The sequence below is a fragment of the Schistocerca cancellata genome, chromosome 3 (genome assembly GCF_023864275.1).
Source record: "Schistocerca cancellata isolate TAMUIC-IGC-003103 chromosome 3, iqSchCanc2.1, whole genome shotgun sequence".
NCBI lineage: Eukaryota > Metazoa > Arthropoda > Insecta > Orthoptera > Acrididae > Schistocerca > Schistocerca cancellata.
Genome location: NC_064628.1, coordinates 185,212,511 through 185,284,599, shown reverse-complemented (window position 1 = coordinate 185,284,599; position 72,089 = coordinate 185,212,511).

Here is a 72,089-nt window from a genome sequence, read left to right as displayed (position 1 = left end):
CGTTCCGTTTACAATATATATAAATGATCTAGTAGAAAGCGTCGGATGCTCTTTCAGGCTATTCGCAGGTGATGCAGTTGTTTATACGAAAGTAGCAACGGCAGAAGATAGTAAGAATTTGCAGAACGACCTGCAGGGAATTGACGAATGGTGCAGACTCTGGCAGTTGACCCTGAACGTAAATAAATGTATCATATTGCGCACACATAGGAAAAGAAATCGACTACTGTACAGCTACACTATTGAAGATAAACAGCTGGAGACAGCGTCTGCCGTAAAATATTTAGGCGTAACTATCCAGAACGACCTTAAATGGAATGACCACATAAAACTGATAGTGAGAAAAGCAGTCACCAGACTCAGATTCATCGGAAGAATCTTAAGGAAATGTAACTCATCCACGAATGACGTGGCTAAGGCGCTTGTTTGCCCGATTCTTGAGTATTGTTCATATATCTGGGAACCCTATCAGGTAGGACTGATAGAGGTGATAGAAAAGATCCAATGGAGAGCGGCGCGTTTCGTCACGGGATCGTTTAGCTGGCAAGAGAGCGTCACGGAGATGCTAAACTGACTCCACTGGCAGACGTTACAAGAGACGCGTTGTGCATCACGGAGAGATCTACTATTGAAATTTTGAGACCGCACTTTTCAGGAGGAGTCAGACAACATATTACTTCCCCCCCCCCCCCCCCCCCCCCCCACACACACACATTTTGCGTGTTGGGGCCACGAGGAGAAAATTCGAGAAGTTAGAGCCAATACAGAGGCTTGCCAACAATCATTCTTCTAAAGCACTATTCGCGAGTGGAACAGGGTTGGAGGGATGGGATAGTGGTACCGAAAGTACCCTCCGCTACACAGCATTAGGTGGGTTGCGGAGTATGATGTAGATGAAGATTCGTAAGAATTCTTGGTGTAGTAATAAAAATGACCATACTTAAAAAATCTTCTGGGCACCTATTATAAAAAAAGAGTAAAAAATCTGATGTGACCATTGGATGTCAGTATTATCCACTGGTGTATCCTGGAGGGATGGCCGAATTGTTAGTTTTATTTTGTTTTACTAGTTGACATGCAATCACAATCATAGTGATTTTAATGAACTTCATAATGATCGCAGAGGTCAAACAGTTTATAAAAGTTTGCATTCGTTGAGTCTAGAAGTAATATTTTACAAAAATTTTCCGCTGCGAACGGGCGTGCTAAGAGAGTTCGTTCGAATCTAGGATTTACAGTCCAGTATAATGATTAACAGGAAATCTGGCTCTTGCAGGCCCTTAGCGATAATGTAACAGTAACAGGAAGTTTTCATCTCTCGTTAGGAATAGTTAGCGTTTCCGATAAAAAGTTTCATTCCATAGAAAAGGAAGGAAATGCATTTACATTCTCAATAGCAGTAGTTGTTATGTAGATCGCACGCCGAAAGCTCGTTAAAATTCAACATAAACACGAGTAGAACTTTTAATGAAACCAGTTTTGTTGAACATCGTAATCAAATCCTTATCTCCACTGAGTCCAAAGTTCATAATTAACTGCGAAACGCTTAATACCGCTCACAAATACAAACATACCATGGAATTTCGGAACGAAATCCTTCTGGGGTACGGACGGATCATGATGTGATACGATGAGGACTGTATCTAAATTAACTCCAGCCTTGAAAATCTGGCGTACGTAATTGAATATTTCCATTGCAGTCCAGCAAGCAGCTACACGTTTTGCTGTATTACGAGAGCAAGGTCACATGTTCTGGCCATGGCAGTGAAAAGCTGTGTTCGCTGGTAAAAGTACACTTGCTTTCGACGTTGTTCCCTTGCAGTAAGTGCACTGTGGAGAAGAGTTTTCAGTGAAAGGTTCAGTCACGGAGGTGCCTTTCTGTAAGATCTGAAAAACACGGATTAATAGTAATAGTAGTAGTAGTAGTAGTAGTTCTTGTTGTTCATGATGAAGATGATGATGATGATTTTTATGTTGTGGTCCTTAGGTTTATTGCTGCTGTCCACAGTTGTCTGTTCTGTGGAAACCTCTTCATTTCTGTATGGCTGCTGTGACGTGCCTCTTTTTGTACCTTCTTACTTCCTCTACGGTTTGTAGTCTTCCCCCTTCACTTATGTCCACTACCCCAGTCACAATTTCTAGCCGCCTCAGGACGTCTCCTAGGAACTGATCACTTCTTTTAGTCTACCTATGCTTTAAATTTCTTTTCTCTGCAAATCGATTCAGTATTTACTCATTAGTAATTTGAACTATTCATCTCACTTTCTGCATTCATCTGTAACACATTGCAACACCGTGCTACAGCTACCAAAACTTCCACTCTTTACAATATACTCAAGAAGTTCTGCAACCACAAATTTCTTTAGCTGTCGGACTAGGTGGTGGCCAGAGCGTGCCAAGCCTGAGAACTGAATGGGTATTATAGACTGCACTTTTCATTCCTAAGGTGTCTCATACCCAAAAAGGCTGCTGGGGGCAACTGCATCCTCATGATAAGAGATGACAGGATACTTCTCACGTATCTCTCATTCAGTTCTTTAGAGTAGTTAGTTTCTTGTCAATTCTCGGTATTACGAATTTAAACTTACATCTTTCACAAATCAAATTTTGAGGAAATTTAACGGTGTGGAGCTGCTGCAAACTAATACAGTTTACGTCGACTGCGGCAGTAATTAAGTTTCAAGGTTAAAGACTGTGGTCACAAAAAGGCACCATTCAGTATAGTGAAAATTGGTAGACTATACATTAGGGAGTACTTGGGATATGGATATTTTCAGGATAGATTTATATCCTCAGTAATTAGAGGTCGATAAAGGAATGGAGGACCTGGTGATATTAACATCTAGAAGTATTCTGATCAAACAGAAATACTTTTGGAGATTCAGATAATGAAATTAATAAGTTGCAAAGCGTGTTCAGAAACGTTTATTTTGAAGCCGACTATAATTTGCAATGTAAGACGGTATCAGCACAGGGTAATTCAGGTTAATTGTTGGCAAAATAAGTTTCCTGTACAATTTTAGATATTGTAATTCCGTTTTCACTCTGATGGATTGCAAAAAAGTTCTCACTATGCTCTCTCTGGTCATATTAATTATACGAATATCTTTACTAATTACCTAACGCTATTGTGATTTCTCGGCTAGTATCGCATACACTGATGAGCCAAAATATTATGACCACTGCCCATCGCGAGATGGTGTGCTGCCTGATGGCGCATAGAGCACTTGACGAGGTAAGAGAAGTATATGAGCGGAACAGAGACGAATGGAGAATCATTCTAACGACGATAAGTGGCGGAAATGCGGAAATCCGTCAACTTAAGTGACGTTGACAAAAGTCAAATTGTTGTGGCCGAGTGCCTGGGAGCGAGCATCTCGGAAACGGGAGGCTGGTCGGCTGCTGGAATGCTACTGTTGTGAGCATCTATCGAAAGTGGTTGAAGAATGCTGAAAACGACAAAAGATGGACGTTCGTATCCCATCACAGAAATACGGATCGTAGGCTTGCCCGCGCTTCAGTCCGGAACCGCGCGACTGCTACGGTCGCAGTTTCGATTCCTGCCTCGGACATGGATGTGTGTGATGTCCTTAGGTTAGTTAGGTTTAAGTAGTTCTAGGGGACTGATTACCTCAGATGTTAAGTCCCATAGTACTCAGAGCCATTTGAACCATTTTTGAGCTTGCCCGCTCTCTAAAGCAGGATATGCGTCGATCTGTGGCAGATCTGACGACAGAGCACAGTGCTGGCTCAAGAACAAGTGTTTTGGGGCACAGCGTTCAGCACACGGTGTTGAACATACACTCCTCGAAATGGAAAAAAGAACACATTGACACCGGTGTGTCAGACCCACCATACTTGCTCCGGACACTGCGAGAGGGCTGTACAAGCAATGATCACACGCACGGCACAGCGGACACACCAGGAACCGCGGTGTTGGCCGTCGAATGGCGCTAGCTGCGCAGCATTTGTGCACCGCCGCCGTCAGTATCAGCCAGTTTGCCGTGGCATACGGAGCTCCATCGCAGTCTTTAACACTGGTAGCATGCCGCGACAGCGTGGACGTGAACCGTATGTGCAGTTGACGGACTTTGAGCGAGGGCGTATAGTGGGCATGCGGGAGGCCGGGTGGACGTACCGCCGAATTGCTCAACACGTGGGGCGTGAGGTCTCCACAGTACATCGATGTTGTCGCCAGTGGTCGGCGGAAGGTGCACGTGCCCGTCGATCTGGGACCGGACCGCAGCGACGCACGGATGCACGCCAAGACCGTAGGATCCTACGCAGTGCCGTAGGGGACCGCACCGCCACTTCCCAGCAAATTAGGGACACTGTTGCTCCTGGGGTATCGGCGAGGACCATTCGCAACCGTCTCCATGAAGCTGGGCTACGGTCCCGCACACCGTTAGGCCGTCTTCCGCTCACGCCCCAACATCGTGCAGCCCGCCTCCAGTGGTGTCGCGACAGGCGTGAATGGAGGGACGAATGGAGACGTGTCGTCTTCAGCGATGAGAGTCGCTTCTGCCTTGGTGCCAATGATGGTCGTATGCGTGTTTGGCGCCGTGCAGGTGAGCGCCACAATCAGGACTGCATACGACCGAGGCACACAGGGCCAACACCCGGCATCATGGTGTGGGGAGCGCTCTCCTACACTGGCCGTACACCACTGGTGATCGTCGAGGGGACACTGAATAGTGCACGGTACATCCAAACCGTCATCGAACCCATCGTTCTACCATTCCTAGACCGGCAAGGGAACGTGCTGTTCCAACAGGGCAATGCACGTCCGCATGTATCCCGTGCCACCCAACGTGCTCTAGAAGGTGTAAGTCAACTACCCTGGCCGGCAAGATCTCCGGATCTGTCCCCCATTGAGCATGTTTGGGACTGGATGAAGCGTCGTCTCACGCGGTCTGCACGTCCAGCACGAACGCTGGTCCAACTGAGGCGCCAGGTGGAAATGACATGGCAAGCCGTTCCACAGGACTACATCCAGCATCTCTACGATCGTCTCCATGGGAGAATAGCAGCCTGCATTGCTGCGAAAGGTGGATACACACTGTACTAGTGCCGACATTGTGCATGCTCTGTTGCCTGTGTCTATGTGCCTGTGGTTCTGTCAGTGTGATCATGTGATGTATCTGACCCCAGGAATGTGTCAATAAAGTTTCCCCTTCCTGGGACAATGAATTCACGGTGTTCTTATTTCAATTTCCAGGAGTATAGTATTCTGCAGCATAATGACCCGTCCGTGTTCCCATGTTGACCCAGCAACATCGTCAGTTATGGTTACAGTGGACATGGGATCATCGCGATTGGACCGCGTCTCCTGGTCGGATCACTCCAGTTTGTTGTTAAACCAGGTCAATAGTCGTGTCCAGATAGACCGTCATCCAGGCGAACTGCAGCTCGAAACATGCAGCGAGCCACGGACGCAGGCCGGGACATTCACCTGAACTTCCATGGGACCTGCGGTAGTAATCGAAGGCACCATGACACCTGCGTACTATTTATAATCCCTTATACTTGATATCTTCCCCAACAGCGGTGGCATATTCCAGCTGGGTAACTGCCCTCTCACAAAGCGAGGAGCATGATAGTGAACTCACGTTGATGTCTTGGCCATCAAATTCAGCTTATCTGAATCTTATGAAACCTAACTGGGACGCAATCGGGCACCAGCTCCGCACCCACAAACCATCCGCGTGTAACTTGCGGGAAGTGTGTGACCTGCGCTTAGGCAGCTGGTGCCACAAACCTCTGGAAACGTATAAAGTGCTTATCGAATGCATGGCACGCAGAATCATCCTGAACTGCGTTCCAAAGATGGACCAACACGCTTTTATGTAGGTGCTCATAATGCTTTGGCTCATCATTGTGTGATGTGAGACACAAATGTAATCGGGTAGTCACAGAGAAATTGCAATATTTATAACTTTAGATCTATGCGTTTTGAACATAAGACTGATTGCCATCTTGTGCTGGGGTTTTTGATTCATATCAAACTGTTGCTACCGGTTGATGGTTTGCTCCAGCTTGACATAGCTGAAATGATGATGATGATGATTTATGGTGGACGGCGGACACAGCTGAGACAGTCTAATTGCAGATTAGAAATAGTTTTAAAAAATCAAACTGATACTAAACACACGTCTTAAGTCCCGCAAATGAATTGGATGGCGAAGGACGTGGCATATAAACATGACTCAACAGTTAACAACATTTGTTTATCCAAATGTCACAAATCGAATGAATTTGTACAACAGGAAATTGACATATAAATGATGTTAAATAATGGCTTAGCATAAAAAAAAATATTGACATTCTAGATACAAATTTACACTGTAAAATTACCTGAACAACAGCATATCGCAAAAGAAAATTGTCACAAATACTTCCCTAAAATTCTATTTCGGTCATCAACGATTCTAAATGATCATCTTATACAGAAATGCGTGTTTGCATTCGGTGGCGCAAGGATATATAGATAGACTGAAGAGATTCTTTTTTTTCATTTCGTCGCACGCGTCACAACAATGTGGTTTTTTAATTAGCATTCATATACAAAGAATTCAGCTGATGTTACGTCCGCGGCTCGTGGTCTTGCGGTAGCGTTCTCGCTTCCCGCGCATGGGGTCCCGGGTTCGATTCCCGGCAGGCGCCGGGATTTTTCTCTGTCTCGAGATGCCTGGCTGTTGTGTGTCTTTCTTCATCATTTCATCCTCATTCACTCGCAAGTCGCCGTAGTAGCGTTAAAGAACTTGCGGTGCGGCGGCCGAACCGCCCCGCGAGGGGTCTCCCGGCCACCAATGCCATACGCTCGTTATCATTATTATCTGATATTACCTCATAGAAAAAAGTACAGTTAAACTGATAACACTTTCACATCCCATCTAGTGACCAGCGAAGGGTTCTAGTCACAAGTGAGCATTCTCCGTGCTGGAACCCCCTATATCTACGTATTTCAAGCTTTACTGTTCCTGCAGAGCCAGCTGTACTAAGACACGAAATTGTGCTACAATATTTCTTGTTAAGATCTCGTCAATGAATTAGGAACCAGTTATATGGTCTCCAATAGTCGCACACTCAATGGCCACACTTGACGGCTTCTGATGTTTATTCTGCTAGCCATTGCGGATATCAGCTGTCCAATAATAATTATTCTTATCTTCAGCTTTCAATCATTTTTAAACGTTGCTTCTTCGGTAAAGAGATATCTATAAAGAAAGACCCCATTTTCCTGATGTCGCATCAGATGTGAGTGACAGAATTTCATGCGTCTTGTGCAATGCCTCTGGTCCATCTTCTGCTGAAGAGTGATACGATGTTGGCGTGCAAAATGTGAACAATCGTACTTTCTCTGGAACTAAAGTGGATTACGTGAAACAGCTCCGCCTGTTCGAGGTTTGATCTTTGCCACCTATGGATCACTTCCGTGCCTTTCCAATAAAAGCTATTCGCACATCGCTGAATTGTCATTCTCGTTGGTCTTCGTATGCCAGGATATCTTCTTGCGTACAACTCGACTGTTCTCTTCGATTTAGTTGCGAATTCTCCTAAATATTTGTAGAATATATAGTTGTTTTTGAATTGTGAAAGATATATTTCTCAGATTAACCCCAAGTAGATACACCTGAGCTACATAGGCGGACTAGAAATCTGCCTTTCCTCTGAGCCCATTTTATAGCGGTGTTGCAGCGTTGCAACATTCTCCTTTCTGTTTATCCGACGTGACGTACTTTTTTTAAAAAATGGCTCTGAGCACTATGGGACTTAACTCAAAAAATGGCTCTGAGCACTATGGGACTCAACATCTTAGGTCATAAGTCCCCTAGAACTTAGAACTACTTAAACCTAACTAACCTAAGGACACCACACACACCCATGCCCGAGGCAGGATTCGAACCTGCGACCGTAGCGGTCGCGCGGTTTCAGACTGTAGCGCCTAGAACCGCTCGGCCACACCGGCCGGCCGTATTTGTTTTTAGCTTGGGTGTGAAATCTGGAACATCCACACATCACAGTAATCGGTTTGATGTTCAAAACAGTTAAATATTTTAATTTCTCTGAAATTAATTATCGGATCTCGTAGATCTCTAGTCCCTGTATTTATAATACAATACAAGTAAACTTTTTAGAACAATAAAATTTTCTGTCTAGTGATATGTATGAAGCGGTAGGCAGCTTGTAGGAAGAGAGGTACAGTGCTGGGCGAATCAAAGCATTTAAAATTTTAACCTCTTAAGGTTCTCGAAAAGCGTCTTACATGGCGGAATAAATAAATATTGCAATTCTTCACCGAGGAAGCAATTTAGGAAAACAGTTCTTTCAGCACGACAGACAAATAATTGTAATACCAACTTGAAAGTCCCACAACAATATTAAAAAACAACAACATAGAAGTCAACATTTTAAAAATAACCAAGGCCTTCTAACAAATCATTAATACAAATTTAAAAAAATAATATTTACAGCCAACGATTAGTTATAAGTTTACATTAAGTGGGACATATCAGCATTGTACTTATAATTCACTGAATGCCTGACTGGAAATAGGCGAGATCCACTGAGGGCAAGAAAAACAATTTTAAATTCAGCATTAGCCGACAACGGTCTCTCGCGAGTTACAAACTAAAAATCGCTCCACAGCGGTAAAAGCAAACATTTATTTTATATTTTTTAACCAAAAATCAACGTATAATTAGGCTTAGGACAAGTGCATTAGAGCAATAACAGGCAAAAATTGAGTAGTACATACATGGTATTAACAGGATGTTACAACCTAGATATTCAAGAAAAAGGCCTTCTTGCACTAAATTAATAAATCAGGTAAAACGTCTTGTGGCAACAAGTAAATTTTCAGAATTAAAAATAAAATCTTGATAATTAGCTAAAAATATACAGTTAACGCTATGGAATTCAACATTCTTAGAATATTTTTCGATCATTGGGGCAGCCGAATGAGGCAGAACAGTATATAGCATCAGGAAATGGTGGCAATATGACAAAGGACCAAGCTTACGAAAAATGTCGCTCAAAGAGCCAAAAATTATAATAGAAGCATACAAATTTAACTAGCTGGCCAGCTGCTTTAATAAAAGTAGACCGGTACCTGCATTCATTCTGGGCTTTTTTACCACGTACAACAACAACAATAATAATTGTATATTTCCCTACAACATACGAAATTTTATTAACAAAATTATTACTAAAAGAGGCTCACAAGGACAAATCAACGTGACAGCATAGACCAGAACATAAAATGCAAACTAGCAGGGAAATTTCGAAATAAATCTCTTAAGAGCGCGGTTCACTAAACAAGTAATAACGTACGAACTAGTGTGAGCACCAACGAATTACGCAACTTAATTAAGTATGGCAACCACTCGCTTGATGCAGTTAACAAGGAAATTCAGCAAGTATCGCATGCATGAGCAATTCGCGATGCATGCTCAAAACGGCTACAAAAATCCTACTACAACTAACTGATAAACGTACTTTCGTTCGGTTTTATGTACAGAACGCTTGTTCAAGGCGTGACATAACCATATTGACGGGGGTCTCAGAACATCTTTTTAACAAGTTCAAATCGCTGCCCAATGACTGAGGTAGATGGTAGCTATAAAGATTCCAATAATTTTCAAATGAGAAGAAATTCCAGGGCAAGTTCCCTTCTGTCACGTGGCTGAGTGGCTAGAGGCTCTGATTCAGGTAGGAATCGCTGCACGAGCAGTCCTCAGGCCAGGCTACCACTTTTGCCCCAGTGGTCAACCAACCACGAAAGTAAACATGTCCACAGCAGTAGCGAGCCCTCAACAACACGCTGTGCCTCCAACAGGCCAAGTCCCCAAACGTACATATAACGTGCATGCCCACACGTCGCCACTCGGCGCCACACCGCTGACTCTTGTAGAAGTGCATCATCGGTTACCAAGCAACCTGGCAGAGACGTACCCACAGAGCGACAGCTATCGATACCGTATCCGGGAGGCTCAGATATGCCTCGCACGTGGCTTAAAGGGTATTACCGTTTTATTTCTCAAGTTTGTTGGACTATCAAATGGTTCAAATGGCTCTGAGCAGTATGGGACTTAACATCTGAGGTCATTAGTCCCCTAGACTTAGAACTACTTAAATCTAACTAAGCTAAGGACATCACACACATCCATGCCCGAGGCAGGATTCGAGCCTGCGACAGTAGCAGCAGCGCGGATCCGGACTGAAGCGCCTAGAACCGCTCGGTCACAGTGGCCGGCTTGGACAATCAGAAAAGACGTTCGAGAAATAATAGGTTTTCCTTCTGACACTCAGAATTACCGCTCCGGTCGCAGGTTCGAATCCTGCCTCGGACATGGATGTGGGTGATGTCCTTAGGTTAGTTAGGTTTAATTAGTTCTAAGTTCTAGGCAACTGATGACCTCAGAAGTTAAGTCGCATAGTGCTCAGAGCCATTTGAACAATCAGAATTTATAGCTAAAGGTAAGATTCATATGAAGTGGCTGCCGCCTGTTGTTAACACAGCATCTCATTTATTTAAGTCTGGAACTGTTTGACGAAATTCTTACGTAAAGACTGGTGCATGGGAAATAGCGTTTCTTATTTTGAGCAATCTGAGGCTGGGAACACTCCTTACAATGGGAACCTCATGAATTCCTGTTTTTGTCGATAGAGAATGGTATCAGTCAAACACTTTCTGTAAGTATCGCGTTTCTGGACATGCATTTCTCAAGATCATTCTGTTAAATCTGTGGTTTCCCTTAATCATTTTAGATCAATTTTCTCTGTAAAACCAGACCAAATTCGATTTCCTTTCGAATTATTGAGAAATTCACGAGTTTTTTCAACGTCCAATCACACTAAAATATATGTGCACGCTAGAAAACGTTAATCTGCGCTGCTTCATTTGGTTTTCGGGAGATTGTGCGTAAAATGAAGTAAATTATTTTGAAGAGATAAGGAATGAATGGCAGTACTGTCAGGTGTCATAGTAACTGTTACTAAGTTTTTATACTCTTAATGTCACACATGGGAAGAATCGAAACCTTTAGGTCATTTGATTCATTTAGAAGAGAAATCTGTGTCTCTGATTTAAAAAGTAGATATGCCGTAGCAGAAGTGCTAGGTTAATAAAAATAATATTTTTCTCGTGGATGCTATTATGTATGTACCTTTTAAATGGATGTAAATGATATATTTTATTGTGGCTCACGCAGTAGATGTAATAGTATCGAATGTACACTCCTGGAAATTGAAATAAGAACACCGTGAATTCATTGTCCCAGGAAGGGGAAACTTTATTGACACATTCCTGGGGTCAGATACATCACATGATCACACTGATAGAACCACAGGCACATAGACACAGGCAACAGAGTATGCACAATGTCGGCACTAGTACAGTGTATATCCACCTTTTGCAGCAATGCAGGCTGCTATTCTCCCATGGAGACGATCGTAGAGATGCTGGATGTAGTCCTGTGGAACGGCTTGCCATGCCATTTCCACCTGGCGCCTCAGTTGGACCAGCGTTCGTGCTGGACGTGCAGACCGCGTGAGACGACGCTTCATCCAGTCCCAAACATGCTCAATGGGGGACAGATCCGGAGATCTTGCTGGCCAGGGTAGTTGACTTACACCTTCTAGAGCACGTTGGGTGGCACGGGATACACGCGGACGTGCATTGTCCTGTTGCAACAGCAAGTTCCCTTGCCGGTCTAGGAATGGTAGAACGATGGGTTCGATGACGGTTTGGATGTACCGTGCACTATTCAGTGTCCCCTCGACGATCACCAGTGGTGTACGGCCAGTGTAGGAGAGCGCTCCCCACACCATGATGCCGGGTGTTGGCCCTGTGTGCCTCGGTCGTATGCAGTCCTGATTGTGGCGCTCACCTGCACGGCGCCAAACACGCATACGACCATCATTGGCACCAAGGCAGAAGCGACTCTCATCGCTGAAGACGACACGTCTCCATTCGTCCCTCCATTCACGCCTGTCGCGACACCACTGGAGGCGGGCTGCACGATGTTGGGGCGTGAGCGGAAGACGGCCTAACGGTGTACGGGACCGTAGCCCAGCTTCATGGAGACGGTTGCGAATGGTCCTCGCCGATACCCCAGGAGCAACAGTGTCCCTAATTTGCTGGGAAGTGGCGGTGCGGTCCCCTACGGCACTGCGTAGGATCCTACGGTCTTGGCGTGCATCCGTGCGTCGCTGCGGTCCGGTCCCAGGTCGACGGGCACGTGCACCTTCCGCCGACCACTGGCGACAACATCGATGTACTGTGGAGACCTCACGTCCCACGTGTTGAGCAATTCGGCGGTACGTCCACCCGGCCTCCCGCATGCCCACTATACGCCCTCGCTCAAAGTCCGTCAACTGCACATACGGTTCACGTCCACGCTGTCGCGACATGCTACCAGTGTTAAAGACTGCGATGGAGCTCCGTATGCCACGGCAAACTGGCTGACACTGACGGCGGCGGTGCACAAATGCTGCGCAGCTAGCGCCATTCGACGGCCAACACCGCGGTTCCTGGTGTGTCCGCTGTGCCGTGCGTGTGATCATTGCTTGTACAGCCCTCTCGCAGTGTCCGGAGCAAGTATGGTGGGTCTGATACACCGGTGTCAATGTGTTCTTTTTTCCATTTCCAGGAGTGTATATGGCATTTATTATTAGATAAATAGTACCAGTTGTTATCGTGGATTTAAATGTAACTACATTAATAGACGGTTTCAAAACCAACGTAACCAATAGTGAGTGTTTGAACTTAAGCTGCTGACATAGGACGTTCCACCTCGTAACTCGTTAGGGAATTCAGTTTCCAAGATCCATAGTGTTAAGAGACACCAGAGCCTTCGCTAACAGCACGACATCGCCCGCAGCGCCTCTCCTGGGCTCGTGGCTATGTCGGTTGGACTCTAGACGGTAGGAAACCCGTGTCGCGGTCAGGTGAGTCCCGATTTCAGTTGGTGAGAGCTGATGGTAGGTTTCGAGTGTGGCTCCGACGATCCCATGGATCCAACACGCATGTTCCAACGATTGAATTTTTATGACTGACAATGCGCCATGTCGGCCACAGTTGTTCGATATTGGTTTGAAGTATATTCTGGACAATTCAGGCGAATGATTTGTCTAGCCATCAAACATTTATGGGACTTAATAGAGAGGCTCGTTCATGCACAAAATTCTGCGCTGGCAACACTTTCGCCTTTATGGACAGCCATAGAGGCAGCATTACCCAATATTTCTGCACGGGACTTGCAACAACTTGTTGACTCCATGCCACGTCGAGTTACTGCGTTATGGCGAACAGGGGGAGGTCCGACGCTATATTAGGTGGTGTCCTATGACTTTTGTCATCCCAGTGTAAATTAAAGAATGATCATAGACAGTGACAGGAATGAAAAATTATAAGGTGTCCAAAACCACGGAAGTAAACGCTTAAACCGCAGATCCGATTTGGCACTTAATAAAATTTCCAATAATTTTAGACAGCCTTGAGATATTCCTTCGAATTAGTAACAACTTCGGTAGATGCGGCGAGAACAATATATTAGCATTTGAGAACGAGATATGTATCTCCTATTCTGAGAGGTATCAGCTTCGTTATGTAATCAGACATTCCCACAAGGCCTTCAGTTCTTTTTAGATATTTCAGAATTTCAGAACTGAGAAAAAAGCTACAAAATCTACAACAATGTTACATACCTAGATGACGGATAGCAATAAATGATTAATCTTCGAAAAGAGAATATTAAGTACTTATCCATGGGTTGTATAAAAAGGTATACGTGTGTGTATGCGTGCTTGTGTGTTCCATATCTCCTCATAAACTACTGACCGATTTCAAATTAACTTTGTACACGTATCCGTCTAACTGTAGTAGTTCAGGAGATATGACATCATAAACAATGAGATGCGTGACAAAATGCTGCATTAAGTATGTTTTAAAATTTTTATTTATTTGTTACTAACTATATTCGCAATATATTGGTACCACACATAGTTCACGAGATGTTATGTCGCCATAAACACTGAGATACTTGAAAAAAAATGACACATCATGCAATAAGTTTTAATACGTTTACTTATCAGTACTACGACATTCCTACAGTCGAGTCACTCAAGGAAATCCCTGACAACGCTCTTAACAGCTTTCAACTGCGAAGCGCAAACGGCTCTAGGAGAAAATTGTCGGCATCTCTATGGAGATGTCTACAAAATGGAGAGATCATAGAGATGTCCACGCTAAACAGATGCGCCCAGCGTACAGTAACTTTCCGGAACATTACAATATAAAAACAGTTCGCTTTTTGTTTTCGTTTCTAATAGAAAACTGGCAAAATGAATACGCACAAAGCGCCGTGTCTGCCAGTTAGCAGACGTTAAATGACAGGTTGGTTGACGTATTTGCGTTTTGGTGTTTCATCATTTAAATTCATATACATACGTACAGGGTGGTCACTTTAATCCGTAATGGTGAGTAACTCAGGATTGAGCCGTGTTACAGCAAACGTGATTTTCAAGGTGATTTGGAGGATAAAGTAATTTTTTAAAATGGAAAACCCAATATTTAATTTAAGATTTGAAAAGAGCGTAGAATTTTACGTATAAAATGATACATTATTCAAGGTAGGCAAGATTCAGTGAAGGTCAAATGAGCAAATACGTTTCTAATTCTAGCAGGGATTAATTCGGAATAGAGGAGGGATACAGCAAAATACGAAGTTAGATACAAATTGGAGGGGGTATACCGAGGGATGAGAGGCGAAGGGACTCACTCAACGACTTGTAAATCAATGATCTGCGTTTTATTTATGTTTTGAACAAAAATTAAAGTTATAAATGTCAAAATAAGATTCATACATTGTGATATATTTATTTTTGTCAATAAGCACTTTAATTAAAACTTAAAGTTCAGATCTCTCTTCGTACTCTACAAATCAGACGTGACAAACAGGAGTTTTCATGACACAAAGCTCAACCTTTAAATGACCTTCGATAATTACCTTTAAGATTACTTGGTTAATGGTACTGAGACGTCCTCTCTTATGCCCCTTTCTATTTGTATCTAACACTATGTTTTGCTGTATCCCTCCTCTATTCGGAATTAATCCCTACTAGAACTAAAAGCATATTTACTTATTTGACCATCATTGAACCTTGCCTTCACCTTTTCAAATTTTAAATAAAATATTAGGGTTCCCATTTAAAAACTTCCCTTAACCACCAAATCACTGTGAAAATCACGTTGAGCTTCACGGCCATTATTAGCAATCCGTGACCCTCTTTACAACCTACAGCTTTTATCTGTAACATTTTGCTGTATCTCATCTCTGTCCCACGGTGGATTAAAATGGTCCACCCTGCATGTATACAGAGTTTTTCAGAAATGAATATAGAAAATGAGAGGGCTGGTGGAGTGGGTCATAAGAAGCATATTACACATAGCAACCTATTTTCGCATCCCTTAGCGTACAGGCTAGACGTCGTCGAACAGCGTCGAGCACCGTCAAGACGGTAGGGAATCAACATGCCGTCCGAGTCATCATGGTGATAGGTTCCTATGGGATCAAACTGCTGAGGTCAACAGTCGCTAGGCTTACCAATATTTAACCCTCGAGCGGGCCCGTCTGTGCGCCAACCCAAAATAAAATGATTTTGTGAGGTTCCATTTTTGTTTCACAGCTGCAACCCTGTACCGATTCCTTTATAATTTCTTCAGGTAACACAGCGATAAATTGTGTTGTCGTACGTTCATGTAGCCAGCTGTAACATAAAATACAAAACGAGCTAGGCGAGAAAAAGTTTAAGATCAGTTCAAAAAAATGACCCCAGTTACGAACTAGCAACGTAATCCCACATTGAGGCAGTTGTCTACGTGATAATTAGTTATCGAATAAGCAGCTGACCGAGAACTGATGCAACTGCACTGCTTAATGCTTCGAATGCGTCATTACTGTCTCTTTAACACCTGTCCTTGGCAAAAGAGAGTTGTGGTGCAAATTTATTTCATTATTGTTTAATAAAACAGTAGTTTAGCTCATATTATGTAAGTTTATTTTCTCCTTGTTTAAATAAACTACGACTAAACTGTGATTTTTATCATACATGGCTTACCTCGGTAACATAAGGAAACCTATTCTTTTCATGCGTACAAAGTGCGCCGCGCGCCCGCTCGTGTTATGAAAAACGGCGCGCCCGCTCGGGGGTTAATCTAACTTAAAGTAACTTACGCTAAGGACAACACACACACAGGGTGGGCTCGATCCTCCGGGGGTTGGGGTGGGGCGGGGGGGGGGGGGCGAGAGGGGAACAACGCGAACTGTGACCTTCCCCGCGCTGTCGAGCCGTCATGGTAGCAGGCCTGCAGGCCAACGTTTTCAATGTATTTGTGGCATGCAGGTAAATGAGAAGTCAGGGTGAAGTTTATAACCTTTACTCGAAAACAGTTACAAAGAGTGCTCGAAATTACGCTGTGCTGCTTGGATATACGCCGTGTAACGACGCTGGAGTGACTGTCGCACTTTTCAAACAATCAAGAAAAGTGGAAATAGCATTGGAGGCTGCAATAGTGCGCGCTATCAGCTCTGCACCAGTATCAATGGGTGTTTCATAGACAACGGATTTTAGGTGGCCCCAGAAGAAAATATCAATGGGCGCCAAATCGGCGGAACGTGCAGGCCATGACACCGCGTCCTAACCCAGTTCTCACCAAAGATTTCATCCAAATGCATTCGCACTGCAAGTGCAAAGTGCGTAAGTGCACCATCGTATTCGTACCACATTTGCTGCTGTAGGTTGAGTTGAACATGTTCTAACAACTGTGGTAGAGTTTCTCGTAAAAGTATTTAGTATTTACTTGCGTTCAGTCACTGGGGTAACATGTCCAGCCAGCCCAATGTTGACAGCGAAGCAATGTTGGTGACCACGAACAAAGACGACGTGCGGCTTTTCCGGCGTCCACATGAGTTGACTGTGGCTGTTGAACATACCCTCTCATGGAAAGGATACCTCATCCGTGAAAAGAACAGAGTTCGGAATGTTCGGCTGAATAACACACCTGTGCAAAAACCACCGGCAGAATTCAATCCAAAGTGGAAAATCGTTTGGGTTAGGGTCGTGAACCTTTTGAAGGCGATAGGTGTGCATACCATCTTCTTGCCACACACGCCAAATTGTGGGATGGCTTACACCCATTTCCTGTACAACATCTCGCGAGCTTGTTGACGGTGTGTTTTCCAGCAGTGCTAAGGGCTCCTCATCAAGCTCTGGTGTAAGCGCTGTGGCCGGCCGGTGTGGCCGAGCGGTTCTAGGCGCTTCAGTCTGGAACCGCACTGCTGCTACGGTCGCAGGTTCGAATCCTGCCATGGGCATGGATGTGTGTGATGTCCTTAGGTTAGTTAGGTTTAAGTAGTTCTAAGTTATAGGGGACTGATGACCTCAGATGTTAAGTCCATAGTGCTCAAGAGCCACTTTTTGTAAGCGCTGTGCGTTGACGATCGCGTCCATCAGACCTTCGCACCTGTAACACAGAATGAATACAAAGAGTTTCTAAGAAGGTGTAACGTCTCCTGGCAAAACACACATTATATGTGGTAAAAAAGGAGAAATGAATAACTGAACTGGATGATTCTAATTGTGTGGACAATAAGTGTGTGAACTTTATGTAATAAAGAGAAACCATTATGTCATGTTTTATACTTGTATAGAATTATGTACCGATTTTTTTTAAAGATAATATCTGCGTCGGCGAGTAGTGAAACCGCCACAGACGATAATTATTAAATATCAAACAAAGATGAGAATATGTCACAACGAGTATAAGTAGTAGTGACCGAACATTAATTTCTCTGTCGTGTTCTTGGAGTTACGTGAGTAGGAAGAGCCTGTGACATTATATTGTACGCTTGTGTAGCATTCTTTTGTCAAGATTGAGAGACGTACGCCATTAGGTACTGATATGTAAAGGTGTGTAATAATTTAATCTGTTTAAATGTTTCGAATAGAGTTACTTAGCGAAAACTTGCATTATGATTTCTAATAAGCTTGCCTGGTATTTTATTCCATCCTTTTAAGACATTTTCAGCTATTTAAGTATTATTCGTGATGCAGAGCTGCGCTACGAACGAACGAGCCGCTGCCGCCGCGCATTCAAACTGCATTAAATGAAACCAATCATACCAGCAAAGAAGCGGACAGGTAACAGTGAACTAAAATTATTTCTTTCAGCTTCGGAATTGCAGGGCAGAGCAGCAGATTTTATGATGTGTTTTACAGGTGGACGTGGGCTGCGGAGGATACATTATTAACAGTGCAAAAAATCATTTACCTTCATAAGATAAAAGAAATCTTGCTGTGCGTGGTTCTGGTCTGGTAAACATTATAGTAAAAACATCATTTTCTCTGATAATAGTCTCATGTTCTCGTGTTAGTCGTGGTACTTATTGGTGTTTTACTGTTAACAAAAATCCACTGCAAAATTTTGATGTCGAACAAACATTGCATACTGTAACATCAGTATTGATAAAGAAATAATTATCAGTAACCTTTTCAATAACTGTAAAGTAAGGAAGATATGTTGAACCTTATGGCGAGTTACAGTAACGAAAAAATGTTCCTTTAATAGAAAGCCAGTCCAGAATAATAAATATATAATTTGTTTTGTTGAAATTTAATGATCCAAAGAAAGTCACAGAACAGCATCCCTAAAAAGTATTTCAGGGCTCTTTTTGTAGCAACATATTTTATCTCATATATTGGTTGTTACTCGAGCAATAATAAAACAAAGCAGAGAGAGCCAGCGAAAAAGGCTTAAATGCACGTGTGACGTTTCGAGAACGGGCCAGGGGAAAACTTACCTGAGATGAACCTGTCTCTCTTAGGGACCTGCGGATGGCAGTAAGTCTGCATGGATCTGGCACTTGACGACTCGGAATCCGCCGAACGTGCAAACATTGGACAGCGTCAGCATTTCTACGCACCGCCCCCTAAGCACGGTCTGTCGTCTCCTCCCAAGAATAGAGCTTCATTTTCTGTCCACTCCACAAAGTAACAGACACAAGAATGTCCCACATTGAGGTGACTCCGAAGTACGCGCAGTTGCTGCCCTCTGTGCAGTACCTGTCAAGCAGGCATTAGCACAGCTAAAAGAAACGCCTTCATGTCCAAGTAGGAAGCGGAAAACCCGTAATGTTGTCCCACATGGAATATCCGCAACTATGTCGACTAAAGCGTTTGCAAATAGGGGCCACAAAAGTTCAACCCGACGTCCCTTTTACCTTGATGTCACAAATACGCTGAAATCGTTGCCTTGCAGAGCTGCTCCCACGTCGGCTCCGATAGCACGTTGTGTGCCTACCCTCTTGGCGGCGCGCGGCGCTGTTCGACGCCTAGCACTGCACGCTAAGAGATGCCGACATGGATTCTTATGTGAAATGTTATGACCCACTCTACCACTCTCATTGTCTACATTCATATTGCGGCTGGATAACGTTCTATGAGTCATGGCGTGGACTGTCAGAAGTCTGCACATGATTGGCAGTCTAGAAAACCTGAAAAAGGAAATTCTAATGCTCAATCTAGATATAGTGGGGGTCAGTCAAGTGAAATGGAAAGATGACAAGGACTTCTGGTCAGATGAATATAGGATAATATCAACAGCAGCAGAAATGGTTAACGGGAGTATTATTCGTTATGAATAGAAAGGTGGGGCAGAGAGTGAGTTACCGTGAACAATTCAGTGATAGGTTTGTTCTCATCAGAATCAACAGCAAACCAACACCAACAACTGTAGTTCAGCTATACATGCCTAGGTCGAAAGCGGAAGATGAAGAGATACAGAAAGTATATGATGATATTGAATGAGTAATTCAATACGTAAAGAGAGATGAAAATCTAATAGTCGTGGCGGACTGCAATGCAGTTGTAGGGGAAGGAGTAGAAGAAAAGGTTGCAGGAGAATGTGGGCTTGGGACAAGGAATGAGAGAGGAGCAACACTAATTGAGTTCTGCCATAAATTTGAGCTACTAATAGCTATTAATTTGTTCAAGAGGAAGGATATACTCAGAAAAGGACGGAGATACGGAAAGATTTCAATTAGATTACGTCATGGTCAGGCACAGATTCTGAAATCAGGTACTGAATTGTAAGGCATACGCATGAGTTGATACAGACTCAGATCGAAATTTTGGTAGTGATGAGGAGTAGGCTGAGGTTTTAGAGAGTAGTGAGGAAAAATCAATACGCAAGGAAGTGGGATACAGAAGTACGAAGAAATGAAGAGATACGCGTAAAGTTCCCTACAGCTACAGATGTTACGATAAGGAATAACTCAGTAGGCATTTCAGTTGAAGAGGAATGGAAATCTCTAAAAAGGGGAAAAACAGGAGCTGGAATCAAAAAAATAGGTACAAAATGGTAACTGCAAAGATATCATTGGTAACCGGAGAAATACTTCAGTTGATCGATGAAATAAGTACAAAAATGTTCATGGAAATTCTAGAATACAGAAATACAAGTCACTTAGGAATGAAATACATAGGGAGTACCGGGAAGATTAGACGAATTGGCTGTATCAGAAATGTGAAGCAATCGAAAAAGAAATAATATAGTACCTGAAGATTTTATTTAATTGCAATCTTTCAGTTATAAATTTCTACGTTACATTCGCAATTGCAGAGTTATAGGAACCTTCGAACATTCGATTCATGTGTCTATTCATATTGTATTCTGTAGACTCAGTAGTGTTTGGCTTGTTTTGCAGCAGCTACGCATCCCAGCCCCTAGACAACGAAACCAACCAAAACTTTTAATATTTCAACTCTGAGTCAGAGGGTACGTAGTTGAGGGCCACACCCTCATTTCATTTAGTATTAGAAAGCCCGCTAACTGCGTCAGGCAGTTGATCTTTGATTGAGTCTGATTGGTAGGGTTGGTGGTGAAAAAGTGTTTCCGCTGTAGGGACTAGCAGGATGAGAGAAGGTCCTTAACAAGACCTGCATGACTGAATTTGGGAGTGGGGGAAAGGTGAGGCCTTTGGAAAGGTCCAATATGTCTGCGAGGCTAAGGCTTTCGGAAGAAATGTTCGTGGCTGTGTTTCAGGTTTGTTCAGGTTCTGGATTCTGTTTGACGGTGGGAGGGAGTATTGGTGGGTGGGGTAAATGTAGTAGGTCTGTGAGACAGGGTTTTCCAGCTATGAGGAGATGTGGGGAAGGTTAGGAGGTAGTTGTAGAGCTGGTGAGCAGCGATACTCCTAGGCGGGAGTAGGAAGTCAGCAGGGTGGAGAGATTTTTGAGGTGGCGTTGTGCACGTTGCTCTAGTTCCTTGAGGGCCAGTATTTGAATGTGTGTTGTGGCTTCCAGGAATTTGGTATTGCATAGCAGGTGAATTTTACAGAGCGAGAGAAGGTATCGCAAGGAGAAGTTTGCTTTAATGATATGGTTTTGCAGGCCTACTTTGTTGAGGGTTAAGTATTAGCGGAATCTGAAAAGATGGAGGTCATTGTGGAACGAAGGGTGGCAGCTGGCGATGAGAAATTTTATTGGAAGGCCATTTGGGGGAGGGGGGGGGGGGTTCCGTGTGCCAAACAAAAACGCAGGAACAGTATGTGGGATTGGGTTCTGGGATAAGGAGCAAGGATCCGTGGTGGTGGAAAAAACACAAAAAATACGTAAAGAACGTCGAATTACGTACTAAAAAATTCACAAAAAACACCCAAAATACGGGGGAGTCCATCTCTCTCCTCACCGCTACCACTCCACGCACTCCACGCACTCCTGCTGTCTACTGTACTATATTATACAGAAGATAAGTGCATCATACACGAAAAGTCTGAGGTTACTATTAACATTGTTCGCAAGGTCACTGATAAATACGAGCAGCGAGGGAACCAGCACAGTTTCGTGGGGCACACGAGAAGTCTCGCCTGCATCCGCCAAAGAATCTCCATCCAAGATAACCTGTTGCGTCCCCCCTACCAAAATATCCTCAGTTTAGTCATAAATTTCACTTGATACCCCATTCAATCGTACTTTAGAAAATAAACTTAGGTATGGTACCGAACCAAATAATTTTCGGAAATCGAGAAATACTGTGCATCAACCAGACTGCCTTGATCCATGGCCTTCAGTGTGTCATGTGACAAGAGTTCGAGTTGGGATTCAGATGATCGATGCCTTTGAAATCCATGCTTTTTGGCACAGATGAAGTATTCTGTTCGAGACACTTCATTATATTTCAACTCCAAATACGCTCTAAGTTTCTAGAACAAATGGATGTCAAGTATGTTGGACAGCAGATTTGTGAATCGCTACCACTATCCTTATTTAGGGCGTGCCTCCGTTTTGTTCCATATTCTGGGCATGGTTTTATGTTCGAGGAATCTACGATTATATTTTACAGTGAGGCTAAATCAGCTGTATATTGGGTATAGAATCTGATAGGGATTCCATCGGGCCCTGGGGCTTTGTCCAACTTTAACGATTTCATCCGTTTTTCAACACCACTGACTCTAACATCTATTTCACTCCTCTTTTCACTGGAATGAGAATTAAATGGGGGAAGCAGTCCTAGGTCTTTTTTTTTGTAAAGAACATTTGAAAAGGGAGTTAAGCGTTTCTGCTTTTGCTGTGTTACTCTCAATTTCAGTTCCTGTCTGTCCGTGAGTGACTTGACACTAACTTCGGGGCCACCAACAACCTTTACTTACAACCATAGTTTCTTTGGATTTCTTGAAAGATATTTCGACGATACTCTGCTTCAGTTGTCATTGAAGGCTTCCCACATTGCGCTCTTGGCAGCCAAACTCGTTTCATTCACCATCTTTCTATCTGTAGCCGAGTGTTTTGTTTTATTGCTCTTATGCAGTAGCCTCTGTTTATTAACTAGTTTCTTTTCAGTTGTTAAATATCATGTAGGGGCTCTCCCATCACGAACTTTACGACTGGGTAGTTATACAGGGTGTTACAAAAAGGTACGGCCAAACTTTCAGGAAGAATTCCTCACACACAAAGAAAGAAAATATGCTATGTGGACATGTGTCCGGAAACGCTTACTTTCCATGGTAGGGCTCATTTTATTACTTCTCTTCAAATCACATTAATCATGGAATGGAAGCACGCAGCAACAGAACGTACCAGCGTGACTTCAAACACTTTGTTACAGGAAATGTTCAAAATGTCCTCCATTAGCGAGGATACATGCATCCACCCTCCGTCGCATGGAATCCCTGATGCGCTGATGCAGCCGTGGAGAATGGCGTATTGTATCACAGCCGTCCACAATACGAGCACGAAGAGTCTCTACATTCGGTACCGGGGTTGCGTAGACAAGAGCTTTCAAATGCCCCCATAAATGAAAGTCAAGAGGGTTGAGGTCAGGAGAGCGTGGAGGCCATGGAATTGGTCCGCCTCTACCAGTCCATCGGTCACCGAATCTGTTGTTGAGAAGCGTACGAACACTTCGACTGAAATGTGCAGGAGCTCCATCGTGCATGAACCACATGTTGTGTCGTACTTGTAAAGGCACATGTTCTAGCAGCACAGGTAGAGTATCCCGTATGAAATCATGATAAGGTGCTCCATTGAGCGTAGGTGGAGGAAACTAAAATGAGCTCTAACATGGAAATTAAGCGTTTCCGGACACATGTCCACATAACATCTTTTCTTTATTTGTGTGTGAGGAATGTCCTGAAAATTTGGCCGTACCTTTTTGTAACGCCCTGTATACATCCAGTGCATGGCAAACTATTCCTTTAAACTTGAGCCATATTTCCTCCATATACTCCTGTCTGAGCTGAAAGTTTCAGGTTCTTCACTGAATATGACACTACTGATTTTTTGTGTCGTGTACTGAATATTTAAATCTTTCTAATGGTTTAGTTGCTCTTTGTGCTTTGGTATTCGTTGTTATACAACTGCCTCATGGTTACTGATAGCAGTTTTTATGTGCATGTCCTCAAAGTGATCAGATCTATATTTTGCCATTAGATCTAATATATTTTCATCATGAGTGGTCTCCGAACTATCCATTCTGAATAGCTTTCAGAGAAGGCATCATGTAATCTTTCACAGGATGTCTTGTCATGCCCATCACTGAGTAAAATGTAATTATTCTATTTGAGTGTTGGACCATTAAAGTCTCTTCCGATGATAATAATGTGATAAGGGAACTTATATGCAAGTCAACTAAGGTTGTTATATCAGGAGGTTAGTTTGGTTTCCCAAAACATCTTACATTCAGTTTCAGTTTCTAACTCGGTGGATTTGTGTTGCTTGTATACAGAAACAAATACATCATCTCCATTCCCCATTAGCCTGTCCTTCGGTGTGTGTTTAAATTTGCCCCCACAATATATCTAAAGGTAACTACATATTTTACTTGATCTTTACCTAGTATCAGTTTCACAGCTTTTAGGAGTACATCAAACTCTGGAACTTTTTAGCAAATGATTCAGCAGTTAATCACTAGGATTTTAACACTCTCATCTGTGGGGAGCGTTTCTTTATATCTTAAACTGATAGTTTTGGGTTTCCTACACCTAAATAACCATTGTTTGCACCTTGCACACAGTCAGCTAAGTGGATAACTACCTGTGATTTGTAGTGAACACTTGATCGATTTAGGTGAATGCTACAGTTCTCGCTTCTCCTAGAACCTTCGCGCTGGCTGGTTCGAGCCTTCGCTCAACTCATAATCAGGGGACCACGATCTGTTCTGTGGACGATGCTGCATATCGTGAGGTTCGTTGAAACTCAGTGCGCAAGGCTGGTCTTCTGAACCTTCTCTACCAGTCGCGGAAATGACGCAAGTACGTCCGTGGAACCCAAATGACATGTCTTGTTCGTTCCAACGTGTTTCACAATCTGCAGTTAGTAGCACCTTGTTCCACCAATGGTTGACGGATCATCCGCTTTAAGGGGTTGCATGTGGTCTATAGGCATGCACTGAGTGCAACTGGTGTTTCCTGGCAATCTTTGCTTCCATTTCCCCTATGGGGTACCATTATTCGCCAGCCGTTTGAACTACCTCGTCATGAACTGTCACCTTAACGTTGGTGAGAAGGTTGTGTATCTCAGCAATCCATAGAGCTATGCTGACGGGAGCTGGACTCCAGGTAGGGCTACCCATGTCAGATGGTCTACTGATGAGAGATCAGCCAAAGAATGGTGCCTCCAGGGGCTTTCATCTTGGGAGTATGGGCCTGGCAACCACATGGGCGCTTAGCTAAGTCTGAAACTGTTTCTACCTACTTGTGTAGGACTTCTTATTTTGTATTTTCTGTTTCCCTTCATTGACCCACTCTTGTTTTATTCAACCCTGATGGTACTACGTTTTGAGGCCTGAGGGTGATTTTCTGTTCCCTCTTCATCTTCTACTGCCCCAAGGTTCTACCCGGAAAGGTTCCCTTGCCCAAGGTTAAGGGAGGAGACGTTAATGGTTTGCGAGACGAGTGAGAGAATGTAATCATCACTGTGGTTAAAGGACAGAGGAAACTTCTCTTCTCCCTTTTTTATGAGTAGGCGAAGAAGGAAACTCAGAAGATAATCCAAGAGGAGAACTTCTGCAAACCTAAGGAAGGGCAACGGTCTAAGGTTAGGAGGCCCAACAAAATCTCCCTGCACCTTCAGGACGGGGTCGTACCTCTGGGTTGGTATCCTGTCCACATAAAGAGAACTTCACTCATAAACCTAAAACAATAAGAAACCCGGACGTATTTATCGGATACAATCTCGGGAAGGATGAGGCCAAACAATGTGGAATAGCAGAAAAACTCAATTTAACAACCTGGCATGTCAGTGGTATATACACAAGAGAAGTTGAGATACGTAATGAATTACGAAAGAAGAAGAAAATGTAGTCGTATTGTGATGTAGTCGTATTGAGTGAAGCCAAAATTATGGAGAACAGCAGACCTACAGGAATGTATATTACTGCCTCATAAAATTGGAATAAAATATAAGACCTCAAAATGGAATTTGCCATAAAAGTAGTCCTGAAACAAAAAAAAGGTATAACAATGAACACCTTTTATAGTAGGAGACTTAGGTCAGTTCATTTTAAAATACCCAGACGATCTATGACAATAGTAGGGCTTATAGTCCAAAAGAAGGCAGAAAAGAAGAAATGGATAAATTCTACAAGAGAGTACAATTTTTCATCAGAGAGATTCATAAAACAGACATACTATACCACTCTGAAGACTGGAATTACCGAGGTGGGAATGTTCCTATTAAGGATTTGGTGAAGCCAGAATTAACCCTAATGACGAAAAGATGGCAGAAGTTTGCACGTTTAATACCTTGGAGGTAATTAATACATTCTGTAGGCAAAGAGATATTCATTAGCATACCTGGGGCGATAGAGGTTCTAGATCAGTCATAGAATATGTGGTAGCTAATGGAAAAGGAATATCTCTAGTGAATAATGTAACAGTATGCAGAGCGTTACCTATATACAGTGACCATTATCTGCTATTGGCGAAAATACTTCTAAGAAGTAGATGATCAAAAACTAAGAAACAAATTAGTACCAGAAAATAAAATGAAAACATTATATAATGAAACTGTTGAAAGGAAAATTAACAGCAGAACTCTATCAGCAAAGATTAAACACATATTTTATGGCAAATGAAAGGAAGGATATTAATGAAAACTGACAAGGGAAAAAGACTGCATAAAAAGAGCAGCAGACAAAGTATTGGGCGTACAAACCACCGGGAAACGAAAGAAAGGCTTGCGAATATGTAATGAGGAAATAGAAAAGCCCTCAGGAATAAGCAAATAGCGTACGAAACGTACGTGTAGCTGAAACCAGATCGTAGTACATAAGATTATATAGCCGCTAGACATATTGCATAATCTCTGACAAGAATAGCACAACGAGACAGTTGGGAAAAATTCGTGAGTGATGTGGAACACGATGTACACGGGAGACAAGATTTTTCCTATAAATTATTAAATAACCTGAATACGCTAGTTAGAGACAACGCTCAAATAAACATAAGACACATGATGAATTGACTAATCATTATAAAATAATTCAGGTTAACCCTCAGACAGGTATTTCTAGCAATGCTTAAGGTAGGACAGGAAAATTAATTAAAATATTAAGTTACTTACTTTAGGAGAGTTACAAGGAGTAATTTAAAAACGAGGGAATAAAAATTTATTCTGACCACGGGGCATAAATGTAGAGCTTATAACGAATGGAGGACGGTCACTTAAACGCCGCCATCTTCATCTATTTAATATCTGCTCGCGTACAATGAGGATCCCTGACAGATGATAACGGCTACTATCTCTTCTATATTTAAGAAAGGGGACTGACATAAATCCACAAACCACAGAGGAATAAGTACATTAAATTTAACTTATAAACTATTCGCTGATATATTAAATAACCGATTGAAGCTAATAGTAGATTGACTATTACAAAAAGAACAGAATGGTTTTCGAAAAGGGAGAGCTTGTATTTACAATGTATTTATCACGAAACAGCTAACAGAGAGAATAGGCATTTATAGACTTAGAGAGGGCCTTTGATATGGTATACAGGCACGAACATTGGAATAGAATGGCTAAACGGAACTACCCTCAACACATGGTAATGTGTATAAGAAGTTTATATAATAGCATCCGTTTCAGATTCAGTTTATCTAACTGCCGCGGGGAAAATACAGTATTAACCAGGGAGTAGACAAACGTGTATATTATCACCCTCGCTTTCGAATATTTACACGGACGATATCCTACACAGCTGGCAGGATCAGACACCACGTGGCATTAAATTAGGGAGAACAACTTTAAATGTGCTAGCGTATGCTGATGACAAAGTGATTATGCAAAATACTGAAGATAATCTTAAAAGAGCAATTTATTTACTACAAAAGAGTTGTAAAGAATACAACTTTAAAATTTCTACCTCAAAATCAATAACCATGGCCCACCAGGGAAAACATCTATTAAGAGGACACATTATTTTGGATAACAAAATTTTAGGACAGGTTCAACGTTTAGTTATTGAGGCAATGATATCTCGTATGATTACGACAGAGATACAAATAAAAATTAGGAAGGTACCAGGCAATGTTTGAAACTATTCAGAGTACACTGAAAACAACACGGACAGAAACACAGCTGAAGCTGGAAAAAATGCTCGCAGTTCCGGTTATTCTATACGGCACTGAAACGTGGACATTAAGACACAAAGACGGCAGCCATATACAAACTACAGAAATGAATTTCCTTAGGGCGCTACTGAGAGACAAGCCCCCATAAGAAATCAGGATACACGAACTCAGTTACAAATATTTGCAATGCGGGATGTAATGGACGGATATAAAAGCAAGTGGGAAGAGGATTTAGAAAGAATGGACAATACAAGGCTTCGGAAAGTAATACTGTGACACTGACCTATTGACTGAAGAGCCCCCGGAAAACCGAGGCAGTGATGGTTAGAGCCCATAAGAGGCCGAAAGGCCTAATCCCTAATAGGATGATGATGATGACCTTTGAACTGCCGACGGTTTATATATTCCAACACTTTCGCGTTTTATTTTTCTTGACACGGAACACAGTAGATTTTCCAAGAGGTGAAGAGAGTTCTTGTGAAAACAGCACGTCGAACAGGTTGGTTTTATGTAAGGTTGTAACATCCTGGATTGTCCCTGACCCCTGTCTCTACTCTACAGCATGCCTAGATCCACTCATAGTCAAGTGGAGCAGTAATGATGGACCCTGTATTTCCTGGAGAGAGACAGTATCCACAGTACAAGATAGTACTTGAGGTACCTGTGGTTTCTCTGGTGCATGACCCTCAGTAGCGCTCCCCAGTGCCTGGTCGCTTGATGACAGTGAAATCGATTTCCAGATGCTTACGAATATGAACTAACTCGTCCTCTGCCAGAGAACAGTAAACACAGTGCAGCAGTATTATGCCTGGTGCATTATTTTACAGAGCGGTAAACGAATAACTTATAACCAATGGAATACTTTATAGAACTAATACCTTTAGACTGAGCTTTACTGATCCTCTGCCCTACTAGTATTACCAATAATCTTTTAGAACTAAGGCGATTAACAGCCAAAACAGGATATGTATTACGACAACAGTAAAGCTGTAAAAAGATTTACTGTTTCTCTGAAAAGTTTTTCAGATTTATGGTGACTAACAAATTCGGCAAAGTGTTACTTTGTGTAACTGTGAATCAGAATGCCGACTTACTACGAAATGTGTTATGCAAAACACTCGTAACTTTTGAAAATCTTTGCATGCAACAGAAAAATCTGGAAAACTTTTCACTTAAATGTGTGATGAAATTCTGAAACTGTTGGTTCTGAACGATGACACTCTGGTCAAAGTGTTCTGGAAACCACAGATTAAGTGTACAGTTCACAATATGCCGTATCCAATCACATTAATGTGACCACCTGTTAAAAGCCTGAATAATCACCTTTTGAATCGCAGACCGCTGCGAAACGAACAGGAAGAGAGTCAGTTAGATTCTGGAAAGTATCCAAAGGGATATGGAGCCATGCCAATTCCAGTGCCGAGGTGGTTTGAATCCTGGAAGTCTGGTGACCACTGAGTGCAGTAAACTCATCCTCGTGCTCTTTGACCTTGCACTCAAACTACGAGCTGCCTAACATGTTGCATTGTACTGCTGGTAGATGCCATCGTGTCGAGGAAAAACAGATTGCATAGAGGGGTGCTTATTGTTCCCAAGGATAGATGTATACTTACGTTGATCCATTGCGCCTTACAGAATGACGAGATGGCCCAGGGAGCGTCATGAAAACATTCACCAGATTATAACGTCCCCTCCTCCAGTCCCGTGTTCTTCCGTGTGTTTCCGCATTACGACGATGGCTGCGCTGTTTTCCGCGTCACCACGACGCTCTTTATATAACCTCCACTGCCAGTGGTGCCGCCTGCCGTCTGTGAGTGCTTATTGCACGTCGAAGTCAAACACAAGCGGCCGTAACATTAATATGAGGGCATAATAAAGGACTACAAAACGTAACAGGTTTAGGACAAGCACTGGTTATGTTTAAAATTGGTAATAAGGTACTACATAACATATCACGACACATTTTCGACAGTATCAACAAGGAAAAGTAGTTTAAAATTTAAGTCAAGATACAGAACCTTAGTTCTCGAAATGTTTCCATGTGACGCAATTGATTTTACTCAGAGACAAAAGAAATACCGGAAGTCGCATTATATACGTAAATATAAGGAAATAAACGTGCGAATTCCCCGGATTTTGCAACTTGGCTGATTTTGTGTTCCCTTTTACACTTTCCTACCACAGATGAACACTTCAGCGTCAATATATTTCGCAAAAAAGGACGTGAAATGTAGAGCACAACAAACGCACGTCCACTTTGGGCGGCTTATCCTCCATCTTCGTTCCGTAATTTCTATTTTTCGTTTATTATTTGTTGTTCTTCATATTTGTGTTAGTAGCAGAGTCAAAGGTATCATACAGAAGACATAAACTACACAGTACATTTTAGAAATAATGAAATGTAATCAACAGTAACAAGTGAAAAGCACTAAGTATTTTTTGTACGGAAAAAGGCCATGTCCATTGCGAAAGTACAAGTTGGTATAATTGAAATGCAACTCCTAAAAGAAGTCCAATGCCGGATATAATTATCGTATGGCAACCTAAGTGGGTAGACATGCTAATACGTTAATGCAGAACAGATTTGCGCTGGAAAAAAATTAGTTCCAATTATGGCCACCAGGAGCTGATCTGACGCTGTGAAGGCAAGAAAGACGTATAGAAATGTTTCCATATGTAATCGATTGGGCACGGTACTTGGGCAGGAAAGATCAAAGAAAGTGTAAAAATTATAATGTTGATTTCATTATTAACAGCCACTAACACAGTTTGCTCAATATGAGCATCAGAGACGACGAAGAGATGCTGCATCCGTAAAGCGATATGATCAGCATTTGCTCGCAGCATTTACGTTGGAATCTGAGCAATGTGTTCCTGTACAAAGGCCTTCAGATCAGCTAGAGACCAAACGGGTCCTTGGTAAGCGTGTTCTTTGAGATATACCCAGATCCCAAAGTCACATGGATTCATATCAGATGATCTTGCAGCCCATGCATCGGGAAAACCTGTGGAGATAATAATTTCGTGGAAGGTTACGTTAAACAGATCATCCACCGGGCGAGTGACATGAGCTGTGGCCCCATCTTGCATGAAGACAGTGCTTCTACAAGGCTGCGCTCTTCTACACATGCTGTACGAGGAGGTCGCTATAAAGTACAGACGTCATGGTACCCCTGACAGGCCCTCTAGGTATATTCTCTTCAAAGAAGAACGGACAAAGAATAATGGCGCTTATGAATTCGTGCTACACAATCACATACGGTTAATGCAAAGGTCTTCGTGCACAGCACGCGGTTTAACAGTACCCCAAATTCGGCAGTTCTGTGTATTACTACACCCTATAGCGTAAAATGTGTCTCATCACTCCATAGAAATTTCTCCTGCCACCCGTTATCAACATCGATCCGTGCCAGAAACCAAAGAGAAAATTCAGAACGTTGCTGCAGATCATAAGGTTTCACTTGCTGCACCGTCGGATTTTGTACGGGTACCAGTGTGAAGAAATTGATAAAATGTATGATGAGATAAAAGAAATTCTTCAGGTAGGGAAGGGAGACAAAAATTTAATAGTCATGGGTGAATGGAATTCGAGAGTAGGAAAAGGGAGAGAAGGAAACACAGTAGGTGAATATGGATTGGGGGTAAGAAATGAAAGAGGAAGCCATCTGGTAGAATTTTGGACAGAGCATAACGTAATCATAGCTACCAGTTGGTTCAAGAATCATAAAAGAAGGCTGTACGTGTAAGAATCCTGTAAATACTAGAAGGTATCAGACAGATAATATAATGGTAAGACAGAGATTTAGGAATCAGGTTTTAAATTGTAAGACATTTCCAGGGGCAGATGTGGACTCTGACCACCATCTGTTGCTTATGAACTGTAGATTAAAACTGAAGAAACTGCAAAAAGGTGGGAATTTAAGGAGATGGGACCTGGATAAACTGAAAGAACCAGAGGTTGTACACAGTTTCAGGGAGAGCACAAGGGAACAATTGGCAGAAATGGGGGAAAGAAATACAGTAGAAGAAGAATGGCTAGCTCTGAGGGATGAAGTAGTGAAGGCAGCAGACGATAAATTAGGTAAAAAAGACGAGGGCTAGTAACAGAAGAAATATTGAATTTAATTAATGAAAGGAGAAAATACAAAAATGCAGTAAGTGAAGCAGGCAAAAAGGAATACATACGTCTCAAAAATGAGATCGACAGGAAGTGCAAAATGGCTAAGCAGCGATGGCTAGAGGGAAAATGTAGGGATGTAGAGGCTTATCTCATTAGGGGTAAGATAGATACCACCTACAGGAAAATTAAAGAGACCTTTGGAGAAAAGAGAACCACTTGTATGAATATCAAGAGCTCAGATGGAAACCCAGTTCTAAGCAAAGAAGGGAAAGCAAAAAGGTGGAAGTAGTATATAGAGTAGAGAGTATATAGAGTTTCAGTATAAGGGCGATGTACTTGAGGGCAATATTATGGAAATGGAAGAGAATGTAGATGAAGACGAAATGGAGATACGATACTGCGTGAAGAGTTTGACAGAGCACTGAGAGACCTAAGTCGAAACAAGGCCCCGAGAGTAGACAATCTTCCATTAGAACTACTGACGGCCTTGGGAGAGCCAGTCCTTACAAAACTCTACCATCTGGTGAGAAAGGTGTATGAGACAGGCGAAATACCCTCAGACTTCAAGAAGAATATAATAATTCTAATCCCAAAGAAAGCAGGTTTTGAGAGATGTGAAAATTACCGAACTATCAGTTTAATAAGTCACAGCTGCAAAATTCTTTACAGACGAATGGAAAAACTGGTAGAAGCCGACCTCGGGGAAGATCAGTTTGGATTCCGTAGAAATACTGGAACACTTGAGGCAATACTGACCCTACGACTTAACTTAGAAGCTAGATTAAGGAAAGGCAAACCTACGTTTCTAGCATTTGTAGACTTAGAGAAAGCTTTTGACAATGTTGACTGGAACACTCTATTTCAAATTCTAAAGGTGGCAGGGGTAAAATACAGGGAGCGAAAGGCTATTTACAATTTGTACAAAAAGCAGATGGCAGTTATAAGAGTCGAGGGGCACGAAAGGGAAGCAGCGGTTGGTAAGGGAGTGAGACAGGGTTGTAGCCTCTCCCCGATAATATTCAATCTGTATATTGAGCAAGCAGTAAGAGAAACAAAAGAAAAATTCGGAGTAGGTATTAAAATCCATGGTGAAGAAATAAAAACTTTGAGGTTCGCCGATGACATTGTAATTCTGTCAAAGACAGCAAATTACTTGGAAGAGCAGTTGAACGGAATGGACAGTGTCTTGAGAGGAGGATATAAGATGAACATCAACAAAAGCAAAACGAGGATAATGGAATGTAGTCGAATTAAATCGGGGATGCTGAGGGAATTAGATTGGGAAATGAGACACTTAAAGTAGTAAAGGAGTTCTGCTATTTGGGACGCAAAATAACTGATGATGTTCGAAGTAGAGAAGATATAAAATGTAGATTGGTAATGGCAAGAAAAGCGTTTCTGAAGAAGAGAAATTTGTTAACAGCGAGTATAGATTTAAGTGTTAGGAATTCGTTTCTGAAAGTATTTGTATGGAGTGTAGCCATGTATGGAAGTGAAACATGGACGATAAATAGTGTGGACAAGAAGAGAATAGAAGCTTTCGAAATGTGGTGCTACTGAAGAATGCTGAAGATTAGATGGGTAGATCACATAACTAATGAGGAGGTATTGAATAGAATTGGGGAGAAGAGGAGTTTGTGGCACAACTTGACAAAAAGAAGGAACCGGTTGGTAGGAAATGTTCTGAGGCATCAAGGTATCACAAATGTAGCATTTTAGGGCAGCGTGGAGGGTAAAAATCGTAGAGGGAGACCAAGAGATGAATACACTAAGCAGATCCAGAAAGATGTAGGTTGCAGTAAGTACTGAGAGATGAAGAAGCTTACACAGGATAGGATAGCATCAAACCAGTCTCAGGACTGAAGACCACAACAACAACAACAACAACCAGTGTAAAATAGAGCGCAAAACTTTCCGTACTGTCGACCGTGGGATGGACAACTTTCGTGACGCTGTACGAGCACTAACATCACCTCGCGGTAAGTACTGATTGGTCTACCATCTTCTTTAAACTATTTAATGACATTTGGCCTCTCCTCAGGCATTTCAGCTGGCGATACTCGCAGTGCAGTACTGTAATTGCAGCCGTTCACATAGAACAGATTCTCTAACAGATCTCTATGCCTGTTCTCTAAAGCCACACAGTTCTCTCACGTTGTGGCTTTTCAAATAACAGCATGAAAGACATTACCGTCATGCAAACAGTGTACAGCGCCAGATCTGCACTTGGTCGCTAAAATGTAAAATTACCAGAGTCAATGGGTTCCATATTGACGCATTAGCTTATCTAGCAAGTTTCGCTGCCATACGATTATTACAAACCACGCTGGATCTTCGTGAGTAGTTTCCCTTTAATTGTAACACCTCGGCGTGATCTACTTCCAGAAACGTTGCACAGGTGGCCGGTGAGACGAGTACTGGCCAGTTACCATGAGAACACCGTTTCCGAGATCGAAGAATCTGCAGTCGTGTAGAATTTACTTGCAGTTAACAACGCCTATTCGAAGACTATTAGGTAACGTGAATTTTCTCCAACAATGTCTCTATTTGGCAGTCACCTCCTCTGTGGGTCGTGGACTTTATACATTTTGTTAGCGCCATGGAGAGCCTTACAGTAAAAGTCACGTCAGTTTGAAAGACCTACTTCGGCTTTAGAACCTCTTTCACTGTACTGGAACTCGTTAACTTGACTAGATAACATATTGTTCTTCCGTCTATTTCAAAAACACTAAATAATACCGATGCCCATAGGAAGTGGTATGTGAAATCCTGTGTTTTGTTTTTAACTTAAGTGTCCTTTATCATCATCAGCCTCTAATCTTTGTTAGGCGCCTCAATCGCCTCTATTTGAAGGGGAAAGTAAGGCCTAGGCAAGTGGGTATTCAACATCATTCGTTAATGCACATTTGAATTACAATTTATTAAAATTACAAAATTTCACATAATGCACCAAATCATCAAACTTAAAGGGATGGGCCCCAAAACTAAAGGGTATAGTTACCTGTTTGCAAACTGAGAGCACTTCAAAGTAAGGACTTTGAAATGATAAAATTTACCAAATGTTTTTACACCAATGAGCATTTGAGAGTAAAATTACATAACCTTAACGGCGTAGGCCTTTAAATAAAATCAAACTATAGTAAAAAGCTTTTAGCAGTCCGTGAAATAATTTTCATAAAGTCACGGTAACACCCAACTGAGCCTTAACTGGCATATCCAGTGACGTTTAAGTCAATCTAAAGAATGTTTTAAGAAAAGGTATATTCAACATCTGCAAAAAGAAATTTGATGGTGAAACTTTCAAAAACTACTCTGAGCATTCTCTTGATTTTATAAGCGGTTCTCACTGGGCGGTAGAACCCATGACATTCCACAAGAACGCGGTAAAGTAGCTGGTTTTATAACATACGCAAGGCTATTCCTGCCATCGGAGGTTCGAGTCCTCCATCGGGCATGGGTGTGTGTGTTGTTCTTAGCATAAGTTAGTTTAAGTAGTGTGTAAGTCCAGGGACCGATGACCTAAGCAGTTTGTTCCCTTTGGAATACACACACATTTGAACATTTGCAAGGCTATTATTACAAACGCAATAAAATTAACACATGGAATATAGTGTGACAGCAAACAGCTGAATCTCACACTCTGGAAATCAGACTTAGGGATTAGCTCCTTCCCTTCCTTTATTACTACTCTGTTTTAAAAAATACAAATAAAAAAGTCTTGCACACAATAAAATTAACACATGGAATACAGTGTGACAACAAACTGCTGAATTTCACACTCTGGAAATCAGACTTAGTGATTAGCTCCTTTCCTTTCTGTGTTGCTACTTCGTTTTAAAATATACAAATCAAAAAAAGTTTTGCATCACCCAGGTTCCCAGAACTCCTGAAGATATACGTTGACGGTGAGAGACACAGTTCCTTTCACTGTTCAGAGATGTCACTAAACCCGCCCTAAGATGTAAACAACCATGCATGACAGCGCCTATTAGCCGAACAGTTCCAGTCATTCCAGCAGGAAGGAGGTACACGGCTCGTGTTGTTTGTAGTTCCACCATGCCTAGACCGTCAATACCGCGGTCCGATCGCGTCGACATTGTCACTTTGTGCCAGGAACGGCTCTCAACAAGAGAAGTTTCCAGGCGTCTCGGAGTGAACTAAAGTGATGTTCGGACATGGAGGAGAGACAGAGGGACAGGAATTGTCGATGACATGCCTCGCTCAGGCCGCGCAGGGGCTATTACACAATGGATGACCGCTACCTACGGATTAATGCCTCGGAGGAACCCTGACAGCAACGCCACCATGTTGAATAATGCTTTTCGTGCAGCCACAGGACGTCGTGTTACGACTCAAACTGTGCGAAATAAGCTGTATGATGCGCAACTTAACTACCGACGTCCATAATGAGGTCCATCTTTGCAACCGCGACACCATGCAGCGCGGTACAGATGGGCCCAACAACCTGCCGAATGGACCGCTAAGGATTGGCATCACGTTCTCTTCACCGATGAGTGTCGCATATGCCTTCAATCAGACGTGTTTGGAGGCAACCCGGTCAGGCTAAACGCCTTAAACACACTGTTCAGAGAGTGCAGCAAGGTGGAGGTTCCCTGCCGTTTTGGGGTGGCATTATTTGAGGCCGACGTACGCCGCTGGTGGTCGTGGAAGGCGCCGTAACGGCTGTACGATACGTGAATGCCTTCCTTCGACCGATAGTGCAACCATATCGGCAGCATATTAGTGAGGCATTCATCTTCATGGACGACAATTCGCGCCCCCATTCTGCACATCTTATGAATGACTTCCTTCAGGATAACAACATCGCGACAATTCGCGCCCCCATTGTGTACATCTTATGAATGACTTCCTTCAGGATAACAACATCGCTCGAGTAGAGTGGCCAGCATGTTCTCCAGAGATGAACACTATCGAACATTTCTGGGATAGATTGAAAAGAGCTGCTTGTGGCCGATGTGAGCTACCAATCACTCTGAGGTATCTACTCTGAATCGTCGTTGAGGAGTGGGACAATTTGGACCAACAGTGCCTTGATGAACTTGTGGGTGGTATGCCACGACGAATACAGGAATGCATCAATGCAAGAGGACGTGCTACTGGGTGTTAGAGGTACCAGCGTGTACAGCAGTCTCGACCACCACCTCTGAAGGTCTCGCTGTATGGTGGTACAACATGCAATGTGTGTTTTTCATGAGCAGTAAAACGGGCGGAAATGTTGTTTATGTCGATCTCTATTCAAATTTTCTGTACAGGTTCCGGAACTCTTGGAAACGAGGTGATGCAAAACTTTTTTGATGTGTGTAGAAGATGAACGAGTAAAAATTCCTGATACCATGTGACATAACGGAGAACTACAATAAGGTAACATGAATGTGCTGCATTCGTAAGAAGTAGATTGTTTTTGCTTGCAAATTCCGCATCATGAGGCCTAGTGAAACAAACTTATTAACAGCTCATGGAGCGCTAAAAGCCACACCAAAGTTGTACGCTGATCACAACGGCAAAATTTAGTTATGGCCATAACACCTTATTCTCTCACTGAAGGATCAACGCAATAAATATCAAGCGTATGAGTAGAGTCAAGCAAGACTGGACCATGTCGAACAAATTAAGTGATTTAAGTAGCAAGATGATAATTATTGAGTATGAGATTCTCTCAGAGGCCCACTCAATGCACCTTGCAAGACACTTGGTTGGTGTAACATGTCAGAAACGTAGTTAGAACAGCACGGCTAAATGTAAGTAATAACTTCAAAAGCTTCTCACCGGCTTTTAACATAGAGAATTAAACATGCAGCTTGCAGTCCCACGGCAGCACGGAGAGAAAATTCTTACAAAGACGGCGGTTTGCAGCACCAGTCCTAAGGCCGCCGGGGGGTAGTCCCCTCTTCCCGCTATACCATCATCTACGGCGGTGCACGTCCCAAGCGCTCGTGGCTAAAAGCACAGCCATCAACCAGGGACTTCCAGGTGCCCCACATGCCCTGAGAGCTTTCCTGCTGGACCACGCCTCCCTCCTCGGCAGACTGCGTGCTAGAGAGGAGCTCACCAGAAACCTCTTAGAAGCCGGTCGTAGACGCCCTCTAACCAAAGATAAACGCCCACGAAAGCATGGTGCGGTAGGAAGATTCGTGACACGACTCTCTACGCTTATTCACTGCCATCCGTGAACACTTATAAGATTAGCTGGATGTTGGGACGAAATTCTTCTCTGTCTTGTTGGAGGAAAGAAGGAACAGAGTCCGTTAGTTTTTCCAGGATGGAGAAGCGATGTAGCACAGGATTTTGACTGGCTCCAGGGATCTCTTGCTGTAAGCGTCGAGAAGGAATACAGTGTATTCCTATGCCTATTTCTCGGGTTCTGATTGGTATAGTCCGTCATGAGGACGAGCATGACAGTGGGTTGGTCAGAGAGATATCCAATATCACGGGCGAGAAGTCGCGTTTGACAGAAGTCCAACGGGCGGATAGAAGCGAGGAGAGGTGGAATGAGATATGTTGGACGTAGGTGAACGCTGGTGAACGCTGCTGGTGAAAGTAGGTGAACGCTGCTGGAAGACTTCAGAGGTTGCAGCCACGCAGAGCTGCCGCTACCTGCAATCTGCGATGGTATATAATAGTAAGTCGGGTTTGCCAGAAGGTGGTCCACAGTGTAACTTGATAGAACCAGTGCTTTGTGGAATACAGAAAATTCTATGTTGCTCAATCTCTGTTTGCGTGTGAATACATACATAGTTAGTCAACATGACGCCATACTTACAGTTTCACAAGTGACCGTGCCGCTCTGTTACAAAAGCAGGGTCCAGCAGTGGTTCGTTCTGTTAGTGTCTGTCAGTGGTTTAGCTAACGGTACTATACTTTACTTTAGCTTCACCACTGCGATCTTAAATTGAGCTTGTTTAGTCGAACTTTCTGCTAATGTTTGTGCACATTCAGCCATGTTCATTATCGTGTTTAAAAGAGCATGTCTAGTGCCAGCACACCTAATGACACATCCAATATTTGAAATCATTCGTTTAATGCACAAAGGCCCCACTTGCTAATCCATTTGTGGATTATACTTCTTTCTGATAACGAATTGTTACAGGACAATAGTGCTTAGCGATCCACCATAAATTTATACTCAAATTTCATATCAAATATCCAAAACACTCCCAATAACAGTTTGTTGCGGACATTTTTAAATTACCTTGAGTGCAGGCCCAATGCAATCTTAGTAGTATTAACCAAATCTGTAAGTGCCAATACCATTTGAAAACGAACCCATCGTCTCCATAGTGCTGTACCGAATCAGCGTTATCTTGCGCAGGGTTAGTTTGAAAATATTTTCTCTTGATTTCAGGACTTGGATGCTTCATACTATAGGTTGAACCTAGTATAGCCGTTGCACTTGTGGTAGACGATCAACTAAGTACAGTAAAAGAGGGGATATCCGGTGGGAGACATTTATATGTTCTAGTAGGGCAGGATCCGTTGCCTGTTACTAGATCAGAAGTCACTATCGATTCCGCCCCCTATATACTCCAAATTTTATGCACCCAAGAGTTATCAAAAACGACAAGCTCCTTACATTGAAGGCGACCCAGAAAGGATAGTGTTTCCTGACACTTTCTGATTTCCGCAGTCAGGGCAAGAAAAGTAGAATAATTTAGACTTTAATTTATTAATGAAATGAATGTTTTTCTTTCCAGTAGGCGTAAGGCAATTCTGTTATGCCTAGTCTGTGTCATTCTGCGTCGTACTACAGTGCGGCATTGTTTGTGACGTTTCTTTTCATTTTTGTCCAGTGTTCGTATTTGTTTACGCAATCTGTGATTTAGTAGCACACTGATAACGGTTACATGGTAAAATTCATAACAGTGGGGGTTCAAATGGTTTAAATGGCTCTGAGCACTATGGGACTTAACATCTATGGTCATCAGTCCCCTAGAACTTAGAACTGCTTAAACCTAACTAACCTAAGGACAGCACACAACACCCAGTCATCACGAGGCAGAGAAAATCCCTGGCCCCGCCGGGAATCGAACCCGGGAACCCGGGCGTGGGAAGCGAGAACGCTACCGCACGACCACGAGCTGCGGACAACAGTGGGGGTTTAGGAAGTTAAATCGTCTATTAGTCTTAAAAGAGTAAAATGTAGCCATGAACGTTGCAACGAGATCGTGATCAAAAAGCTCTGCTTGAACAGTTTCTGAAGAGGCTGAAGTCATCAAACAATGGCGTTGGGACAAAGTTTTGTCAGCGCAGATGGGGCTGAAGCCTGTCCAATCAGTTTCCGCAAGCGTGTAGCGACAGAGAATGCCCGAGGGTACAAGGCACGCTAGAAACGAGGAATGCAATAGACATAGGTGTGGGAAGCTGTTCACCTTCCTGGTCCGGCCACAGGTTACAGCTCAGTCCTTCGAGTAGTAGAGTACGGGGCGAGGTCAGTCACAGGGCAAATTCCAGCGCTAGTGCTACAGTTTAATAGGCTGCAATCCCTGCTGAGGGATATAAAAATGCGAGGAGAGGATTCTTAAAAAAAATAGACGATACTTATAAAGAAGTGGAGAAAAATTCCCAAAAAAAAAGAGGGTACTTCCGAAACAACAGAAGAACTGCTCCAAGATCAGTTGCAGAGCGTTAAATCTGGATCAGGCACGATAAAGCAGTGGTGTAAGGAAATGATGAAAAACAATGCGAAAGTAGCAGGAAACCTCGAAGACCGAATTTGAGCCATCGACAACGATGGAGGAACCTGAGAGGAAATCCTTACAGTTGATCCGACCGTTACACAAGCATTGCTGGAGGAAGTCAATAAGGAACGAACAGAAATGCTACGAAAAGTCTGTCAGAGAGTGTCGAGATATGAGCAGGCTCTGGACCAAAATGATAATGAAATACAGACCAAAAAAACTTTCGCACCACCTTGGTTTCGAGAATTCCGGAAACTGTACAGAAAATTGGAATAGACATCAACATAAACATCATTTCCGCACTTTTTATGGTACATTAAAACCACAAATTGCGTGTTGTACCACCATACAGCGAAACCTTCAGAGGTGGTGGACCAGATTGCTGTACACACCGGTACCTCTAATAACAAGTATCACGTTTTCTTACATTGATGCATGACTGTATTCGTCGTGGCATACTATCCACAAGTTCATCAAGGCATTTCTGGTCCAGATTGTCCCACTCCTCAACGGCGATTCGGCGGAGATCCCTCAGAGTTGTTTGTGGGTCACGTCGCCCATAAACATTCCTTTTCAATCTATTCCAGGCATGTTCGAAAGGGTTCCTGTCTGGAGAACATGCCTGCCGCTCTAGTCGATCGACGCCCTTATCCTGAAGGAAGTCATTCACAAGATGTGCATGATGGGGCCGCGAATTGTCGTCCAGAAAGACGAATGCCTCGCCAATATGCTGCCGATATGATTGCACTATCGGTCGGAGGATGGCATTCACGTATCGCACAGCTGTTACGGCGCCTTTCATGACCACCAGTGGCGTATGTCGGCCCCACATAATGCCACTCCAAAACAGCTGGAACCTCCAGCTTGCTGCACTCATTGGACAGTGTGTTTAAGGCGTTCAGCCTGACCGGGTTGCCTCGAAACACAACTCTGACGATTGTCTGGTTGAAGGCATATGCGACACTCGTGGTGAAGAGAACGTGATGCCAATCCTGAGCAGTCCATTCGGCATGTCCTTGGGCCCATATATACCACGCTGCATTGTGTCGTGGTAGCAAAGATGGACCTCGCCATGGACGTCGGGAGTGGAGTTGCGCGTCATGCGACCTATTGCACACAGTTTGAGCCGTAGCACGACGTCCTGTGGCTGTACGAAAAGCGTTATTCAACATGATGGCCTTGCTGGCAGTGTTTCTAGGAGCCATAATACGTAGGTAGCGGTCATCCACTGCAGTAGTAGCCCTTGGGTGGCCTGAGCGAGGCATGTCATCGACAGTTCCTGTCTCTCCATATCTCCTCCCTGTCTGAACAACATGGCTTTGGTTCACTCCGAGACGCCTGGACACTTCCCTTGCTAAGAGCCCTTCCTGGCACAAAATAACAATGCGGACGCGATCGAACCGCAGTATTGACCGTCTAGGCATGGTTGAATTACAGACAACACGAGCTGTGCACCTTGTTCCTGGTGGAATGACTGGAACTGGTCGGCTGCTGGATCCCCTTCGTCTAATAGGCGCTGCTCATGCATGGTTGTTTACATCTTTGGGCGTGTTTAGTGACATCTCTGAACAGTCACAGGACTGTGTCTGTGATAGGGTATCCACAGCCAATGTCTGTCTTCAGGAGTTCTGGGAAACGGGGTGACGCAAAACTTTTTTTGATGTCTCTATGTAAAGTATCTGCCGAGGGTGAAGTTCTCACGGCTGCATTTGAACAGTTATCTGTACAAAAGGAGAAGTATTCTGACAGGATCTGTCTGTTAGAAGTAGCATAAGATGCAGTCTCTGCATCGTTTTAAAGAAAAATCGGGTAGAAATTAATAGGAGACATCGCGAAGCTTAGAATGAATTTCTCGGGTAAACCGTGTGTGATGAGGAATCGCGGGACACGCAAGAAGGTGAGCGTTCTTACAACGTTCAGGCAAAGAAAAAAGACGCCACAAAGCTCCTGACCTCAGTGATTTTGAGGAAAAACTGCCGTGAATTCAGACTCCAACAAAATAAGACAGTAATGCTTCAAAAGAATCTGTTGATGAGTTTGAAGACAATAAGAGTTCATTCATGGCCGGCTCGTACTGTGCGTTGGATTAAACCTTGGTTGATATTCTGTGTTTAGTCTCCCTTGGTTATCGCGATTATGCTTTTGTCCTCTCTTTCCACAGGTGGCAGCAGCAGTGTGTAACGCTAATTGCACCTTGAACTATCTTTGACCTGGCGCTTATCGTTTCCAGCTGGGTTGTGTGTAGGCTGTCGGGGGGTTGGTGTGGAGCAGCAAAGAAATCTTCATAGCGCCTGGTTTGGCCGCGCCCGCTGGCGGCCTCCATGTGGTGTCTGAGTGTGTGCTGCTGTTCCCATCGGTACGAGGTTCGTGGCTGACTGATCCTGGACATGAAAGTTGAGTTTTGACTTAATCTATCAGCAAGTAACGACTGTTCATATTGTGTCGTTTGGAGTTCGTTGTCGGCTGTTGGGATATTTCCGCGTGCGACAACGTGTGTTTTCAAGTTGGCAAATTTTAGCCACCCTCTGGTGGACTTTAACTGTACTTGGTTATTTGAATTGAAGTGCACCAGTTGAATCTTCTGCCTTGTGGCTGTTAACCCTCCGGTTTCCTGGCCTGGTCGTTACGAAAATTCAGGCAGTGTATTTTCCTCATCTTGTTGTCATTGTCCAGCACAGTGTGTATATACACTCCTGGAAATGGAAAAAAGAACACATTGACACCGGTGTGTCAGACCCACCATACTTGCTCCGGACACTGCGAGAGGGCTGTACAAGCAATGATCACACGCACGGCACAGCGGACACACCAGGAACTACGGTGTTGGCCGTCGAATGGCGCTAGCTGCGCAGCATTTGTGCACCGCCGCCGTCAGTGTCAGCCAGTTTGCCGTGGCATACGGAGCTCCATCGCAGTCTTTAACACTGGTAGCATGCCGCGACAGCGTGGACGTGAACCGTATGTGCAGTTGACGGACTTTGAGCGAGGGCGTATAGTGGGCATGCGGGAGGCCGGGTGGACGTACCACCGAATTGCTCAACACGTGGGGCGTGAGGTCTCCACAGTACATCGATGTTGTCACCAGTGGTCGGCGGAAGGTGCACGTGCCCGACGACCTGGGACCGGACCGCAGCGACGCACGGATGCACGCCAAGAGCGTAGGATCCTACGCAGTGCCGTAGGGGACCGCACCGCCACTTCCCAGCAAATTAGGGACACTGTTGCTCCTGGGGTATCGGCGAGGACCATTCGCAACCGTCTCCATGAAGCTGGGCTACGGTCCCGCACACCGTTAGGCCGTCTTCCGCTCACGCCCCAACATCGTGCAGCCCGCCTCCAGTGGTGTCGCGACAGGCGTGAATGGAGGGACGAATGGAGACGTGTCGTCTTCAGCGATGAGAGTCGCTTCTGCCTTGGTGCCAATGATGGTCGTATGCGTGTTTGGCGCCGTGCAGGTGAGCGCCACAATCAGGACTGCATACGACCGAGGCACACAGGGCCAACATCCGGCATCATGGTGTGGGGAGCGATCTTCTACACTGGCCGTACACCACTGGTGATCGTCGAGGGGACACTGAATAGTGCACGGTACATCCAAACCGTCATCGAACCCATCGTTCTACCTTTCCTAGACCGGCAAGGGAACTTGCTGTTCCAACAGGACAATGCACGTCCGCATGTATCCCGTGCCACCCAACGTGCTCTAGAAGGTGTAAGTCAACTACCCTGGCCAGCAAGATCTCCGGATCTGTCCCCCATTGAGCATGTTTGGGACTGGATGAAGCGTCGTCTCACGCGGTCTGCACGTCCAGCACGAACGCTGGTCCAACTGAGGCGCCAGGTGGAAATGGCATGGCAAGCCGTTCCACAGGACTACATCCAGCATCTCTACGATCGTCTCCATGGGAGACTAGCAGCCTGCATTGCTGCGAAAGGTGGATATACACTGTACTAGTGCCGACATTGTGCATGCTCTGTTGCCTGTGTCTATGTGCCTGTGGTTCTGTCAGTGTGATCATGTGATGTATCTGACCCCAGGAATGTGTCAATAAAGTTTCCCCTTCCTGGGACAATGAATTCACGGTGTTCTTATTTCAATTTCCAGGAGTGTAATTGGTTGTGGGCGCCAACATCTTCTACGTTGTTCCACTAAACTCCCTGTTGTGTGCTGGTCGGGTGAAGTGGAGGTTATCTTGTCAGTGGGTCCGTTGACTGTCTGTCGGTTGGTTGTCGTCGGATCGACAATGGTTGGGCCGACTGCCTGTCTCACCTAAGCGAGCGTTAGTGTTTGGATTCCAGGCCGAACCTCAGAAGTTCTGAGCACCCTTGGGTGTACTGCCTTTTATTGTTTGTTCTTGTTGTTTGTACTTGTATGGCTTCTAGCCAATTTTTAGATTAAGGTTGTTTTGCCCTTAAGGTGTCAGATGGTTTGGGCCTTTAGCCTTATTTAAGAACTGTTTTATGTAAAGCCTTTGGCATTTTTTAAAGTAATGTTATTGAGTCTTCAGCGTTGGGCCTTCAGCCGATTTTGAATTAAAGTTGTTTTGCTCTTTAAGTGTCAGATTCTTGGGACCTTGTAACGTTCCCTGGCAAACTCACACTATTAATAAACTAAAATTTAATTGTACCATATACGCCGCTATGAAGCAATTTGTATATACTGTGATTATTTTTCAAAAAATATTATTGAATTTTGTGTAAAGGACATTCGTTATTATTGTAATATTTTCTGTAGTAATATTCTCGATGTATTTATGATTGTAATATTTCTATACTCATAATGTAATTGCGAAATGTGTCAATATCTGCGATAACAAAATTGTAAAATTCAGCCACAGAGGAAAATAATGTTGTAAGATTACAAAGAGATGTTAATGGTCAGCAATAATATAAATAACAGTGAATGGTGTGCGTTCTTTGTCGTCTCCCTGTAGAGCTGAAGGTGAGAGGAACCTGTGACGTAGCATTTTATGAATGGGTAGACTTCTTTTGTCTATATCTAGATTTAGCCGCCATTAGAGGAGAAATTACAAAATAATGTAAGTTGAATTATTGTTGTGGTCTAAATACATTATAATTTAACAAAAGTGTGTATTACTAATGTAAATTAGCTTGCCCATTTCATCTATAATATTTTTTAAAGAATTTTCAGCATTTTTAGCGGTGTTGCTGGGCTGTGCCGCAACCGAACGATTTGCAGCGGCGGCACATTTAAAAATTGTTTCGCTAAGAAAAATTAACCAAAACCGTAAATCGGGAACAGATAAAATTTAGCAGTGAATTAAGAAAATGTTTTTCTTTTACAGCGATCCTGAGACTAACGGAATTTATTACTAGTTTCACATTTGTGCATTCATAGGCGGATAGTTAACGTTGAAATTTAACAATTTTGGTTCTTTCAAATAACTTAAATGTATAGTGAAGTGTGTTTTATCAATGATAATTAAACGTCGGCTTGGCAATATTTAACCATTTTCTGCTAATAGAGACAGTCTTGTGTTCCATAGCTAACGCCGGGAAAGAATTCAGTAAATATTTAAAAAAAAAACACTGCATTTAGAAAATGTGTGCCAAGGCCGAATTATGTAAAGGATTTAATTCTCAACTAAATATTCTTAATCAGTTAATATGAATTCACGTAATTTTAAATGTACTTAATTCTGTGTAAATGAATTTTTATTACCACACGTAAATAAGAGGTTCTACAACAAAGTTCGTACGTACAGAAGGAAAGAAAGGCAAATTAACTAAAAAAACGAAATTTAAAAAAAGAAACTGTAACTGTTTATTTTTTTTCTTTAAATGAAATTTAAAAAAAGAAAAGGTAACTGTTGTAACTGATTATTTTTTTTTAATGAAATTACATTAAATTGGCACCCAATAACGCGGGGCACGAATATGCAGTGGCCACAAAATACCCATGAGATAACTAGGGAATTATTGTACTCGATCTTTGTTGGAGAACAATTAATAATTTCTTCATGTATTGTATGTATTGCCTAACCAATATTTTGTGGTAATACCTGTATATGATTTTTTGCATGAGAACACTATATACCCAGAGACAAGCTGAAGAAGAGAGCTCATTATATCGAAAAATTGATTACCTACCACAATACCAGGGGGCAGCTTCACCCAAGATAGATCACCATAAGGTAAAGCTACAGTGTAGTTGTCCTGTGGGTAGTAAAGTAGCCTCAGTGCAGTGTTCTCGGATCATTAGTGGTGTGCTTGTTGTTAGTGCTCTTTTTTAAAAATAGCAGGACATTTGAGTAGTTAGTCATTGTAGTATATAATAAGTGTGTTTCAACAAATGACCATTTCTTGTGTGATTATGTCAGTGAAACCTGAGTGTTAGGATATTTAGTTCAGATTTTGTTTCTTTTGTTGACTATGGTTAGATTGCGTAGTCAGAAAGATATAAACATGGATAATGAACAACAGTTAGCAAGTAGTGATACCGAGTTAGAAAGTGAGGCACAAAGTAATGTTAGTGGCGTAATTCAGGAAGTACAATGTGAGAATCTGGGGGCAGAAGGGCAAGAAATGCTGCCACTGCTAGCCAGTGATTCAGTTGATAGTAGGAATACTGTGCCACCCACAAGCACTAGACACGGACCAGAGAGTGGTGTCAGAAGTACAATCATTAAGAGTTATGTTCGAGCGCATGCTCAATTTCCAAGCTGAATTTGCACGTATGCAAGCAGAACGCGATAGAGAACGTGATGCTAAATAAGCAGAACGTGATCGACGCCTGCATGAGAGAGACTTGCAGTTAATGCAGTCTTTGGAAACTATGCAAAGTGAGATTGTTAGTTTGAGACAAAACTATGAAACCATACCCAAAGCGGTGCAAGAACTGAGCGAAAGAGTAGATAGTATCCAAGTGGCTAACGCCAGTATCGTAGATGAAATTAGTGTACTGGCTAACAGGATAGAACAATTAGAAATTGACACAAGTCAAGTAATTGATCAGAAAATGTCCGAACAAGTGCACAAAATTGAAAACGAATGTATAAAAAAAATAGACGAGAAGGTGCACGCCGCGATTGAGGTCAAAGACGTGGGCTCCAATGCGGAAATGCAGGACCTAAATAAGGCGGTGTACACTGACATTCCGCTGCGTCGTCTTGCAGAGCTGGAAAACAACTTGCTGCATGGCGACGCACAGGCGTGTGTCACGCCAGCCAGGTCCAACAATGATAGGCTTATAAGTACAGCAGTAAAAAATTGGGACTGCGAGACAGAACAGGCAACCAATGGTAGCGAAACAAAAAATGTCACTCCAAAATAGTGATTGAAGAAAGCCTGATTAGAAACCGACAGTTTCAGATCTTTACAACGGAGAAGAAATCTGTTCACCCTGTAGTGTTTATCAAGGGATTTAGAAACATTTTTCTTGGCGTTTGGAGTCATACACAGAAAATACAGTTCGTTATGTCTTACATACAAGGAGATGCTGTATTATGGGCAACCGAAGCAGCTGACAGTTGCGACACATATGAGCAATTTGAAAAGGCATTCTTGGCCAAATATTGGTCAACATGTATTCAGGAGAGATTACGGAAAGAGGTATATAATCCAGAGCCGTATTCTCCACGATTAGGCAATTTGCGAAAATATTTTGAGAAGTACATTAATAAGACCCGTTACTGGGACGAGCAGATTTCATCCCGGGATTTGATCAGACTTTTGAAATCACACTTGCCGATACACGTAAAGGAAAAACTTATACACGTACCGGAGAACGACATGGAACATTTCTTGTCTGTTCTGGACTCAATTGACCTGATTCAGGAGGATGTTAAGGCAGCCTCTGAACAGGCTAGAAGTAACGGAAACGGTTACAGAAATTGTCGAAATAACACGCCTCCACCAAATAATTGAAACGGCGGAGGTAACAATAGGAGACAAGATTATGTTCAAAACGGGAATAGAGGTGGAGACCGGAACGGCAATAGTCCGCCGGTGAATAATGACCGCAAAAGGAGGTTCGATGACGGATATGAAACAGGCCCACCAAGCAATAGTAGATGGAAAAATGCCAGGGGGCCGTGGAACGCTAATACCTATAACGATGCAAACCGAACTTGGCCACAGAACCAGAGGCCCAGTCCGGACCGGCAAAACAGTGAAAGATATGACAATAACCGACCGCCACCACAAAATGCGCCAATTGCGCAACCGTGGCGGCCGACGCAACACAACTTACACATAGTGGAGGTCAGCGACACAGAACAGCCACACCCATCCACCAGTAATAATCCAACAAACTAGATTCACCCGAGATACGCTCTCCATCGTCGGCTGAGGTTTGGAGTGAGAGCAGCCCGACACAGAACAAAACATCGGGAATCTGTATCCTCAGGTATAATGACGGGGTACAGGTGGGAGATGAATTAATAACTGAACCACCCACGTGCATAAAGGAGCACAAAGACAAAGTACAAGTGATAATAGAGATCAAAATTAACAATATTGATGTGCAAACAATCATAGATACAGGTGCTACTGTCGGTGGCATGAGTATGGACTGATTCAGAGTACTGGGGAAAGAAAAGCATATGCTGACTTTTCCTGTGAACAATTGCAAAGTCACTGGAGCCATCAGTGCACAGCGACAAATAATTAAACTCCAAGTGCGGGTAGAGATGTATATAGGGGGAGGAGCCATAGCGTGCTCATTCCTGGTAGTAAAGGTAGCCTGCATTTTGGGGGTAGATTTTTTGAGAGAAAGGGACGCAGTAATCGACCTTTCTCGGGGAACATTAAGTTTGATGAACGCCGGTAGGAGGATAGAATTGTCCATGCTCAGATCTGAAGAGGTACCTGTGCCTAATTGTAATGCTATTAACATACAATGTAGTAATCAGTGGATACTACATTTAGACAATAATTCTCTAGGGCAAAATCTCTATTATCCAGACGTACAAAGTGATCAATGAAAAGCAAATGTGGACGCACTTGTGAACAAAGTATCACAGTCCGAAAATTTGAACTCAGTGCAACAGCAGGATTTGGTACAGTTATTATCTAACTATGCAAATGTATTTTCAGAACGACCAGGAATTGTTAAGGGATATCAATACAATATCGAGGTGAAGCCTCACAAAACCTACTGTCGAGCCTCATACTCCATTCCTCAGTCCAAGAAGGAAATAGTAGCTATCTCTTAGCAGATCCCCAATCACGGAGAGTACGGGGACTGTATCCGCGTAAGGATGTGAAAATATTCCTACAGTAAATGACTAATAGTCCTATGTGTTATGTGTAAAAAAAGGGACACCATTCTTTTGAAAATGAATGAACATTAATGATGTGTGATCTGTAGAGATAATGTACTAGTGTAGAAGTATTTAGTTATAAGAATATGATTGACTTTCTCTTTTGTTTATGAATATTTGTGTTATGTCTTCTTTTAATTAGTGTTAGCTTAAACATGCTCTAAATGTCTGCACAAATAACTTGATTAGTGCAATTATTTATAGTGTTAAATTGTGACAGAGTTCAGTCAGGAGGAACTTTTTAGTAATGATTAGTTTGTGTACTGCATAATATTCTATATGTGTGTCAAACTTGAAATATTTCTTAGTACAATCTTTCCTATTATATATATATGTGTGTGTGTGTGTGTGTAGCCGTCAGATTGACAGATTCGAACCCAGAATAATATCAGTAATATGAGACCCTGAGAACTTTATTATCAAACCAGTGTTATCAAAGAGAATAATGCACCCAATAGTGACCCGAGGGCACCATGGGAGGCAAACTTATTGCAAATTTAAGTAGCGCAAGGTTACGCACAAAGAAGCTTCAATTGAAGCATGTGCAGATCCAATCAGTAAAAAGGAGCTAGCCTGATACAGTCCAAGTCACTTTTAGCCTACAGAGACTACACTGTAGTTACGTAGGACCTTGCAAGTGAAGTGAGACATAATTTCAAAGGAGTTATTGAACAATATGCCTGAATCCGGCTGGAATGCACAAATAAAATCTACTCGAACGTAAATATAGATGATTTTTGGGCAAACTAATACGAAATTTTAATATTTGTTACCATGTACGCAAATATCACACACCTTGGTAAAGAGCGAACAAAGAAGTTACGAGTGTGCTGTTACAAAAATTGCACATCGGACATTGTAAATGAAAAAACTTGAACAAAAGTGCAGTATTGTGTGGCAGAGACAGGCAGTGACTGTTAAACCTGCAGCAATACGTCACGAGGTTGCTTTGAACAAGTAATAAGAAACTGTATCATCGCCGTGTGTGCAAGTGGACAAGGAACTAGCACGACACGAACAGTGAGCCGATAACAGACGGTGGACCAAGTTAGTGTCAAATCATAACTCTTTGTGTGTCAAGGGACGCTAGGAAAGCGCATTGACTACAGAGATACATTTTGTCCTAAGGTGAAAACTTGCGTGTGACTAATGACAAGTTATGACACGGTGAAAAAATATTGTGTGCCCATAAAACGTGTTACTGTGACAACGAAACATTGTGCAAACCAGACTAATGAAGGCCTACTGAATAATAACTGCCAATAACTGTGTGCGTTTTTTCCCACAGCAGGAAAAATGCCCATAAGGATAATACACTGTTTGTGAACTTGTTGCATGTTTGCTGGAGCACTGCAAGAAGATGTCACACGGGCAAGCTGATATACAACGCGCATCCGGCTACCTCAGTCATGCAGCGGCCGCAGCAGCCCGTAGCAGACCAGACAGCCACACGTCTCTCCGCGCCGTAGCTGTCAACACCGGGGGCGGTGACCTACACGAAGCCGACGCGCCGCGCCGAGCGCCGCTCAACAATCACTCCGCACCGCTCACCAACTACAGCATTATTGACATATATTCAAAATATTTACACAAACTGCATAACATGTCAATGAACTCGATTTTTGATAAACATTGAACATGTATTATGTAACCGTTGATGACTAACTGCTAAATCAATTCAAAAGAATGACTGTTAAAGAGACATGATTAATCATGAACCAACTGGGATGGCTGGGCTCCGGCACAGTTTTGCCCAGATTTCCTGTCTGCCTTCGCCCAAATGGGGGAGCCATTAACATATATAACCCTGGGACTAATTAAAAGAGCCATTCCATAAAAAAATACAGAATTGTAAAGAACGTTACTGGCACCATTGTGTCAAAGTATAGAAACTCTTTGTCAAATGCTGCCAGGGGGCAATGTAACGTTCTCTGGCAAACTCACACTATTAATAAACTAAAATTTAATTGTACCATATACGCCGCTATGAAGCAATTTGTATATACTGTGATTATTTAACGAAAAATATTATTGAATTTTGTGTAAAGGACATTCGTTATTATTGTAATATTTTCTGTAGTAATATTCTCGATGTATTTATGATTGTAATATTTCTATACTCATAATGTAATTGCGAAATGTGTCAATATCTGCGATAACAAAAATGTAAAATTCAGCCACAGAGGAAAATAATGTTGTAAGATTACAAAGAGATGTTAATGGTCAGCAATAATATAAATAACAGTGAATGGTGTGCGTTCTTTGTCGTCTCCCTGTAGAGCTGAAGGTGAGAGGAACCTGTGATGTAGCATTTTATGAATGGGTAGACTTCTTTTGTCTATATCTAGATTTAACCGCCATTAGAGGAGAAATTACAAACTAATGTAAGTTGAATTATTGTTGTGGTCTAAATACATTATAATTTGACAAAAGTGTGTATTACTAATGTAAATTAGCTTGCCCATGTCATCTATAATATTTCTTTAAAGAATTTTCAGCATTTTTAGCGGTGTTGCTGGGCTGTGCCGCAACCGAACGATTTGCAGCGGCGGCACATTTAAAAATTGTTCCGCTAAGAAAAATTAACCAAACCCGTAAATCGGGAACAGATAAAAATTAGCAGTGAATTAAGAAAATGTTTTTCTTTTACAGCGATCCTGAGACTAACGGAATTTATTACTAGTTTCACATTTGTGCATTCATAGGCGGATAGTTAACGTTGAAATTTAACAATTTTGCTTCTTTCAAATAACTTAAATGTATAGTGAAGTGTGTTTTATCAATGATAATTAAACGTCGGCTTGGCAATATTTAACCATTTTCTGCTATTAGAGACAGTCTTGTGTTCCATAGCTAACGCCGGGAAAGAATTCAGTAAATATTTTAAAAAAACCACTGCATTTAGAAAATGTGTGCCAAGGCCGAATTATGTAAAGGATTTAATTCTCAACTAAATATTCTTAATCAATTAATATGAATTCACGTAATTTTAAATGTACTTAATTCTGTATAAATGAATTTTTATTACCACACGTAAATAAGAGGTTCTACAACAAAGTTCGTACGTACAGAAGGAAAGAAAGGCAAATTAACTAAAAAACGAAATTTAAAAAAGAAACTGTAATTGTTTATTTTTTTCTTTAAATGAAATTTAAAAAAAGAAAAGGTAACTGTTGTAACTGATTATGATTTTTTAAAAATGAAATTACATTAAAACCTTCAGCCTGATTATGGAACTGTTTTAAGATAAGGCTTTGCCTTTTAAATTTCTGATTTTGGTTGAGCTTTAAGTTATTGGCATTCAGCCGTTTTTAAATTAAAGTGGTCTTTCCCTTAAGGAATATAATGGTACTGAGAATTCAGCTGCACAGTTTCGTTCTAAAACTAAAGCTGTGTTTTTTTAATTTTTTGGCACTTGTTTTTTGATCAAATAAAAGGTTGTATGTTCGAGTGTAACTGAAAGTCGCTTATTCTGGCCCCTTTCCACAACTTAAACTACCTGTACTGTCCTGCGGGTTTAGCAGGGAGTCTCACTGGTAGCAGAGCATAGTTGCACTTGTGCTTGACATTCTAGTTGCTGTCTGTTTCACTCTTGTATCGTTGGTGTTCTGTGGCACCGTATTGTTTTGACTGTTTCTTGTTTCAGGTGCTTATTGTCATGGTAGTCAGACAGTGTCCGGGGATCGGCCTGCTGAGAAAGGACCACCTTGTTTACGAGTTGGAAATAAGGCGCCAACCGGTTGATGGCAGTGTTCCAGAATTGGTAACCTGTTTTCGCGCTGCCGTTCTTCAGCTGGTTGACGTCGCACCGGTGGTAGTGGGTGAGACAGGAGCGCCAATTGAATTTTTGGTTGAGGCTATTGAAGGACTTGAGGACACTGTTTGTATTTTGGAGGGAACCCAACCTAGTGACAGGATAAGGTGCGGGCACAGTTTATGCATTTAACTAATCGGCTAGCGGATTTAAGCACATTATATTTGGAAGTTCATCACAAAAAATTAATCTTTGAGTTGGGAACTTTGGTGAGCGCATTACAGTTAGAGCTTACATGTTTGGAGTTGGATGGGACTTACGCTGTCAGGAAGAGAGTGAGAGCCATCACGGGTGTGGAAACTGTTACATCCTCTATCAAACTGGATGATGTGTTTGGCAAGTTGCCTAATCCTCTGGCCTATTTCTTCCGAGATATTACTGAATTGGTTGTGGAGCGACTTGATCAGATGGAAAAATTATTGTGGTTATTGGTTCGCCTAGAACGACACGCAGCCGCCTTTCCTGTTTCGCACCAAGTAATTTTGTCTTTGTTGTACCCGTTAGCTAAAGGCGATTTGAAGAACCTCCTCTCGCGAGCCATGGCGGAAGGGTTTTCCTTGTAGCAATTAAGGGAGCTCGTAATTAGGCAAAGGTTGACCACCGGGGTTCGTAAACAGCCTGAGTGTCGTTACATTTGGGAAGTGCAGTGGGGTGAGGAGGAGTTACATCAGTATGTCGATAGAGTTCAGACAGCCTCTTTGGCCTTGCTAATTGATTTAGCTAAACAGGAATTGGTCTCTATCGTTATTAGGGGAATGCATGTGGCGGAGAAGTCGCATTTTGTCTTCCGTAAGCACCTTTTAACCTGGGAAGTGCTTCGTGACGTGGTCGTAGCAGCATCCGCATTACCACTTGAGAATTGTGTCGTCACGAGGTTAAGGGGTGGGACGACGGCGCTGATTCCGCAGTATCTACATCCGCTGAAGTTATCAAAAGGGAACCCCGGCGTTATTTCAGGTGCTGCAGTACGGCTCATTTGGTGTGCTGTTGTGTTCAGCCTCATGCACCCAGAGTCAATAGATGACGCCGGGTTGGGCCACGAACCCGGGTTTGAGCTTTCAGACATTGGCGTACTTGGATGGTCGCTCCCTCATCACCCCCCTTGCCTTACGTTTGTTCTCAGGCAGGTGGCGAGCCGGTTTGTGCTCTTTTGGATTCTGGTAGTTCCTTTTCACAATTGGGCTTCGAGTGGGTTTTGGAATTTGGGCATCTCACGGAACTTCGGTCTATCCCTTCGCCGTTGCAGAGATGTCGGGTGGCCAATGGCCAGGTGTTGCCTCTGTATGGTTAGGTCCGGGGAAATATATCACTCGGCGATTTTTCCTGGCCTATGTCTTTAGCCTTGGTTAGGGAAATGCCTGTTAATCTAATTTTGGGGAGTGCTTTCATAAACAAAACCGGGTTGGTCTTGGATTATTCCGGACACACCCTTTTCTTTAAATTCGCTCCTGGAGAGAAGTTTGGCCTTTGCGTTTGCGCTAAACCTAGTGTTCATCGAACTGTTGGGGTGTTGGCCGTTGAGGCCGTAGCTAACGAGTTTGACTTGGCCCATCTCTTGTCCCGTCAGCCTTCTCAGTTACGCGATTTGTTGCACAGTTTTCCCCAGCTCCTTAATGATAACCTGGGTGTTACTAACGTTCTTGATTATCATATCAGTCTGTCCGACAATACCCCGGTTAGGCAGTCCCCATACCGTCTAACACCCCCTAAGGTGAAGATACCCAAGGCTAAAATATCTCAGATGCTCCAACGAGGAGTGATTAGGCCTTCTACATCTGCTTATGCTTCCCCAATACTTCTTGTACCTAAAGATCAGGGGCGTGATCTCAGACCTGTGATTGACTACCGCCGTTTAAACGCTAAGCTTGTCCTTGAATCGGTACCCCTACCTGATCTGCATAATTCTTTTACTTGGTTTGCTGGCGCTAACTGGTTTACGGTCCTTGACTTGAATCAGGCCGATTATCAGATTCCTGAAGAATGTAAACGTGTTACTGCATTTTGTACTGATTGGAACTTGTTTGAGTTCAACAGAGTTCCTTTTGGACTAGCAACTGGAGCGGCTGTGCTCACTCGTTTGTTGGATAATATCCTTGGCGACTTGAAGTTAGTCTGTACCTATAATTATTTGGATGACTTGGTTATCTATAGACGTTCGTTTGAGGATCATTTGGAGCATATTGAGCAAGTTTGTTTGAGATTACAGGAAGCTGGCCTGACTGTTAAGCCTAGTAAGATGACGCTAGCCAAGCAGCAGGTATGTTTCTTAGGTCATATAGCGTCGGGTCAGAGTATTCGCATTGACCAAGAGTGAACTAAAGCCTTACGGGCTTTGCCTCCATCTACTGATAAGCGGGAAATTGCTAAATTCATTGACATGGCAAATTATATTAGGCGTTTCGTTCACAATTTTGCTCATTTGGCGGCACCCTTAAATCAATTACGCCGGCCTGAGTGGCCGTGCGGTTCTAGGCGCTACAGTCTGGAACCGAGTGACCGCTGCGGTCGCAGGTTCGAATCCTGCCTCGGGCATGGATGTGTGTGATGTCCTTAGATTAGTTAGGTTTAATTAGTTCTAAGTTCTAGGCGACTGATGACCTTAGAAGTTAAGTCCCATAGTGCTCAGAGCCATTTGAACCAAATCAGTTACGCCGGAAGGGCGCGAGTTTTGAATGTGGACCCGCCCAGGAGGCTGCCTTTTAGCATATTAAGGTAGCGATAGCCAACCCTCCGGTTCTTGGGACATCCGATTTTAATAAAAGGTTTGTTGTTCAAACTGACGCTTCCAATGCTGGTATTTCAGCTGTTCTCCAGCAGGAGTTTGAGGGGCAGAGACATCCATTATCCTACGCGTCCGTCGGTTAACTAATGCCAAACTCAAGTACTCCGTCTACGAGTGCGTGGCTAAGGCCGTCTTATTTGCATTAGAGAAGTACCGCTTCTACCTTGAATATCGGGTTTTCCAATCGGAAACCGACAATCAGGTTTTGTGCTGGGTGTTGTCTAGGCCGCGCAAAACTGGCCGTATTGCTAGTTGAGCAGTACCCATTTCGGCATTTCAGTTTGAAGTTAAACATGCAAGGGGCTCTGAAAATATGCTTGCGGATGTCCTCAGCCGGATGATCGCCGAAACTACACCTAGTGAGAAAAACCAGCAGGCACGGAAATACAGTCTTCAATGTATGGTGTTGGGTGAAATTCCCCTCTTGTTTGACGATGTGGCTCAGTATCAGGATGAGGACACTGTTTGGGCCCCCATTAAGCAACGTGTGTTGTCAGGAGAGCTGTCGGATGAGTATGCTGTTAAGAGTGGTATTCTCTGTAACAGGGTGGGCGAGGCTAAGCAGTGCAAGATCTCTTTGCCTGTAATTTTGGGGCTCCCGGTTTTTCGTTATTTTCATGATTCGTTGGTGGGTGGCCATTTGGGTACTTATAAGACTCTCCAAAACATCAAGGAGCATTTAACTTGGCCCTCCATGGGCCAGGATGTGAGAAAGATGATATCCCAATGCATCTTGTGTAATGTAGCCAAACTCAAGAATACTCTTCAGCAGGATTTGTTGAGTTATGAACGAGAGTCCTGTCCTATGCACAAGCTCTATATTGATCATTTAGGACCGTTACCTCATACTAAGGAGTGTCATCGATATGTACTAGTTATTATCGATGCATTCTCCAGATTTACTTGGCTCCTTCCTAGCAGTAACATTACCGCTGCCACCACTATTTATCATTTAATTAGTTCTTTTGGCTCACCTAAGCAGCTTGTTAGCGATAATGTTCCTACTTTTCTTTCGGCTTCTTACAAGGCCTTCTTTTTTCAGAACGCTGTCAGGTATACCACGACTACCCCGTAATATCCCCAGGGGTCCTTTGCGGAGAGAGTTAACCGAAATCTTAAGTCTGCGTTGATTATTTATCATCAGAAAACCCATAGTAAATGAGACTCCAGTCTTCCCTGGCTCAGTTTCGAGCCTTGTGAGCTACGCCCGCTTCCTTGATCCTTTCCTATCCCGTTAATTCCTCTCTTTCGAACTTGTGGGGAATTCAAGATCTTATTCCAGGCGATATTAGTCCTCGTGTTATCAAGAAATACTGGAACTGCGCCAAGCGTAATATACTCAGAGCCCATAATAAACAAGTTGAGCGTTATAATCGTAATCGAGAAACCTGTAAGGGCAGGACAGGGGATCAAGTTTATGTCCGCAATTTCCCAGGGAGGCTGGTGCGTGGCGGGAATCTTAGTAAATTTATTCCTCATTTTCTGAGGCCTTGCACTATCGTGCGTATTTCAGGCCCAGTAAATCTGTTGGTCAAGGAGAAAAGTTCAGGTAAACAGTATTGGGTTCACCCTAGCCAAGTTGTTGAGGTAGCTCAGGGGTTGAATGACCCCCTTCCTGTGTTAAGTTTGAGGGGAGGGGGGAGATTGAGTCGTGGCTGGCTCATGCTATGCATTGTATTAAACCTTGGTTGCTATTCTGTATTATCTTCTCTTTCCGCAGGTGGCAGCAGTGCTGTGTATCGCAATTGGCACCTTGGACTACCTTGGCCTGGCGCTTGTAGTTTCCGGCTGGGCTGTGTGCGGTCAGTTGGTCGGTTGGCGTAGAACAGCGAGGGAATCTCTGTGGCGTGTGGTGTAGCCAGGCCTACTGGCGGCCTCCATGTGGTATCAGAGTGTGTGGTGCTGTCCCCATTGCTACGAGGTTCGTGGACATGAAAGTTGTGTTTGACTTAATCTACCAGAAAGTCACGACTGTTCACAGTGTGTGGTTTGGAGATCGTTGTCGGCTGTTGTGCTTTCAAGTTGGCAACTTTTAGCCACCCTCCGGTGGAGTTTAACTGAGCTTGGTTATTTGAACTGAAGTGGACCAGCGGAATCTTCTGCCGTGTGACCGCTAATGTTCCGGTTTCCTGCCATGGTCATAGACATAAATTTAGGCACTATATTTTCCTCATTGTGTTGTCACTGTCCAGCACGGTGTGTAGTTAGACAGCTCAATGTATTATTGGTTGTGGGCGCCAATATCTTCTACGTTGTTCCCTTGAACTCCCTGTTGTGTGCTGGTCAGGTGAAGCGGAGATTATCTTGTATGTGTGTCCGTTGACTGTCTGGCAGTTGGGTTTTCGTCGGATAGACAATGGTTGGGCCGACTGTCTGTCTCACCTAAGCGAGCGTTAGAGTTGGAATCCAGGCCGACCCTCGGAATTTCTGAGCGCCCTTGAGTGTACTGCCTTTTCTTGTTTGTTCTTGTTGTTTGTACTTGTATGGCTTCTAGCCAATTTTTAGATTAAGGTTGTTTTGCCCTTAAGGCATCAGATGGCTTCGGCCTTCAGCCTAATTTAAGATCTGTTTTACGTAAAGCCTTTGGTATTTTTAAAATTTATATTATTGAGTCTTCAGCGTTGGGCCTTCAGCCGATTTTGAATTAAAGTTGTTTTGCTCTTGAGTCAGATTCTTTGGACCTTCAGCCTGATTATGGAACTGTTTTAAGATAAGGCTTTTCCTTTTAAATTTCTGATTTTGGTTGAGCTTTAAGTTATTGGCTTGCAGCCGTTTTTAAATTAAACTGGTCTTGCCCTTAAAGAATAAAATTGTACTGCGAATTCAGCCGCTAATTAGGTTCCAAAACTAAAGCTGTGTTTTCATCAATTTTTGGCTCTTCTAATGTTTGATCAAATGAAAGGTTGTATGTTCGAGTGTAACTGACACCGCTTATTTTGGCCCATTTCCACAACTTAAACTACCTGTCCTTTCCTGCCGGTTTAGCAGGGCGTCTCAAGAGTAGCAGACACTTCTTGATGGTCCAAAAGTACACTACTGGCCATTAAAATTGCTACACCAAAAAGAAATGCAGATGATGAACGGGTATTCATTGGACAAATATATTCTACTAGAACTGACACGTGATTACATTTTCACGCAATTTGGGTGCATAGATCCTGAGAAATCAGTACCCAGAACAAGCACCTCTGGCCGTAATAACGGCCTTGATACGCCTGGCATTGAGTCAAACAGAGCTTGGATGGCGTGTACAGGTACAGCTGCCCATGCAGCTTCAACGCGATACCACAGTTTATCACGAGTAGTGACTGGTGTATTGTGACGAGCCAGTTGCTCGGTCACCATTGACCAGACGTTATCAATTGGTGAGAGATCTGGAGAATGTGCTGGTCAGGGCAGCAGTCGAACATTTTCTGTATCCAGATAGGCCAGTAGAGGACCTACAACATGCGGTCGTGCATTGTTGTTGTTGTGGTCTTCAGTCCTGAGACTGGTTTGATGCAGCTCTCCGTGCTACTCTATCCTGTGCAAGCTTCTTCATCTCCCAGTACCTACTGGTACCAGTACCTACCTGCTGAAATGTAGGGTTTCGCAGGTATCGAATGAAGGGTAGAGCCACGGGTCGTAACACTTCTGAAATGTAACGTCCACTGTTCAAAGTGCCGTCAATGCGAACAAGAGGTGATCGAGACGTGTAACCAATGGCACCCCATATCATCACGCCAGGTGATACTCCAATATGGCGATGACGAATATTTTCTTCCAACGTGCGTTCACCGCGATGCCTCCAAACATGGATGCGACCATCATGATCCTGTACACAGAACCTCGATTCATCCGAAAAAATGACGTTTTGCCATTCGTGCACCCAGGTTCGTCGTTGAGTACATCATCGCAGGCGCTCCTGTCTGTGATGCAGCGTCAAGGGTAACCACAGCCATGGTCTCCGAGCTGATAGTCCATGCTGCTGCAAACATCGTCGAACTGTTCGTGCAGATGGTTGTTGTCTTGCAAACGTCCCCATCTAATGACTCAGAGATCGAGATGTGGCTCCACGATCCATTACAGCCATGCGGATAAGATGCCTGTCATCTCGACTGCTAGTGATACGAGGCCGTTGGGATCCAGCACGGCGATCCGTATTACCCTCCTGAACCCATCGATTCCATATTCTGGTAGCAGTCATTGGATCTCGTTTAACGCGAGCAGTAACGTCGCGATACGATAAGTCGCAATAGCGGTAGGCTACAATCCGACCTTTATCAAACTTGAAAACGTGATGGTACGAATTTCTCCTCCTTACACGAGGCATCACAACAACGTTTTACCAGGCAACGCCGGTCAACTGCTGTTTGTGTATGAGAAATAGATTGGAAAGTTTCCTCATGTCAGCACTTTTTAGGTGTCGCCACCGGCGCCAACCTTGTCTGAATGCTCTGAAAAATTAATCATTTGCATATCAGAGCATTTTCTTCCTGTCGATTAAATTTCGCGTCTGTAGCACGTCACCTTCGTGGTGTAGCAATTTCAATGGCCAGTAGTGTACATCCTGTTCCTAGATCCAACAAACAGTTTCCCCTTCCGAACGGGTTGTAGAACAATTTGAGAATTCGTTTCTTTTGTCCTGGAGCTTATAATTAAGGATGAACTTTGTGTCTGTGCACACCCGAGAAGCGACGCAGCGGCACGAATGGGCATACTTACACAAGACTGGAAAATGCATACAGATTTATGAACAGCGTCTATGGCTGAATATTGGTGGCAGAGTGCACAGGACCAAGTTAAATTTTGCATCCTAGTGACGGCGGCATATAATGATGCAAGAATCAGAATCTGATGCTCTGTTCTACACATGTGGTGTAAGAAACCAATATCTTGATGCGCCAATCGTCCATTCCGAATTAATCAGGAGCTGCTTGACCATACAGCCACACGCATTACAGAGAGAGATTATGATTGCGGGCATTAGTGTGGAAGATATTCAAGTTTCCAATCTTTATTGCAAGAGTTAGGCTATGTCCTAAATAAATTATTGTGCCTACCAATACGACCAGAAACAAATCAGTTCGGTTGTTACCGTCAATTATATGAAACACAAAGAGGTCAACAGCAGTATTATTCAAGACGTAATAATGGGCGACGAAGTGGAATTGCTTGAAGAGACTCAGGTCCACTGCGAAACAAGTTCAATGAGCAAAGGAAGTTCAGCCGATCTGGGTCGGGACGAGCGGAAGAAGGAGAGAGAGAGGGGTAAATATTAGAGGCACAGAACCCCATAATAATGTTCCACGAGGTAGCAAAATAATATAAGAATTTATGTAAGTAGGCTGTTTAGGTTTTTATATTGGTAACGCCACGTAGCGCTCTGTATGAAAATCACTGGCTGTGTGCTGTGTGCAGTCTGTGGCTAGTTTGCATTGTTGTCTGAGTTTTGAAGCTTTTGGCCCATTTGTTGCATTAATTGAAATAACAATGCACTGGTGTCTGAAACATGTTCCTCAGTGCTTTTCGGCAGTGAATTTGCACCGGCAACATTCACATTTTGACAAGCGGAAAATGTGTCTTGACTCATTAGAGAAAACGGTGAGAACCCAAAACCTGAGTCTACAGTATTTGCAATATTGTGTTCCGTGATTCCCGATTACTGAGGCGAGCTGTTGCCGACCGATCGATCGATAATGCTTCCCTGTTCACTACCTGTTTCACTGTGTACACCATTATTTGACGCCTGCTCCATTTCTCTATGCACAGTTACCAAATTACTACTTTGAATATTAGTTAATTCATTACATGGTGGCGTTAACACACTGCTTTCGTCTTCACTGTCATTTCTCAGTTTACTTTGGAGCCTAGTATTACGTTTTTCACACGCCATTATTGTCACAATATTTCACACGACAACACAGAAAAACACAATTTGAAGAGCAACAATAAGAGAACACATTAACATAGCACTGAAAATAATATCTAGTTAATTGCAAGCGCAGCTGCGAAATACTTGGTGCAAATCTACATGCATGCCACAACTGTTTTACTGTACAACAATGAAAGGCTGCAACTGCAAAGGAGATTCTCTCTACAATTACGCGCTAGCAATAAACAAAATCTACACTAATTACACAAACTACAAGAAAAAATCAGAAGATTCCAGTGAGGTATCATCGGCTAAGGGTCGCCATATGAAACGTCCCCTTAGAACAATCTCTGAATTACTGTGCTGATAAACCTCTTACACTATTTGCTTTTCAAACAGCTGAGCAAAACTGAACGTACTCAAACATTCACTAAAGTTACACACAATATTTTTAGCGCAACGCAATCTGATTTTCAAAAATCCCTACAAGAGAATGGCCCTGACTAACATTAACCTATACCTTTCACAAATCACTTACCTCACAAAAATCTTCGTTACTCAAGCTACAGCAATACAGCGAGCGCCACTACTGCCAGCTAAATAAAAGATTCAAACTACGGAAGGCACTAACTACTGATAGGCATAGTTAGCAAATGAAAGATTTTAATAGATAACAAACAATGTATTTACCTTAATAGTCATCAAAAGTCATAATATATATAGCAGTTCATGACATCCAGTCTTACAAATTTCAAAACTCCGCCATTTCTCTCTCCACATCCACCACTGCTGGCGGCTCACCTCCAACTGCGCAACGCTACGCGCTGTTAACAGCCAACTGCCCATCAGTACAATGGCAGACAACAATGCAAACTAGCCACAGACTGCACACAGCACAGCCAGTGATTTTCATACAGAGCGCTACGTGGCGTTACCAATATAAAAACCTAAACAGCCTACTTACAAAATATTAAAGGCACAGAACCCCAAAATAATGTTCCACGAGGTAGCAAAATAATATAAGAATTTGACTAGAAACATTAGGAGACGGATGTCGTTGTTTTGCTTAGACGCTATGTTGTGTGTATAAGCTTTGAGGACTTACGAGAAACCCTATTAAGAGAAAACGAGGACGTAATCGACAGTAGCTACCCGATATTGTGTGTGAAAATAGGGGATAAGGCTTTTCAAGGGATTATGGACACTTGTAGCCAGGCTTCCGTGATAAGGGAGAAGACATTTTAAGATTATGCAAGGAACATTAAGGAGTTCCTCCTGTGCTTTCGCGGTGTGAATGTGATTAGTTTAGTAGATATAAAGTCTGGCAGATTGAACTTGATGCGAATTGACAAAAGGACAAGACGATTATCTGTTTTAGTCACTGCTATAAGGTTCCATGAGCTACCGTTCTCTCCAAACGTGTCATTTACGGCTTTTGTAATAGGACTTTGCACCGTTATTCCAGAAGATATTAAAACGAAGTGTATTACATGCGGATATGGAGCGACATCTGGATGAATAATGTGCAGAATGACAATTTGATACGTATATTAACATCACAGTCACTAAAACAATAAATAATTCTCTTAAGGAATTTTAAATAAACTCACATCCAAGTCAAGCGTGACCAATAAGTGTTCAACTCGTTAAGACATGATTTAAAGAAAACTGTGAAATCATAACAAATCATTACTTTGTTAAGAATTAACTTTTGGAGAACTGAAACATGGTAAAAGATTTACTTCAATAACAACTAGTTTACACTGTATTTAAGAGTGTGGACATATCAGTTCAATGCTTTACTACAGTCCAAATACACGGGTAGTTAAGAAAGGACTTCAAAATGAAACAGTGGCTTGAATTTAAATTAAAAGGAATTGCAACTCAATTATTTACTGTTAAAAATGACTTTAAGTTCAACTAGTAGTTGAACTAACAGTACTAAAATACTTAGATGCTTCACATAAATTTCACAGTTAAAACACACAAATGATTCAGAAAAATAAATTCCAGCAACCAGTTCACTAATACTGTCGTTGGGGCATACATCTTATCAACTGTTGAAGTGTCACATTATATTACTAAGTGGAACGCATCGTAGGTGACATAGTGCGCTGTACAACTGGCTTGGCTACGAAACAATATAGACAATGAAGGAGCTGAGGAAATCTGGAAGGAAACTGAGTTAGTGCTCAACAATAACCGTTGCAATTCTACTTTACCAATCTGGGCTCGGTTTATTATGTTTTATACCGCAAGGTTCACAACGCTTAGGAATAAGCAAAAAGAGAAGACAACCATACCTAGTTTACAAAAGGAAAAAGCTGTTTAGCTTCTCGTGAAGTACGATAACCTACTGTATATACTACACAGCTCATTCTGGTCAGTAAAGTATTGACAATTTTAAGAACTACACAGCCAACCGTATTACACAAGCGCTTTAATGGATCTCACCCTTAAATTCACTGAAACTTGACTCACTTACATAAATAAATGATATACTAGTCTCTGCCATCTGTACGTAACGTCACTTGCACTTACAACAATTTACGCAAATACAAGTGCCAATGACTATTAATTACACAAATTACCTGGGGATTAAATGGAGGCGCTGCCTGTCAGCACAGTACCAGAATCATTTGAAATAACAGTCGGAACAGTCACACGTCTCACACGCCGTTATTGCATTTACTAAGTGGGCGGACAGCACTGGACAACTCTAAATATGAAAGAAACGTACTGTTGCTTTTGCTGTTCCTGTTACTGTCGTAGGCTGTATACGAATATAACTCCCCTCATGGAGTTTTAACTGTCAGTGAATCTATTATCACAGGGTGGCCGTTTTCACATCTGTCAATAGTAACTACGAAATCCAACATAGTTCTGTGCCTAAGTCACCAGACCATATAACGGACGGAGAACAACACATTTTTACTGTTACCGGTTCACCAATTCACGACCCGCATTAGAAGTTCTTGGCGAACTAACTCGTTCTCGGCACATCACCGATTGCCTGATTCCAAGTTCACGCATCCTCAACATGGCTTACACGTGGCGGCACCAGAGCAACCAAAAATCTCACAGTTCCGTCGATGTGCCAATAGTCAGCACAGAAGATGCCTGGTTATGTGGGTGACGTGCTTATCCGTAGAAGTCGTGGGCGGCACATTATCAGACTTTGTATCATTTGCTGGCAGTATTCCAAAAGCGTGCGATTTCTGTAAATCCATCTAAAAACGATTTTGGTTATTCTGAGTCAAAATTTATAGGGAATGACATCATCCCCGTAGGGATCAGACGAGACCCCGACGAGCTGTATTCCTTGAGAGACTATCCAGCTCAGAGGTGATAAAAACAAGCCCGGGACTATATCGACTTAATAAATTTCTATAAAAGGTTCATTACTAATTATACGGAGACACCGCAGTTTCAAGGCAGGATTAGTACATGAAAGTGGAGTGAAAAGGCACAACGCGAATTCTATTAGCTAAAGAAGGATCTCTTGCAGGCACTCATTCTAGCCCACTAGACTTAACCTCTTCAGTTCCGCTTGTAGTAAAATATGTTTAGCCATCTAATATTTCAGTTACATGTAACAGACGACACAGATCGCTGAAAATTGTGGAAATAGGCAAAGACACATTCCTGAAGGTGATCAAAGTATTGGTGGATGTGTATGCGGCGTTACATGGGTTCTTTACGCAAACAAAAGTCACCAGTTTCATTTGTTGTATAATACGACACGCAGGAAGAGAAGAGATTAGGTAAAGATTTTTGCCATATCACTCATGGGTTAATTCTGGTGGGCATCTACTCCAGGAGGAGGTGCAGAATTAACAGGTTGTGAATAAGACAGTCGCATTTGCCACAGAATGTTGAACAAAGCAGCATTAGACTAGTCGGTGACAGAGTTAGAGGTTTTGTCGATTGTGTGGGATTTCCCATTTTCGCTGTTTCTTGTTTGGAAGAATTACAAAGGTGTGTACTGACCACCATGCATTACAGTTTCTGATGTCTACGAAGTTTTCACTTGGATGAATGAAGCATGAGTATTATTGCTACAAGAATTTCTGATCACATATGAACGGTTTATTTCAAATGGTTCAAATGGCTCTGAGCACTATGGGACTCAACTGCTGTGGTCATAAGTCCCCTAGAACTTAGGACTACTTAAACCTAACTAACCTAAGGACATCACACACATCCATGCCCGAGGCAGGATTCGAACCTGCGACCGTAGCGGTCGTGCGGTTCCAGACTGTACTGCCTTTAACCGCTCGGCCACTCCGGCCGGCTCAAACGGTTTATTTCAATAGTAGTACAAGTTCATTTTTGTTCATTGTGAGATACAGAGTCCTAAAGTTAAATGAGCGCTGAAAATTCTGCAGTAGAGATACCAGAAATATTCAAGCATATGGCTGCTTGCTATAGATGAAACTTTCTTTCTGTTTGTTTGATTCATTACCTGCAGAAGCATTATAGGCAGAAAAGTGGAGGTAATGGACTTGTACCACTTTTGAAATAAGCTTTTCATGTATGGGAAAGAAACTGTCGTAGCGAAGCCCTGTCATAAGCTGTGACAGGCTCAACTACGAAAGCAATTGTGACTTAAGAGATAACTATGTAGATGTAATGTACCTCAAACCGGTCGCCAATCCTCGATTCAACGAATGTGCTGAGACCATCACAAAGATAAAAGTTTATCATTAACGTATTAGCGGGAACGAAACATCGTATCACAATGATGGAAGCAGGTATGTCTCAACCCTCACATTAGCAATGCATTAAGTCTGTCTCATGCTATGTTGTTAGATCTTAAGTATTTCTGTAGTGATGGTAGTTTTATTTCATGTTCTCCACAGCAGATGTATTCGTTGACAAATAACAAATTTTGCAGGTCTAATGGATGTCAAAACCATAACCAATAGGATGAGATCAGTGCCGAACATCGAAGATATGAAGACAACAAGAATTGGTGGTGGTGGTATACAGTGATATGTGTGTTCCCACATAAGTTATATTTGCTTTTTTGGGAGCACGATTTAGGGATTTTGTAGTTGGACTAGACTCTCACTGCACGAATAAGAGGGTAGTTTAATCATAATATGTGCGGGACTAGTAGGTTGTGGATAGCATAGCACGTGTTATCGTATTGAAAGGAGGCAAGCGTAAATTTATTGCCCAATAAAGGCGTGCTAGTAAGACAATAGACTGATGTAACACTCTCTCGAATAACACTACTAATGGACTAAACCCTTGTAGACACGCAAACACATAAGAAAATGTTGCATATAAAAAATCAATGAAAATCAAAATGTTGTGCATAAAAAAATCAATGAAAATTTCCACCTTAATCTGTCATTTAAAATATAGCTTGATTAGCAGTACTTCTGTAGCAACTTTCGTTATTTAAATGAAGAGGCAACACATATTGTAAAGCATATTCTGCCATTTTGTACTTACAACTTCGTTTTTAACATTTTATTGCATAATGAGAATTTCACTGAGGATAATAAGTGTTTATTTTTGACACTTTTTTTTGTCATCAGTCGTCTGACTGGTTTGATGCGGCCCACCACGAATTCCACTCCTGTGCCAACCTCTACATCTCAGAGTAGCACTTGCAACCTACGTCATCAATTATTTGCTGGATGTATTCTAATCTCTGTCTTCCTCTACAGTTTTTTCCCTCTACAGCTCCCTCTAGTACCATGGAAGTCAATCCCTCGTGTCTTAATAAATGTCCTATCATCCTGTCCCTTCTTCTTATCAGTGTTTTCCACATATTCCTTTCCTCTCCGATTCTGCGTAGAACCTCCTCATTCCTTACCTCATCAGTCCACCTAATTGTCAACATACGTCTGTAGCACCACGTATCATATGCTTCGATTCTCTTGTGTTCTGTTTTTCCCACAGTCCCTATTTCAACACTATGTTGTTGTTGTTCTTGTTGTTGTGGCCTACAGTTCTGAGACTGGTTTGATTCAGCTCTCCATGCTACTCTATCATGTGCAAGCTTCTTCATCTCCCAGTACTTACTGCAACCTAAATCCTTCTGAATCTGCTTAGTGTATTCATCTCTTGGTCTCCCTCCACAATTTTTACCCTCCACGCTGCCCTCCAGTGCTAAATTTGTAATCCCTTGATGCCTCAGAACATGTTCTACCAACCTGTCCCTACTTTTTGTCAAGTTGTGCCACAAACTCCTCTTCTCCCCAATTCTATTCAATACCTCCTCATTAGTTATGTGATTTACCCATCTAATCTTCAGCATTTTTCCGTAGCAAACCATAACGAAAGCTTCTATTATCTTCTTGTCCAAACTATTTATCGTCCATGTTTCACTTCCATACATGGCTACACTCCATACAAATACTTTCAGAAACGAATTTCTGACACTTAAATTTGTACTCGCTGTTAACAAATTTCTCTTCTTCAGAAACGCTTTCCTTGCTATTGCCAGTCTACATTTTATATCCTCTCTACTTCGACCATCATCAGTTATTTTACTCCCCAAATAGCAAAGTTCCTTTACTACTTTAAGTGTCTTATTTCGTAATCTAATTCCCTCAGCATCACCCGACTTAATTCGACTACATTCCATTATCCTCGTTTTGCTTTTGTTGATGTTCATCTTATATCCTCCTTTCAAGACACTGTCCATCCCTTCCAACTGCCCTTCCAGGTCCTTCGCTGTGTCTGACAGAATTACAATGTCATCGGCGAACCTCAAAGTTTTTATTTCTTCTCCATGGATTTTAGTATCTACTCCGAATTTTTCTTTTGTTTCCCTTACTGCTTGCTCAATATACAGATTGAATAACATCAGGGATAGGCTACTACACTGTCTCACTCCCTTCTCAACCACTGCTTCCCTTTCATGCCCCTCGACTCTTATAACTGCCATTTGGTTTCTGTATAAATTGTAAATAGCCTTTCGCTCTCTGTATTTTACCCCTGCCACCTTCAGAATTTGAAAGAGAGTATTCCAGTTTACAATGTCAAAAGCTTTCTCTAAGTTTACAAATGCTAGAAACGTAGGTTTGCCTTTCCTTAATCTTTCTTCTAAGATAAGTCGTAAGGTCAGTATTGCTTCACGTGTTCCAACATTTCTATGGAATCCAAACTGATCTTCCCCGAGGTCGGCTTCTACCCGTTTTTTTCCATTCGTCTGTAAAGAATTCGCGTTAGCTTATTGCAGCTGTGACTTATTAAACTGATAGTTCGGTAATTTTCACTTCTGTCAACACCTGCTTTCTTTGGGATTGGAATTATTATATTCTTTTTGAAGTCTGAGTGTATTTCGCTTGTCTCATGCATCTTGCTCACCAGATGGTAGAGTTTCGTCATGACTGGCTCTCCCAACGCCGTCAGTAGTTTTAATGGAAAGTTGTCTACTCCCAGGGCCTTGTTTCGCCTCACGTCTTTCAGTGCTCTGTCAAACTCTTCACGCAGTATCGTATCTCCCATTTCATCTTCATCTACATCCTCTTCCATCTCCATAATATTGTCCTCAGGTACATCGCCCTTGTATAGACCCTCTATATATCCTTCCACCTTTCTGATTTCCCTTCTTTGCTTAGCATTGGGTTTCCATCTGAGCTCTTGATATTCATACAAGTGGTTCTCTTTTCTCCAAAGGTCTCTTTAATTTCCATCACGAATTCCTCTCCTGTGCCAACCTCTTCAACTCAGAGTAGCACTTGCAAACTACGTCTTCAATTATTTGCTGGATGTATTCCAATCTCTGTCTTCCTCTACAGTTTTGGCCCTCTACAGCTCCCTCTAGTACCATGGAAGTAAATTCCTCGTGTCTTAAGAGATGTCCTATCAGCCTGTCCTTTCTCCTTATTAGTGTTTTCCACATATTCCCTTCCTCTCCGATTCTGCGTAGAACCTCTTCATTCCTTACTCATCGGTCCACCTAATTGTCAACATACGTCTGTAGCACCACGTATCATATGCTTCGATTCTCTTCTGTTATGTTTTTTCCACATTCCCTGTTTCACTACTACGTTCTCCAACATTCATTCTCAGACATATGTTCCTCAAATTAAGGCCGATATTTGATATTAGTAGACTTCTGTTGGCCAGGAATGCCCTTTTTCCCGTGCTATTCTGCTTTTGATGTCCTCCTTGCTTCGTCTGTCATTTGTTATTTTACTGCCCAGGTAGCAGAATTCCTTAACTTCATCTACTTCGTGACTATCAATCCTGATGTTAAGTTTCTCGCTGTTCTCATTTCTACTACTTCTGATTACCTTCGTCTTTCTTCGATTTACTGTCAATCCATACTGTGCACTCATTAGACTGTTTATTCCGTTCAGCAGATCATGTAATTCTTCTTAACTTTCACTCAGGATAACAATGTCATCAGTGAATCTTATCATTGATATCCTTTCACCTTGGATTTTAGTTCCACTCCTGAACCTTTCTTTTATTTCCATCATTGTTTCCTCGATGTACAGATTGAACAGTAGGGGCGAAAAGCGTCTTACACCCTTTTTAATACGAGCACTTCGTTCTTGGTCGTCCACTCTTATTTTCCCTCTTGGATGTGGTACATATTGTATATGACCCATCTCTCCCTATAGCTTACCCCCTAGTTTTCTCAGAATTTCAAACATGTTTCACCATTTTACGCTCTCGAACGCTTTTTGCTCGACGACAAATACTATGAACGTGGCTTGAGCTTTCTTTAGTCTTGCTTCCATTAGTAACCGCAACATCAGAATTGCCTCTCCCGTGCCTTTACGTTTCCTAAAGCCAAACTGATTCATTTAGCGCATCCTCAATTAGCTTTTCCATTCTTCTGTATATTATTCTTGTAAACATTTTGGATGCGTGAGCTGGTAAGCTCATTGTGCGATAATGCTCGCACTTGTCAGCTTTGGCGGCTTCGGAATTGTATGGAGGATGCTTTTCCGAAAGTCAGACGGTATGTCGCCCGACTGATACATTCCACACACCAAAGTGAATAGTCGTTTTGTTGCCACTTTCCCCAATGATTTTAGAAATTCTGATGGAATGTTATCTATCCTTTCTGCTTTAGTTGATCCTAAGTCTTCCAAAGCTCTTTTAACGATTGTAAAACGTAACTCATGAGGTGCTTGGAGGCACTTTTGATAATGGAGACAGTTAGAGAAATGAATGCTACATTCTGTCTTAACCATGTTCACGTAGTGTGGGTGTGATATAGGAGATGAAAATTAGACTGTGGCCTTGAGGAGCGTGACAGCTGTCCCCCCCCCCTCCACCAGCAGCAAGGGTGCAGTCGAGGTGAACGCGCTCTGCCGGCACTCCTGCTAACCTTCAGCTATATTAAACTCCGGAGCCGCCTTTGTTGCTGCAAAGCCACTGCCACTACTCCTTTTGGGCCGAATCAACGAGCACTCTTCAGAGGAAT